Source organism: Muntiacus reevesi, chromosome 4, assembly GCF_963930625.1.
Source record: "Muntiacus reevesi chromosome 4, mMunRee1.1, whole genome shotgun sequence".
Lineage (NCBI taxonomy): Eukaryota > Metazoa > Chordata > Mammalia > Artiodactyla > Cervidae > Muntiacus > Muntiacus reevesi.
Window position 1 is genome coordinate 71,465,248 of NC_089252.1, and position 54,208 is coordinate 71,519,455.

Below are 54,208 nucleotides of genomic sequence, written 5' to 3' on the forward strand. Positions count from 1 at the left end.
CTGAACCATTAGGGAAGCCCGTTTGTTTATCTAATCAATGGCTAATATTACCTAGAGATTGGCATGGTATATTTTAACAGGCCATAGGCTAGCCACTAGCCAGATACGGCCGTTGAGGGCTTGAAATGTGGGTCGTTGGAGCTGAGATGCGGGCGCGCCCGTAGGCCCAGGTCAGACTGTGTCTTTATCCTGAGGGCAGTGAGGAGCTTCTGCCGGCTTTTAGGCAGTGGACGCAGAGTCAGTTTTGCCTTCCACAAGGGTCACCCTGGTGGCTGGAGGGTGATATATCCATACAATAGAATGTTTTCTGGCCAAACAAGGAATGAAGTCCTTATACGCACCACTGTTACCCAGCAAAGGGCTCATGTGTCTGCAGTGTAGAAGGCCAAACTCTGACACCGGATGTTAGCAGCAAAGTCATGGTTTATTGCAGAGTACGAAGAAAGGGAGTAGGGGACACATTTCCGATCCATTCCAAATTTGAATTGGAGGTGTTTTTAAAAGGGAAGAACTAAGAAGCTGAGATTAGTCATTGTCTTGTATCATTTCTGTGATATTTTAAAAATCATAGTTTCAAGGGGTCATGAGTTTTCCAGTTTCCAGTTCTCTGATCAAGAAGATGGTTCATGGCTGAGGGGCCTGTGAACTCATCTTGCCCCAGAGATGTAACTTGAGTTTGTACATTAGATATCTACAACAGCAATTTTAGTACATAGATGATGTTACCATGTTATAAACAGTAGCTGTTTTAGTCATCAGATACCTCTAGTTGATTAGTGTTCAGTGAGCACAGGATTAAGGTCAGAGGGGACAAGAAAAGGAATAATGGTTTATATAGAGAGGTTAATCATAAACCAGATAAGGGAACTCTGTTTTAGGAGGCTCAGCTTCACTACAGTGTGAATGAGTCTTGAAAAAGTATGCTAAGTATAGTAAACCAGTTAGAAGAGGTCACAGATGTTGTATGGTTCTATTTAATTTAAATGTCCTAAATAGGCAAAGTAGATTAGTGGTTGCCAGTGTTTGGGGAGAATGGGAAAGAATGAACAATGGAATTTCTTTGGGGGTTTATGAAAGTGTCCTAAAATTGGTTAGCAGTGGTTGAACAATTCTGTGAACACACTCAAAACCATTGATCGAGTACTTGAAACAGATTGTGGGGTATGTGACTTATGTATCAATGAGAATGTTAAAAAAGAGAGATTAGCAGAAGGCAGAGTAATGAAGGAGCAGAGAGCAGGGTGCTTACTTGACTGCAGTTAGAAGGGTGCATTGTGCAGCATTTCTGGAGGGGAGTTTGGTAAGATGTACAGATATTGATATTTAGACTCTGTCTACCCTTTGACTCAGGAATCCTCCTCTGACTTACCCAAAGGAGGAGATACGAAGACAGGTGTACACAAGGATGTTCACTGCAGCTTTGTTACATGAAAAATACATAATTTGGGGAAAATACAATTTGAGGGGATTTCCCTGGTAATCTGGTGGCTAAGATTCCACACTCCCAAGGGAGGGGGCCCAGGTTTGATCCCGGGTTAGGAAACTAGATGCCACAGGTTGCAAATGAGAGTTCACATACTGCAGCTAAAGATCCCACATGCTGCAATGTAGAATGAAGACCCTGTGTGCTGCAGCTAAGACCTGGCACAGCCAAATAAATACATTTTTTAAAAATTTCCATTTTTTTTGGCAGGGGGGCGGGGGCGTGAAGCTTACGGGATCTTAGTTCCCCAACCAAGGACGGAAACCATGTCCCAATCAGTTGAAGAGTGGACTTCTAACCACTGGACTGCCAGGGAAGTCCCAATTTTTTAAAAAAACAAACTTTAAGTCATTACTAAGAGATGCTACTGTTCAGATTATATAGTCAATACAATTTATTAAAGCTCTATATTTACAGACATGAAAAGCTGTCCATGACATAATGTTTAGAGAAGTGGGCAGTTTAACAGTGGGACTTCAGCAGTTATGTAAAATTCAGGCATTTCTTTATACATAGAGGGAAGTTCATCAAAAGGCTGTGTATCTTTCAGAGCCCCTGATTTATGGAGTGTATTATTTTTTTTTATTTTTTTATTTATTTTATTTTATATTTTCAGTGGTGGAGTGTATTAGTTTTCTGGGGCTGCTGAGAAAAGTACCACCAAGTGGGTGGTTTAAAAATAGAGATTTGCTTTTTCACAGTTCTAGAGGTTACAATCCAAAAATTAAGATGATGGTGGAGTACTTGGGCCAGCTGATGTGAAGAACTGACTCATTTGAAAAGACCCTGATGAGGGGAATGATTGAAGACAGGAGGAGAAGGGGATGACAGAGGATGAGATGGTTAGATGGCATCGCTGACTCAATAGACATGAGTTTGCGTAAGCTCCGGGAGTTGGTGATAGACAGGGAAGCCTGGTGTACTGCAGTCCATGGGGTTGCAAAGAGTCAGACACAACTGAGCAACTGAACTGAACTGAATGTTCTCTTTGGAGAATCTAGGAAAGAATCTTTCTGTGCCTTTTCTAGCTTTGGGTAGTTGCCAGCAGTCCTTGAGTGTGTATCTGTGTGTGTGTCTAAATTTCTCTTTTCCTATGGGGATACCAGTGACTGGATTAGGGCCCACCCAGTACAAAGTCATTTAAATTTGATTACATCTGGAAAGACCTTATATCCAAGTAAGGTCACATTCACAGGTACGGGGAATTAGAACTTGAACATGCATTTGGGGAATACACAATTCTGCTCACTGTGTATGCTTAGTTGCTGAGTCATGTCCGAGTCTTTGCCACCCCATGGTCTGTAGTCCGCCAGGCCCCTCTGTCCTTGGGGATTCTCCAGGCAAGAATATTGGAGTGGGTTGCCATGCCCTCCTCCAGGGGGCCTTTCCAACTCAGGGATTGAGCCCAGGTCTCCCTCATTGAAAGCAGATTCTTTACCCTCTGAGCCACCAGGAAAGCCCAAGAATACTGAAGTGGGTAGCCTATCGGTTCTCCAGGGGATCTTCCCCACCCAGGAATTGAACCAGGGTCTCCTGCATTCATTGCAGGCAGATTCTTTACCATCTGAGCTACCATGGAAGCCCCTCTGCTCACTATATGATGTTCGTTAATTTCTTTTCACTCTTTAAAATTTTTTTTTTTTAATTTATTTTTGGCTACTTGGTCTTCATTGCTACTCGGGCTTTCTCTAGTTGTAGCAAGCTGGAGCTACTTTAGTTGCGGTGATCGAGCTTCTCATGGCGGAGTTCTCTCCTTGCAGAGCACAGGTTCTAGAGTGGGCGGGCTTTAGTAGCTGCAATACGTGGTCTCATGGGCTCTAGAATGTGGGGTCGGTAGTTGTGGTGCACGGGCTTCTTGCTCTCTTCACTCCTTAATGAAAGCATGCAAGAATATACATTTATCTTTTGAGTATGTGTATCCCCAAAGTTCTGAAAAGGATGTTTTCCTTTTCCTGGGTTCTAAACAGTGTGTTGTATTTTGACTTCCTCTTTGACTCAGTAATTATTTAAGAGAATAAGTTAAAAGTACTAAGAACCCCGAGAGCCAACCTGTTACTGCTATTTTGTTTGCTTGTTTTTTCTTTATTCTTTTAGTCTAAAAGTTAAAAGCTCAACAATACAGAGTAAATTCAAATGCAGAAGTCACTTCCTAACCATCAGTTTCTAAGTCCCACTCCAACAGATAATTGTTAATAACTTAGAGGGGCTTCCCTAATGGAAAGTTGCTAAAACTCTGTGCTCCCAATGCAGGGGGCCCAGTCTGATCCCTGGTCAGGGAACTAGATCCCACATGCCACAAGTAAAAGTTTGCATGCCGCAACTAAGACCCAGTGCAGCCAAATAAATATTTGAGTCTGTCTTTGACAGAAAATAAACTCATTAAAAAAAACCAAAACTTGAAGTATATATTTCCAGACCTTCCTTTCATGTATACAAAACTACAGGGTTTAATTATCTGCTTTAAACACTCCTGGAATAGGAGAAATTGAGATTCCCAGGGATAAAAGCAGTAAAATCAGGAAAATGCAAGAGAAGAACACCAACATTTAGTTTTCCTAAATCAAATTCACTGCTGAGGTTAGTACAAACACAGAAAGAGTAGGAGCTTTTCTCCTCAAAGCTCTTTAGAATCAAAGTCCATCAAACTTTTCTCCAGATGTAGACACAAAATCAGCTTTAAAAAAAAATCTGAATCTCAGCTGCTTGAGTTACTTATTTGCTAGAGGCAGGACCCACCCCTCACCCTCAGACTTGGATAAACAAATCTGTATGACGTTAGACCTGCTAAGGGCTATAGTTCAAAACATTTATTTTCACTCATAACAGCGTCCCACTGATCTTACAAAAATTTTGTACTACCTTTGAGATAGAACAGAAAGAAGAATTATTTAATTTCTGACATATCTCAAGATGAAATCTGTAAGATTTCAGACAGGTATAATAAATTATTGAATGTGAAAGTCACTCAGTCGTGTCCAACTCTTTGTAACCTCATGGACTGTAGCATGCTTGGCTCCTCTGTCCATGAAATTCTCCAGGCCAAAATACTGGAGTGGGTAGCTATTCCCTTCTCCAGGATATCTTCCCAACCCAGGGGTCAAACCCAGGTATCCCACATTGCAGGCATATTCTTTATCATCTGAGCCACCAGGGAAGCCCTAAATTAGTGAATCTGAATTATAATTGATTTTTTAAAAACTTTTATTTTTTGGCCACATCATGCGGCTTGCAGGATCTTATTTCCCCAATCCAGGGCCATGGCAGTGAAAAGTGCAAAGTCCTAACCACTGGATCACCAGGGAAGTGCCTGAATTATCTCTTCCATTTCCCAATTTCTGATTACTTTTGATTCAGTGACTTTATCTTTGTGTTAAAAGTGGAAGGGATAGGTGTATATATACTATATATAAAGTTTTATATAAACTTTTATATATAAAGTTTTATATATAGTATATATATATAGCTTTATATATATAAAGCTACCAGTATACTCCTAACTTTTCACTCTTAAATCTACTTATTTAGAAGGCTGTATATATATGCCTGAATGGTTTCAGTAGAATCAGTACTAATGAATACAGCTTTAGGTAGGTTGGATAAAAACAACTAGTCTGCTATTATTACACAAACAGAATAAAATATATTGGAATTGAAAAACAGTGCATTTTTATCCAGAAAGCATATTTCTTCAGAGTTTTTCTCAAAGAAAGAGAAAAAAATAACTTTGAGAAAAATTCATGTTGTGGCTGCAGACTTTAAAGAATGAAGAGATAGTTCAGGGGTGTTTCATTGGTGAACAGAGTATAGAAACTGAATTTATGTTTGTCTCCCTTTTCCTATTTTACAATGAGTTCTCATTATTATATCTACTAAATGAAATGTTTTTCTTTTTCTGAAAAGCTTACATCTAGTGCTTACCCTCAGATAGATTAGTTTTCACTGACTTGTGTGTCAAGATGTAATATATCCAGTTAACAAACACCTAGATTGAAAGAAAACTTGATTCAGTCAAAGACCTTGTTCAGTTCAGTCACTCAGTCATGTCCAACTCTTTGTGACCCCATGGACTGCAGCATACCAGGCTTCCCTGTCCATCACCAACTCCCAGAGCCTGCTCAAACTCATGTCCATCGAGTAGATGATGCTGTCCAACCATCTCATCCTCTGTTGTCCCCTTCTCCTCCTGCCCTCAATCTTTCCCAGCATCATGGTCTTTTCCAATGAGTCAGTTCTTCGCATCAGGTGGCCAAAGTATTGGAGTTTCAGCTTCAGCATCAATCCTTCCAGTGAATATTTAGGACTGATCTCCTTTAGGATGGACTGGTTGGATCTCCTTGCTGTCCAAGGGACTCTCAAGAGTCTTCAACACCACAGTTCAAAAGCATCAATTCTTTGGTGCTCAGCTTTCTTTTAGTCCAACTCTCACATCCATACATGACTACTGGAAAAACCAGTAGCTTTGACTAGACAGACCTTTGTTGGCAAAGTAATGTCTCTGCTTTTTAATATGCTATCTAGGTTGGTCATAGACCTTGCTAAGAGAAGAAAATGTAGGCTAATATCTTTGTAAAAAGTGTCAGAAAGTAGCTTTGTGGCTTGAAGGTGGGGAAACACTTCTTAAAATCAATACGGAGAAAAATTGACAGATTTTATTATATTCAAATTAAATTTTTCCAGTCCATGAAGGGCAAGATGGGCAAAGTTAGCAGATAAATGACATATTGGGAGAAGATATTTGCAATACCTAAGACCAATTGGGAACTTACATCTTGAAATATAAGAAACTCCTGCAAATCCTTAAAATAAGACAAAAATTCCCAATTTGAAAAATGGGCAAAGGGAATAAGCAGGGAATTCACTGAATGGGAAATCCTAAATGGCTAGTGAGTGTATAATGAAGAGAAGCTCAAATTCATCAGTAATGAGAGAAATGCAAATTAAAGCAATAACGAGAAACCACTCCTCACCTATTACACTGGCAAAATAAAAAAGGATATAAATGCCAGGTACTAAATATAGGATGGAGAAGTTCAGGTACCCTTGGGCATTCCAGGTGGGAGTGTTGACCAGTATAGCGGTTCTGAGAAGTAACCCAGTACTCTGATCATACGAGCTAGGCACACATAGTATAAACCCTACTCTTGGATATTACCCACCCCCCCAAAAAAAATTCCCTCCCAGAGGCCATAGAACCATGGATGAGGATGTTTCAACCTGTGCTACTTGCATTCGTGGGGAACTGGAGTCCACCCCAGTGCCCCTGAGGGGCAGCTTGTGCAGCGAAACCTGGGGTCAGTGCACTAATGAACACAATAGAGCTGTTACAAGCAACTAAGTAGATCAGGGTTCCCACACACTTTACACTTCATGGTATCCTTCAGAATCTTAGTTTTGTCATGTGCTCCTTGGCATGGTTCTGTTTATTAAGTATCAACAGTTAGACCCAAACGGTTTCATATATACTTGTGTCCTAACAACTTAAAAGCTCTTTGAAGAAATTAGTGCACATAAGTAGGGAGAGAAAATAATTTCATTTCCTTCTTAAATAAGCATTAAATAACATTTATTAATTAAATAACATTAAATAACATTAATTAAATCATTAAATAACACTCACTAAGGGGATGTGTGTGCCTGTTGCGTGTTGCACAACTCTTCAAAGATTAGGATCAGACTGAAAACCGCTGCCCTTATTTTTTCACTTTAATTTTCCTGCAGTACTTGTTAATCACCATGACTGCTTAATCACCGCGATTTGTTGATCACTGTGACACAGTTGTGCAGAGATATGACGCTTTATCCTAGAAAAGAATCTAGCAAATCCAGTGTTAGAACTGTTGACTGCCCAGCAGTCGACAGTCCACGACCTACCAGTGCCCTAGAGACTGACAAAGGTTGAGATGAGTGTCCCTGTGTTTTCCTCCAAAAGTAAAAATATCCCGCTGCACCCCTGTGGGTTCCCCGCACCTTCCCAGAGCACCTGGGCGCACAGTTTGGGAACCAGAGAATACATATGAGTAAACTGTAAAAACAGTGCTGAATTTTTAAGGGTACTTCAAAACTAACTCCCAGGGAATTTCCTGGCGGTCCAGGGATTTGGACTCTTCGCTTTCACTGCCGACAGCGCGGATTCAGTCCCTGGGTCCATTTCCCTGTGTCCCCTAACTCGGCACCATGAGTGGACAGGTGCTCCAGTACCCGAGAGAGACGAACTTGGAGGTCCCAGGCTCCGGGCTCTCAGAGAGACAGGTAGGAATAAGCCGGCCTAAGGATGAATCCTTTGGTCCAGGCGTCCTCCAAGAGAAGGCAGGCCGCGATGAGGCCGGGTCCGCGCAGGGAGCACACTTGGATGCGAGGCGGGGCGAGGTGGGGCTGGAGGGAGCGGGCTGCCGGTCGATCGCCCAGGTGCGAAAAGCAGGCGATGCCGAGCTGCGGCGCGTCCTCACCTCGTTCACCCGCAGGTGGCGCCAGAGCGCAAGGCGGCGGGGGCCCCGGGTCCGGGAGGTCGGCCGGGCGGGGCGAGGGGCGGGCCCGGCGTGTCTGCGCGTTGGAGCGCGGCGACAGCCCGGCGGCGGGAAGGACTGACGGAGCCGCGCGCCGCCGGCTCCTCCGCGGCCATGGCCGAGCGCGCCGCTCGCCGCTGCTGCCTGGGCTGGGACTTCAGCACGCAGCAGGTATCGGCGCGGCCCGGGGGCGGACCCGGGTGGGCCGCTTCCTCCGCGACGCCGGGCGGGCTGGCGGGGACCCCGGTACCCGGAACCCTGGGCCGCGCTGCGAGCGCTTCCTTCTCGGGCTTCCCCGGGGACCCGGCACCTCCGCCAGGCCTGTACCCCGACTCTCCCAGAAAGGGGGCCTTCCACCCCCACTCCTTCAAGGGATCCGCGGGCACGTGGCGGCGCAATGCCCGGGGAACCGCAAAGGCTCGCGCGCCTCCTTGAGCACAGGTTGCCAGGGACCCGAAGGAACTCAGCTCCTTTAAACAGAGGGCCAGACAGACGGGCAGACACGCAGGCGGAGCCAGTGGCCGGGAACCAGATCACCGCTTGAAGCTTTTTTTTAAGTGAAATGGGCACGGTGTACACCTGAACTTTGTCCCGCCCGTGACAGCCCTTGGATGGCAGCGTGCCCAGGTCAACCTGCCCGACTGCACGCAGGCACGCAGGCAGGCAGAGTCAAGATTTGCTTTCCAGTTTGGGGTATCAAGGAGCTCGTTCTCCTTAGCTTAGGACATGGTCGCAGTTAAAGACAAACCCCTCTCCACAGATGGGTCAGGGGAGCAAGGCTGTGGTCAATCCCTGACCAGAAACTCCTGGGGGGACCTTGGATAAGTCAGGTTGTCTTGCTAGGCCTGTTTCCCCATTTGTCCAGTAAAGGAGTTGTACCCTTGAGTTTGGAGGTCTGCTCCACTGGGACATGTATCTCAGGTCCTTGATCATGGCCTTTGGGAACAAACCGGGGACCTTGACTGGTCTCTTAGATCCCTGCAGGCGTGGACACCGCAGAGATGTCTCCAAACCCTGCCTCCTATTCCTTCTCCTCTAGGACTTTCTCAGACCTTCTTGCTTGGCACAGGAACCAGCTCATCTATGAACATCTACTTCTAGAGGATTTTGGCTTCGGCTGTTTGGGAGGGCAGAAATTCCCTGAGTGTTTTGGGGTGTTTCTGTTTAGCTTCCACTTCTTCATTTTACTAAGTCTTTGGATATGTGGTCAGATGAGGCCTCTTACCCAGATAATTGCAATGATGCACCTCAGCCTCAAGGAGGTCTCCAGACTGAACCACTTCTAGGGGGCCGGGCTTCACTTGGTGATGTTCGTATCCCTGGACCAATATAGAAGCTGAGGAAAAGTCTATCCATTATTTTAATATTTTCCCTCCAGGTAAAAGTTGTTGCTGTTGATGCAGAGCTGAGTGTCTTCTATGAAGACAGTGTGCATTTTGACAGAGACCTTGTAGAATTTGGGTATGTACCTAGGGTGCCTGTGTGTGTGTAGGGGGTGGTTTGGGGGTCCACCCTAAACCCTTTTTTTTTTTTTTTTTTGGCCCTACTGCATGTCACTTTGGGATGGTTGTTCCTTGACCAGGGATTGAACCTGTGCTCTTTGCAGTGCAAGCATGGAGTCCTAATCACTGGACTGCCAAGGAATTCCAACTTTTTATATTTATTAACCGCACTATTCTGGTTTCCTCAAATTGCAAGAAGGGTGATCTTGACACACCACTCAGCATCTTTATTTTGTGCCTGGAATGCACTCTTCTGCGTTCTTTCCGAATTCTGCACATGGCTTCATATATGTAGTAGATATCAGCTGACGCTTTGTACCAAGCACTGGGCTGCATGCTGGGATTTGATGGTGAAGCAAAGAGTCATGGTTCTTGCTCTCCCAGTTCTTCACATTTAGTGGGGAAGATTGATATCAGTCAAAGACTGATTGATTAAAAAAAAAAAAGAATGTTTTTTTTTAATAAACTCAGAGAAGACCTTTGATGGACAGGAACTCACTTCTTTAAGTACTTACTGTAAAGAAAGGTGATCTAGACTTGGAAGAGTAGGTTAGAGAATGTTTCTAAGGAGGTAGTGCTTAAGCCAAGATCTGAATGAGTGGGGTTAGCTAGGTGATAGATGGTAGAGAGCTTTCCAGGCAGAAAGAATAGCACATGCAAAGGTCCTGTGGCAAGGAGCACTGCTCATTCATGGAGCTGAAAAAGGCTGAGTGACTAGGGAGCAGAGAGGGTGGGTTGGGCCGGGCCATAGAGGTGGAAGCCGGGTTGGACCACATAGGCCATGGAATGGAGTTTATCTTTATCCTAAAAGCTATGGTCAGCCACTGCAGGGCTGTAGGGATTGGGGGAGGGTACAGTGTGAGATGGTGGTTTTTGTTTTTTAAAAAGATCTTTCTGGGCGCAGTGGCAACGCAGATAGGATGTGGCCAAAGTACATGTTGGGAAACTACTGAGGAGGTTTTCCAAAGATCATCCGGAGGAGAAATGATATTGATTGGATGAGAGAGAGCTGGGTGGTAAAATTGACAGGTCTTGGTACAGAATTTTTTATGAGATATGAGGGTGAGGCTTCTGGCTGGCCTTCAGGGTGGATAGTAGACTGTGAAAGAGAATTGGTTTCTGGGAAACAGATCATGATTTTAGATTTTTGTATTAGTTTGGTAGGGCTTCCAGAACAAAATCCCACAGACTGGGTGGTCTAAACAACAGACTTTTTAATAAATTAATTAATATTTTGGCTCCGTTGAGTCTCTGTGGCTGTGAGAAGGCTTTCTCTAGTTGCGGGGGGAGGGGGGGTTGCTCTCTAGTTTTGGTGTGTGGGCTTCTCATTGGGGTGACTTCTCCTGTGGAGCACAGGCTCTGGAGGCTCAGCAGTTGTGACACGGGCTTAGTTGCCCCGAGGCGTGTGGAATCTTCCTGCACCAAGGGTTGAACCTGTGTCCCCTGCATTGGCACTGGATTCTTAATGACTGGACCGCCAGGGCAATCCAAACAATAGACGTTTATGTTCTTACTGTTCTGGAGTCTGGAAGTCCAAGTGCTAAGTGCTGGCAGCGTTGGTTTCCTCTGAGACCTCTCTCATGGCTTTCCAGACGGCTGCCTTCTTTGCTGCCTCTCACATGGTCATCCTTCTGTGTGAGTGCACCCCTGGCATCTCCTGGTTATTTATATCCTTTCTTTTATAAGGACATCAACCATACTGGATTAGGGCCCACCCTGATGACTTCATCGTAACTTACTTACCTCTTTAAAGGTACCATCTTCAAACACAGTCACATTGTATGGTACTGGGGCTTGGGACACGGTGAACTTCGAAGGACACAATTCAGTTCGTAGCAGTTGTGGATTTCTTGATTTTTGAGGTGGCCTGGAGTGGTCCTGGTGGAACTGTCCATCCATGTCTGTTTTAGACAGCACTTACCCCTTGAAGCCTTCCCTTCTGGCTTCTCCGTCTCACTGCCCATCACCTCGTGTTGCCATCTGCTTCTTCCCCAGCTCATATGTCTCCTTTGAGCTGAGGTTGGAGGCTCTCTTGCTTTCATATTTTATATTACTACAGGCCACCCCTCTGAGAGTTTTGGTAGTTTGTATCTTTCAAGGAATCGGTCTGTTTCATCTAACCTATCAGATTTGTGGCCATAGAATTGTTCATAATATTCCTTTATTGTCTTCTGATGTCTGCGAGATCAGTAGTGAAGACCCTTCTCTTGTTTCTGATGTTGGTAATTTACATCTTCTCTCTCTCTTTTTTTTTCTTAGTTAGCTTGACTAGAGGTTTATCAGTTGACCTTTCCATAGGATCAGCTTTTGGTTTCTTTGATTTTTCTCTTTTCATTTTCATTGATTCGTGCTCTGCTGCTGCTGCTGCTAAGTCACTTCACTCATGTCCGACTCTGTGCGACCCCATAGACGGCAGCCCACCAGGCTCCCCGTCCCTGGGATTCTCCAGGCCAGAACACTGGAGTGGGTTGCCATTTCCTTCTCCAGTGCATGAAAGTGAAAAGTGAAAGTGAAGCCGCTCAGTCGTGTCCGACTCTTTGTGACCCCGTGGACTGCAGCCTACCAGGCTCCTCCGTCCATGGGATTTTCCAGGCAAGAGTACTGGAATGGGCTGCCATTGCCTTCTCTGACTCATGCTCTAATTTTTATTAAATTTATTATTTCTTCTTTTCTGCTTGGATTATTGTCGCCATATTTGAGCTTTTGTTTTTTATGTCATTGAATATCTCAGTCTCTCTTTCTGTTGCTTCTTGATTTTGAGTCATCGTTTAAAAGGCCTCCTCGCTCCAAAATTAGGAAGTGGACTTGGAAGAGCTTCTCATCCATCGCCAAACTTTCCCAACCCCTTATGCCCACTGCTCCGAGTGACAGCCTTGCAGGGTGAACACTTTATATTTAGAAGGCGTGTTTTTGCTGGTGCTTTCGGAGAATTGCCACCTCTGAGCCACACTGCGCAATTTCCATGCCTTCTCTCTCCACCTTGCCTGTCATCTTCCCTGTTTACAATCTAGAGTTCCCCCACGAGGCTGGGGGTGGGGTGCTTCTCCTGTGGGAGGGATCCAGGATCTGCCACTGCCGCGCTTCCACCTGAGGCTCTGTCCCACATTACCTCTTCTGCTTGTAGGACTCAGGGTGGAGTTCACGTTCACAAGGATGGCCTGACAGTGACCTCTCCGGTCCTGATGTGGGTCCAGGTAAGCCACGGATTCCTGTCCCTCTCACCAGCCCGTCTCACCAGCAGACTTGGAAATTTGCTCAGAAGCCTGAAGGTGGCAGCTCATGAGAGCCCTTGTTGAGACCAGGTCCTCCTGGGCAAATGGAATCTGCACGGTCCAGGGCCAGCCTCGGTCTTCACTGGTGTCAGGACTCCTGAACTGAGGAGACACAGAGAGCTTCCAGGTTCTGAAACCAGAGCAGCTGGAAAGTCCTGCCACCTTTAAAATGCCACAGAGCAGTCTCCCAGACATTCTGCTTTTAGGCCCTGTGTCCTCCCTTGTACCCTGAGATCCAGACATGGCCCTTACACTCTTCGCTTAGTGCTCAGTCCCCAGACCCTTCCACTCCAGGGGCACGGGCCCTCAGCATGGTGACTTGTGACCTGCCCAGTCAGGCTTAGATCTGTCCCAAGCCAGGCCTGCCTGCTCAGGACCAGTGAGGAAGCAGGATGCCTGTTGCCAGATCTGGGTTACCTGTGAGGCCACAGGACTAGGGTGTGGACAGCACAGGCCGGTGTGATAGGAGCCGAGGGCTCTCTCATTGACCACAGGGGGCCTGAAACCCTGGAACTGGAGGTCAGATAAAGGTAGCAACTGAATGTCCTCTGCCCACAGGTTTTTCAGTTCTCGGATGCTTAGCTGTGCTGCATGCCATGGGGGATCTAGTTCCCTGACCAGGATTGAACCCAGGGCTCCCTGCACTGGGAGCTCAGAGTCTTAGCCACTGGACCACCAGTAAAGTCTCTGAAGCCTTGTTCTGATGGGAGCTTCAACTTTGCTCTTTGCTTCTCCATTGCAGTGAAGTCATATCCGTAATATGGTGCACTGAAAATGCAAATAAACAAAAATTTGAGCCATCTGGTTTCGGCTCTTCCCGAATACTTGTGTGCATGCTCAGTCCTGTCCAACTCTTTGCGACCCCGTGGACAGTAGCCCACCAGGGTCCCCTGTTCATGGAATTTCCCAGGCAAGAATACTGGAGTGGGTTGCCATTTCCTCCTCCAGGGCATCTCCCCAACCCAAGGGATCGAACCAGCATCACCTGCATTGACAGGCGGATTCTGTACCGCTGAGCCACCTGAGAAGCCCTCCGGAATGTTTGGAAGTCACCAACTGGAGAGGCAAAATTTGAGGATTGCTGGTTTCTGATTCCATTTATTTAAAATATTTTTAGCATAGCTCACCCTTTTATTTGGTTGATGCCTACTCATTTAATTGATGTACTCTAGTGCTTCCAAACCCTGAGTCATCAGTTCCTTCTTTATCTCCACTGACAGGGCAGGCACTTAAAATCCAGGCTTGTGCATTACCTGGTTCCGTGGTTCAGGACAGTCATGGTGAATTCTGTGTTTCTTCTCAGGCTTTGGATATCATCTTGGAGAAGATGAAGGCTTCGGGCTTTGACTTCTCTCAAGTCCTCGCCTTGTCTGGGGCGGGCCAGGTTTGTTTGCTCAGCCTCTGTCCACAACATTAGGGGCGTCTGTCTTGGGCAGTGGTGTGGGTGCTGAGGTGATGGCTCCCCTCAAAGGAAGGTGCATGTTCTTGAGAGTCACTGCACATGTTTCGAGGCAGTGAAAATCCCTATAGCTGTTTGACCTTGAAGGATGAAACAGAGGATCTGAGACAGTGCGTACAGTTAAATGTTGTACAGAAGAGGACACCGGGTGAGGAGGAACTGGATCCAGGTCGTCCAGGGGATGGAGGAAGCTTTTGACATGAATTTATTATGACTGTTTGAGGGCACATAATGGCTTTTTTCTGGAAGCAAAAATAAAGTCAGAAGTCATGCTGATAACAATAGCAGTGTAATAATGACAAAGAACATTGAACGCCAAGTGTATGCCAGGTGCGGTGCTGACCATTTTACCTGCGCTAGCTCAGTCTTCATAACAGTTGTACCAGGAGGTATCGTGCAGTGGTTAGCACAGGTGCTCCAGGTTTGATCCCTAGCTCTGCCATTTGCAAGCAGTGACCTGGGGCACGTTGTCCAGCTTTCTGGTGCCTCCATACTCTAGTCTGCCATGAGCTCAATGTGACTGTTAAATAGATAGGACAGTGTGAAAAAAAAAACCAAGTTTTAGCTACTGTTTTTATTATCATTGCCATTTACATGGGGAAACGGAGGCACTGAGAGGTGATGTCACTTGTCCAAGGTCACGTAGCTGCTAGGAGGGGGAGTGAGGATTCCAGTCCATTGTCATCCTCTGAGTCACTCTGCCCCATGCTGGTTTAGCCCTCATTAGAGAGCGCTCACCAACTCTTCTGAAGGTGCCTCTTCTTCCCCTGACCTGACAGAAGCGTATTGATTGTGTCCTTGTTCCACTAAGCAGAGTCCCTGGTGGTCTTGGCTGCATCCCTCAGCTGAACCCCCAGCCTGGACACCCTCTCCCTCCCACACGTCCCGTCTGCCCCCTTGGCCAGGTATCCCAGGAACACCCCAAGCTTACCATTTCTCTGCCTGAGTGCTCCATCTTGCCCCAGCTGTCCTCCTTCTGTGCCCTTTCTCAGGGAGTTGTGTCTCTCCACCTGGGACCACAACCCAAGGGTCACCCTTGATTCCTCCGTCCTCCTGCCCCCACATTCCAAGGGGTCCCCGAATCCTGCTCATTTGTACCTGACTCCCGAATCTCCACCTCTTCTCCAACTCCACCTCTGTGGCCCCAGGCCTGGTACCCACTGTTTGTCTGGGCCTCTGTTCCACCTCCCTGCCTCCAGCCTACCTTCTCCAGGACTCTCACAAGCCCTTTCATCCATTCTCTCTGGCCATCCAGAGTCCTCACCGGCCCAAGATAAAACCCAGCCTCCCGAGCATGGATGTCAAGGGGTAGGCTGCCACGTCCCCATCCAGTCCCTTCTTCCCCCACCTGAACCTCAGGTTCCTTCCCTGCACATGCCAGCCGCTCTCAACCACAGTTACTCTTTTCATGGAGCACCCCTGCGCCCAACTCTGGGATCCTTTCCTAGTCATCATATCCACTTCTAGGCACGTACACCCCCAGCTGGCTAGACTCCCCTGTGTTTCCGCAGCCCTGCCATTGCACTTCACAGGGTTTTTTTGGCTGCGTCCGAGCTGTAGCATGCGGGATCTTATGTTGCAATGCAGACTATCTAGCTGTGGCCCATGGGCTTAGTTGCTCCATGGTAAGTGGGATCTCAGTTCCCTGACCAGGGATCGAACCCATGTCCCCTGCATTGCAAGGTGGATTCTTACCCACTGGACCACCGGGGAAATCCCTTAATAGAGTTTTGTAATTGTCCACTGTGTCTTATTGCCTGACTGAACTCCAGTATCCATTAGAATAGGGGTAGTACTACCCAGCCATCTGTCCCATCCTGGCGTGATCTAGGTGATCAGCCAGTGTTTGTTGACTGAGTAATGGTAAATGAATAAATGAGTGCGTGTCACATAATATTCTAAGCAATATATTTAAATACAGTTTTACAAAGGCATCAACATCTAGACCCATAATTCTTTGTTCCTCCATGTTTTGAGGTGGACAGGGCAGAGTTCCTCCTCATATTATAGAAATGAAAACCAAGTCTCATAAAGGTGATGAGCTCTGTGACTTAGAAGTACCGGGGCGGACTCGGAGTCCAGTTCTTTGGCGTGTAGTCTGGGGTCCTCCCGGTCTCCAGGAGGCTGACACGGGCTTGGGTTTCCCCTTGGCAGCAACATGGAAGCGTGTACTGGAAGACGGGGGCCGCCCAGGTGCTGACACGCCTGTCACCGGACCTTCCGCTGCGTGAGCAGCTCCAGGTGACTGTGGCCGGGTTGTGGGAGGCTGAGAAACTTCTGTGGGAGGTGGTAGGGAAGAAGGGCCCCGAGCTCCGCAGGTCCTGAAGCCTCGGGCTTTGGGGCATCGTCAGGGGTGTGGGAAGATGGCTGAGCAGCAGTCCTGTGAGCGTGGCCTGCCATGCACACCGCTGTGGTTGGGACAAAGGCTCGGGTGCTCACCGCCCTCATCACGTGGGGCCCTTGCAGTCCAGCACGACTCTGGCAAGCCCCCTGCTCAGAAAACTCCCGCAGGGACCTAGTGCTTCCCCTGGTGCTGCTCAGGCAGGCTCTGGCTTCTCCTCTTTTCCCAAGCTCCACGTGCCCCGGCCAGCCTGCCCTTGGCTGCAGCTCTGGCCCCCCGCCACCCCCTTGCCGTCTCTCGTGTTGCCTGTGGTGCTCAGGTATGCTCACCAGAACCTTCTACCTAGAGCTTTCTGGGGAAAGACCCCCCCCTCCACCCAGGCCAGACCAAGGTTTGGACGTGAATGGCTTACCCACGGGTCTTCCAAGGTCACGTCCAGGGAAGAGATGTCCGCTTCATACCTGCTGTGCTGGGCAGGGTGGCCCGCAGGGTCAGCAGGTGGAGCTCACGCCCGTGCTCCTTCTTTCCAGGCCTGTTTCTCCATCAGCGACTGCCCGGTGTGGATGGACTCCAGCACCTCGGCCCAGTGCCGCCAGCTGGAGGCCGCCGTGGGCGGGGCCCGGGCTCTCAGCCGCCTCACCGGCTCCCGCGCCTACGAGGTGATCTGGGGACAGGGGCTGGGCCAGGAGGAAGACCTGATTGCCGCCCTGGCCCCTTCTCCCTGGGGGTCTGGGAGGACACGCTGGTGACCGGCCCCTGTGGGCATCGTGGGAGGCCGTGTGGCTGCTGCCCCGGGGAGCCAGGCCCGGGCAGTCTGGCCTGTGGTTCTGAGCTAGACCCTCTGCACTGCCCGTCCAGCGAGGGTGGGCCTGCTAATTGCTGCTCCCAGGTCAGAGCTGAGCTGTGTCTGTGCGTGGTAATGGCGCCTCGATCTCAGCCTCTCTGACTTGGAGATACAAGGAGCACTTACGTTTTGGGTAGTTTTGAAGTTGAAAGGAGTCAGTGCTTACAGGCACTTGGTGCAGCTCCTGGGAAAGTAAAAAAAAAAAAAAAAATGAGTACCTCTTTCCTGTTGGCTTCAAGCCGCAGTCCCACCCCCTCCCACGGGGTGGCTGCTGTTGGCTCAGCCAGGATCGTGCCACCCTCCCTGGAGTAGAGGTTCCGGGGGATAAGACTGGCCCTATTTGGGCCACCTGAAGTAGGAAGGGTGTGGGTTAGGAAAATACGTGAGTCCCCTGCATGGGCGCCTTTGGTCAGAGGAGACATCCTGCCACATGAGAAGCGAGATTATTATTAAGGGTGTTCAACAGACATCACACATTTCCAGATTTCAGAAACCTCCTTAAGCTTTTATTCAGAGCCTGCTGTGCTAACTCTGTACTTTATGGAGTTGATCATTCTCCATAGGATATGGGTTTTTAAGCACTTGCACTCTTTTTTCCAGCGATTTACAGGAAACCAGATTGCAAAGATTTACCAGCAGAACCCCGAGGCCTACTCACACACAGAGGTTGGTTAAACGTTCCTCTTTGATTACAAGTCAGGGTCGAATTCTTTCTGTAATTTTGCATAAATATACATCTCATGTACATGGGCTAAGAACATTGATGAGCAGACATTAAAAATGATATGTATGCAATTTGCTTTTATTCTCATTGTCAGGCTTTTTCCAAAGAGGAAGGAAAGGACAGAATTGTAGGAAAGGAGAGTCAGGGACTCTCCTGACCAGAGGGTAGAGGTCAGCGTCAGAGTGGGAGCAGGGGGCCAGGTGTCTTCCGGGGACCACCTGAGTGGATCTGGGTGCCCTTCATCTCTGTCTCCTCAGTTTTGGGCTTTCCTGGTGCGTCAGGCAGTAAAGCATCTGCCTGCAGTGCAGGAGACCTGGGTTTGATACCTGGATCAGGAAGCTCCCCTGGAGAAGGAAATGACCACACACTCCAGTATTCTTGCCTGGAGAATCCCATGGACAGAGGAGACTGGTGGGCTTATAGTCCATGGGGTTGCATAGGGTTGGACCTGAGTAAGCGACTAACACTTTTACTTTTGGGCTCAGTATCCTGTCGTTGATGCAGGTTGCCTAACAGGCGCTTGATAGGCTTGGAGTCTCTGTTTTCTTAGGAAATTTGTAAACCTGGACCAGTGTGTCTCTAGCTGTGGCCCTTCAACACCAGAACCTGTATCCCAGGAACCCAGGTTCCATTCCTTGAGCCACAGTTGCTGAAAGCCGGAACTTAATGCCACCTGAGGAGCAGCTCAATAGCCTGGCTAGTGATAGTCATCTCTAAGTAATTAGAAAATGATCGGCTTGTGTTAAAGCATACTGCTTTTTGAATCTTAACATGCAGTTTACTATTTAGTGAGTCAAAGTTCCAGATTATTCTGCAGTGTTAGCCATTGATGAAGTGGACGGGATGATAAAAATTCTCCAGAGTCTGTGTGTAGAAGAGGTGGCTCGATTGTGAACAGGAGGGGATGGCATTCTCTGCGCTGGTCCACGTGCCTGTGATTCCCATGTGGGACAGACCCTCCGGGTGACATTTGAAATCAATTATCAGTTCCTGCCTTTCATGTTTGGGGTCTCTGGCTTCCAAAGGGGGCGGCTTTCACTTCTACTCATTCTGAACCCCTGAGACGGTCTTGCTTGGCTCTGAGTTCTGTGGCCATACATCTACTTCCTCTGTGAATAAAGGCCATAGAAATGGAGGAAGGAAATCAGGGCAGCACACTCCCCGGCATGTGGATTCCGGTGGAAACTGCCTTCCCTCAGGCTGGCTTCTTCATAGGGTTTTGCTTTTGTTGTTTGGCTGCACTGCCAGGCTTGTGGGATCCTTAGTTCCCTGACCAGGGATTGAACCCAGGCCCCCAGCAGGGAAAGCCCGGAATCCTTACCTTGAGACCGCCAGGGAGCTCATTTTTTCCCTCTGTTGCTGTGAACCTGGCCGTTTTATGACTTGTCAGAAACCGCGGAGCGAGGGGCTCTCCGAAGGAGTCACCGCGGGGTGTTCCGGCCACTCAGAGTGCCCTGCGAGACGAGGGATCCTCCGTCCTCTCACTGCTGGGGCGTCTTGCTCCAAGTTTCGACTTCCCTCCCCAACTTCAGGCTCTCGTCCTGTTGCGTGTGTGTCACGGGCAGTCGGTTGTTCACGAAGGTGAGTCATAAATCTCCCTGTCCCTTTCTCTTTTGCAGAGGATTTCCTTGGTCAGCAGTTTTGCGGCTTCTCTCTTCCTTGGGTCTTACTCCCCTGTAGACTACAGCGATGGTAGGTCTTCAGCGTCCAGGGATGGGCCTGTCCAGCGGGTGCGCGGCAGCGCGAGCCTTGTCCAGTCGTCCATCCCTACTGTCTGTCGCCAAGAAGGGAGTGTGTTAGTTAGCTTTTGCGGGTAACGAATGACCCCAGCGCTTTGCAGCTGAGGGCCATCAATGCTTATTATCTCACAGAGTTTCTGAAGGTCAGGAATCAGGGAGTGGCTTGACTGGATGCTTCTGGCTCTGGGTCTCTGAGGAGGTGACAGTCAAGCTGGCCTCCAGCATTGTGGTCACCCAAAGGCTCGACTGGGGTTGGAGGATCCACTTCCAGGCCGCACACGTGGCTGTTGGCCGGAGGTCTCATTTCCTTGTCGTAACCCCCCAACACCACCATTTGGGAACTAGATTTCACCCCAGGGGAAGGATAAGAGAGACGGCAACCAAGCCGAAGCTACAGAGTCTTTTACACGTTAATCTTGGGAGTGATGTAGGTCAATCTCCTCCTGTCCCTGGTCACACAGACCTCTGGGTACCAGAAGAAGGGACCACAAATGGTGTGAACACGAGGACTGGGGGATGAACAGGCACTGTCTTGGAGCCTGGCTCCCTCAGAAGTTATATTTTGAAGTTCTTGTTCACATTTGGAGAACTCAGGAGAGTGATGAGCTTCTGGAATCAAAATCCTGACAAAAATAAATGCAGGTGATGCCAGTGAGGAAGGAGAGCTGGGAGGAGCTTGCTGAAGGAGCTCTGGGTTGAGACTAGAGTGGAAGGAGGGCCCAAGGAGGCAGAGCAAGAGCCCAGGCCTGCGAGAGTGACCTCAGGAGACCCTTGGGACACTCCGAGTCTCTGGGAGTTCAACTGAAGTATGTGAGTGCGTCGTGTGCCAGACACTAGTTTAGTTTGCAAGGAGAGAGAGTGAAGTGACTCAGGAGTGGTCCCCAAGCTTTGCTCACAATCTGGAGAAGAAAAGCTTCCTCCCGCACAGGAGCCCAGCTCCTTGGAGCTCAGGCTGGCCGAGTGCTACACGTGGGGCAGCCTGTTCCCGCTGGCGTTCTCCACACTCAGCGGGGCTGCTGATTGCTGCTGGAGAAAGTTCCATCACTGCTCTGGACTTTACTGAGCTCCACCCATTCCCCTCACTGTCGCCTTGGAAGTCACTACTAATTTACCAGTTGCCTAACCATCTCACATAGGGACAGGGTCCAGCAGCACCCAGCCCGCTGGTCTCCCTCCTCCTGGACCCCAGGAAGAGGGCCGTACACCTGTGCTCTGGATTCTCCCCACTCTTCTTCCTCAGGAGAAGTAGATTATTTTAGGGAAGAGTTAGCTGATCACCAGGGCTTCCTTGTTGGCTCAAATGGTAAAGAATCTGCCCGCAGTGCAGGAGATGGACCTGGGTTCGACCCCTGGGTCAGGAAGTTCCCCTGGAGAATGGTATGGCCCCCCACTCCAGTATTCTTGCCTGGAGAATTCTATGGACAGAGGAGCCTGGCAAGCTACAGTCCCTGGGATCGCAAAGAGTCAGATACGACAGAGTGACTTTCACACACACATAGCTGATCTTAGTGATGAATATGAAGAAGTTTAGAGGCACATGAGAGCATCCCCCGAAAGGTTAGATGCGATTGAGAAATCCCACATCAGTGCCAGGGCTGCCTCAGAGCCTTGAACCCCAGGGGATACTCAGAGCCATCCTAGATGCTGCTGCTGGGAGCTGCTCTCCCCCAGCCAGGTCTTAGAGAACCAGAGGCCCCCTGCAGAGTGACCCAGAGCCACTGTATACATTCCATCAGGGAAGAGCTCCAGGTACAGGTCTGCGGTGAGAATGATCCGCTCTTGGCTAGATTTGTGCATTTTTACAAAAGTTTTTCTTAAAGATTTCTCTTGGAACTTCCCTGGCAGTCCAGTGGTTAAGACTCCACACCACCAATAGAGGGAGCGCGGGTTTGCTCTTTAGCTGAAGAAATAAGACCCCTCATGCCACAAGCTGTGGCCCAGAAATTGGGAAAAAAATGAAGAAAGGACACATTAAAAAAAAATTTTGTGTTTTCCTTCTTGTATCCTTCCTTCCTTAGGTTCTGGAATGAATTTGCTGCAGATTCAGGACAAAGTCTGGTCACAGGCTTGCCTGGGAGCCTGCGCCCCTCGCTTAGAGGAGAAGCTTGGCCGGCCGGTGCCATCCTGCTCCGTTGTGGTAGGTCCCCTGCCTGGCGGCGAGGCTCACCGGGGAGCTGGTTTGCTGCTGGGGAAGTGGTAGAGTACACACACGCACCCCCCCCCCCCCACACACACACATCCATCCGTTTACACAAGGGCACGCACACATGGGACTGTCTAGTACAAGATGAGTAGTTGACATGAGTCAGAGAAAGATGTCTGGGTCCCTGGCTTGCACTGAGGTGCAGAGGCCCAGTTGCAGATTCCTGCCTCGTGGCAGGGGTGAGGGGGCGAGGAGGTTGGGGAGTGGACTTTGGGAAATTGCACCCTGGAGAATGATTAGAATGGGAAAAGGACTGAAGGCATGTGTTCTGGGTGATTGCACTCCTTAGGAAAAAATGCACAAGATGGAAATTTCAGGGATAGGGACCACCACTGAAGCTTGGGGGAGGGAGTCTGGAGAAAATAAAAAGAAGTGCCAATGATCTGGGGAGAGCACGGGCCCCGGAGCCACACTGTCTGGGGTGGAATTGGGCTCTGCTGCTAACCACCTTTGTGACCTTGTGCCTCAGTTTCCTAGTGGCTTCCACTGTTTCTGGAGCAGCAGGAATACTGCTACTTTCTATCTGTCAGGCTGTTGTACAGAATGAATGAGGTGATACATTTAATGTACTTAAGATGGTGCTTGGTCCCAGGGCTAATCGGAAGAGCACTTGGGACAGCCACATGCAGAAGAATGAGACCGGACCACTGTCTTACTCCAGATACAGAAATTAATCCATAATGGATTAAAGGCTTGAATCTAAGATTTGAAACCATAAAACTCTGGGAAGAAAACCGGTGGTTAGCTCCTTGATACCCATCTTGGCAGAGAATTTTTTTTGCATTTGAAACTAAAAGCAGGGGACTTCCCATGGTGGTCCCGTGGCTAAGATGGCACATTCCCAATGAAGGGGGCCCAGCTTCAAACCTGATCAGGGAACCACATCCCACCTGCCACAGCTGAGTTTGCATGCCACCAAAACGAAGATTGAAGATCCAGCGTGCTACAACTAACACTTGGCGTAGACTAATAAATATTAAGAAAAAAAACCTAAAAGCAGAGACAACTAAAGCGAACTCAATAAGTATAACTACCGCAAAATGAAAAGCTCGTGCACAGCAAAGGAAACCATTAACAAAGTGAAAAGGCAACCTACCAACTGGGAGAAAATATTTGCAAAATCTGTATCTGCTTCCCTAGTGGCTCAGATGATACAGAATCCATGTGCAGTGTGGGAGAGCTGGGTCCAGTCCCTAGGTGGGGAAGATCCACAGGAGGAGGGCATGGCAACCCACTCCAGTATTCTTGCCTGGAGAATCCCATGGACAGAGGAGCCTGGCAGGCTACAGTCCACAGGGTCTCAAAGAGTCGGACAGGACTGAGCGACTAAGCACACATATCTGATAAAGGGAACAATTCAATGAAAGAACTTTGACCATCAGCACCCATATTCAGAATAGCCACTGGTTGTCCATGCTCTGGCTTCTCCTAGTTGGCCAGCTGAGTTCTCGGCTGCGCCCTGCACTCGGCCATTTGGTGGGAAGCACCTGCCCCACCCCAGAACAAGTGGGAGTGCTGGGTGGGGCAGAGCGTTAGCTGTGAGGGAGACCAGGGCACGAGGAGAACCAGGCTACCACGAGTGCCTCCTGTTGGCAGTTCCAGCCACGGAAACACTTTTCTATCACCAGTGAGCAGCTGAAAATAGCCTTTGCCACCATGAGCAAAATGTCAAAGCCAGATCGTCGTCATCATCCTGAGGGTGGGCTTCCAGGTGGCTCAGTGGTAGAGAACCCGCCTGCCGATGCAGGAGACCTGGGTTTGATCCCTGGGTCAAGGTGATCCCCTGGAGGAGGAAATGGCAACCCCCTCCAGTGTTCTTGCCTGGGATAGAATGACCATGGGATCATAAAGAGTCAGACGCAACCGAGCCCACATGTATCTCGCAGAGGGTGCCGTGAAGCCAGCACGCAGACCTAAGGGTGTCCTGCCCCATAGAAGCAGGAAGGAAAGAAGGAAGGGCAAAGAGAAAACAGCCCAGCCTCTGGGGCTGGTGTTGCACACGGCTCTTTGTTTCCAGTCGATGGAGAGCGGTGTTTTGTCCACGGCAGCCAGCTTTGTTTGCCTTCCACCAAGAACACATGCCTCCGAGAAGGGCCTCGCGCAGACACGAGCAGCTTGAGGAGCAGAAAAGAACTGATTTGGAAAAGTGTGTTTTCGTTTGAAACATATGTACCCACGTGATGGGGGGAAACAAGCAAAATTCATGTTTTCTGTCATCTCTTTTCCTGAAGGTGGTGCCCAGATGGCTTCCTCTCCTCGTCTGCAGGAAAATTTGTGGAGATGTCATGCAGCGACGCCTCAGCCTCGCAACCTCCCAGCCCCTCTTTCCGCCAGCAGTCATGGCCTCGCGTGTCCCTTGGCGGCCGCCTGCCTGAGTTGTTGTAGCTCATTTCCCTCTTCTGCCCTGGGGCCTTCTGGAATTCTGCATCTGTGCTCTGCCAGCCTGGAGGATTGGGGAGTTAACCCCACACACACACCTTTCTCCTGTGAGGAGCTGTGGCGAGCTGCTCCCTGTCCCACACCCAAGAGGACAGCCTGCCTCAAATGCTGCCCACAGCCAGCTCCAGCTCCCCAGAGTACCCTTGGGTGGGCTTTCACCCCTTCTGTTTCATTCCTTCAACCCCCACCCTCATTTCCTGGGGTCACTTCCCCAAATAAGCCACCTGCACAATCCCTGACTCAGACTGTTCTCTGAGACAACCCAGGCCAAGACATTTATCTCCCAGGCTTTATTCTCATGGAAATCTGAAATTTTGTTGGATGGAGCAAAATGGTCTTCCCAGACACTGGGAAATCCCTTTTTAAAAAATTTTTTTGGCTGTGCCTCTGGGCATGTGGAACCTTAGTTCCTCAACCAGGGATCGAACTCACGCCCCCTGCAATGGAAGGGTAGAGTCTTAACCACCGGACCACTAAGGAAGTCCCAGGAAGTCTCATCATTTATTTAAAATTTTTGGAACTAAGAGAAAGACAGGGAAATCTGAAGGTGGTGGGGGGAGGGGGAGCTTTCTTTTCATAACTATGATTTCTAATGACTGTAGGTCTGTCTGGAAGGTATCCCTGCCCTCTGATCCCACAGGAAGTCTCGAAGGGGCCCTGAGAGCTTCAGTTCCTGGTGGAGGCTCCTCCCCCACACCGCCTTTTCATGGTTTATTTTCTTTAGAAGGTTGACCTCCGTGCATGCATGTCTGATTGCTCATGATCTGATTGCTGGGCTGGTAGAGCATGTGTGTAAGGCATTATCTACTTCCACGAGTTTGTTTAATGATTTTCTCCTCTCATTTATTTACATTTAATGCAACATCCAGAATTTGGAGCTTACAAAGCAAGCCCACGTTGGCGACTGTTTTGTTCTAGCTGCCTTGACTCAAAATCAAGCAAGCGTGCCTTGAGGCAGTGGGACAACTTCATGTTCATGGTCCCAGCCCCGCGCTGGGCTCCGCTGGTGTTCTGTGAACAGGACGTCCCGGCTGTGATGAGCCTCTTGGCCTCGCCCAGGCCTATTGCTTTCCCGTGGCCTGAAGGGAGGGCAGCTGTGCCAAGCAGGTGGGATTTGCTTCTACAGAACGCACTTGCTTTCTCTCCTCAGGGGGCCATCTCTTCCTACTTTGTCCAGCGCTATGGGTTTTCTCCAGGATGCAAAGTGGTGGCCTTCACTGGGGACAACCCAGGTGAGTACCTCTGGGGACTTCACCCCCCCCAGAGCCTGCCTTGGTCCTTGCTGGACACTGGCAAATGCCAACCAACCGCCTGGGGAAGCCTGTCTGGCAGGCGCTTTCTCCATGGCCACCTACCCCCCTGCTGGCCTGGACTCTGACTCCGCCTTGGCCTTCGCTGTACCCACAAGAGCCACCCAGGGCTGCCCAGCGAGGTGAGAACTGATCAGTGGAGGAAGACAGTCAAGCCCACCCTCCCTGACCTGCCTTTTCTGTTCCAAAGTAAGCATCTCAGTTCCTCCACGTCTTCCTCCAGTACCCAGCGTTAAGACTCTGACCCCTTTTGTGACCTATTGTTGCTCAGTCGCTCACTCGTGTCTGACTCTGTGACGCCATGGACTGCAGCACGCCAGGCTTCCCTGTCCTTCACCATCTCCCAGAGCTTGCTCACACTCATGTCCATTGAGTCAGTGATGTAGGTACGGCTTACTCCTCATCGAAGCCTCTTGTCTCTCTTCCTCCTTCCCTTCTCTGGGGTTTCCCGACAGGTCTCTCAAGGAAGGCCAAGTGGCCACAGACTGCTGCCCCTCACCACACCCCTCAGCCCTTTTCCTAATGAGCCACCAAATCAGGGTTGATGGATAGAGTAAACACAAATAGAATAAATGCAAATACAATACCAACGTGAATTCAGAGGAGAGTCAAATGATGAGGTAGGATAAGTGTGTCCCAGGCATTATTTGAACTTCAGAAAACAAATGCTTTTTCAGTGTGTGTCCCAAGTATTATTTCTCTGAAATTGAAATGTGACTGAGTGCCCTGTATTTTGTCTGGCAACTCTATGCCAAATCGCCACCCTATGCAGCCATTCCTGCTCTAAGAAAGCGCGCCTGAGGTGCACATGAAAGGATTTGGGCTGCTTTGTGGGTGGAGGCTGGGGTGTGGCTTCAGCCTGTACCCTGGCTTTCACACCCACAGACTCCCTGCACTTACCTCCTACTGGTTATTCAGATGAGGATGTGGACGGCAAAAATAAAATGAAAGAGACACTTGTGCTTAGGACTGGAGCTGTGTCCCTAAGAATGGAACTGAAGGTCTTGTTAAAATGCACTCATCGTCACAATGTGTTGTGTCTTAAGTTGCTTCAGTCGTCTCTGACTCTTTGTGACGCTCTGGACTGTAGCCCGCCAGGCTCTTCTGTCCATGGAATTCTCCAGGCATGAATACTGGAGTGGGTTGCCATTTCCTCCTGCAGGGGATCTTCCCAACACAGGGGCTGAACCCATGTCTCATGTCTCCTGCATTGGCAGGTGGGTTCTTTACCACTAGCGTCGCCTGGGAAGCCCTTCATCATAATGATGATATTAAATTCCATATTTCCTGCAGTATCTATGTGTACTTTTGTGACCAGGAGAAAAAAACAGTGAAGTTGCCATTACTACTGTTTCTGTCCCCAATATAAATAACACTCGTGCTCCGAGGTCTGCTCTGGGCCTGTCTGCTTTGGAGCTGAGGGCACATGAGCATGTCCCTGCTACCGTGAGGTTGCGTCAGTGTCCTGGCTGTGTCCCCCCACTTCTAGGGTGACCACCACTGGCATCTGCAGGGAGCCCCCAGGAGCCAGCCGAGGGCCACCCTGTCCCTCAGCAGATTCCGTAGCCCTTCGCACGGAGCCCTGTTGTCAAGGCACAAACCCAGACACAGAGCAGGTTTTGGGGAGGGGCCCCCCGTGTTCCTTAGGGGCCCAAGATGAGGTGAGACGGAGGCTGGTGGACATTGACCCAGTTCCTGCAGCACCGAGGTGTGAAGCCCATCCTTCTGGCGCCTGATTTGAGAGGCAGCTCTGGGCTGCGATGGGCGGGTTCTGGTGCCCAGGCTTCCCGGGGGATGCCAGGCCCCCAGTTCCTACCTACCCTAAACATTGAGGGGCCCAGGCTCCCTCAGAAAAGGGCAGTCCTACACTTTGTGGTACAGATTTGTTTTCTTTTCAAAATGAAAATAACTCCATCAAGTCTCATTAGAAGAAAATATATCTATATATATTTTCATATTGGGATATAGTTTATTTACAACATGTGTTACTTTCAGATGTCCAGCAAAGTGATTTAGTTATACATAGACATATATCTTTTTCAGAGTCTTTTCCCATATAGGTTATTACAGAGTGTTAAGTAGAGTTCCCTGTGCTTCCCTGCTGGTTGTCTATTTAATGTATATTAATGTGTATATGGTAATTCCAACCTCCTAATTTATCCCCTCTCCCGTTTGGTAACCATGAGTCTTTCTAGAGAAATGTATATTCTTATGCCTACTCTATCAACTAGAAGAATGTCAGGGAAAATAATGGGCCTGCTTTTTTACCACTGAAGCGTGAGCTTCTGGGCATATTTGAGAGGGAATGACAAAGCAGCAGCTTTTTAAACCTTCCTTTGAGGCTTTGCTTTCAGGTTGAATTTTGGAAGTATCAGGCAGGTAGCCCTCAGCCAGTCCCTCCCTAAGTCTGACCCTCATTTTCCTGCCGCCTTAAATAATGTGTTAGTCTTATGCTTTTTTCTTGTATACAAGGGATACCTCTTAGTTGCAGAAACAAATTTTAAGTGTTGACAAATCAAAGGAAGAATGTAAAAAAATCATCCATGATCACTTAATCCAGAGATAACCACAGTTAAAATTTTGAGGACTAGTCCTTCTAACTTTCTTTTTCTGTGCCCATAAATACACATTTTAATCAACCAAGGCAGTATTTTTGTGAACTTCATTCGTGGTTGTCTTGGGTTCCACTGTTCTGGCATTTACTTTGCCAGTCTCCCTCGGATGGAAGTGGGAGGTGAGATAGGAGTGGCTTCTAGCATTTAGACAGTGCAGACATTGTCCTGTCCCTTGTCCCTGCAGGATAAGCTCTTCAAGGTGGGATTCCTGGGTCCAGAGCTCTGACACGCTGGTCTATCAGTGAGCAAGGCAGATAAACAAGCTGTCATGGGCCTCATGTCAAAGGGAACAGTCAACATAATCTTGCCCTTTCCTTCCCAACTGAGGTGGGGGAAAGCCCCATACTCTGACCTCACCTTTGTCATTCTTGGCCTCGTGTATCCTAACAGTGGGTGGGGAGTGTGGATCCCACTAGATGCAGCTTCTGAGCCCAAATCAGAGACCTGGAGCACAGAAACCCCAGCCTCTGGCCTTTGTTGTTGTCTTCAGTCCCCCAGTCTGACTTTTTGTGAGCCCATGGACTGCGGCACACCAGGCCTCCCTGTCCCTCCCTATCTCCCGGAGTTTGCCCATGTTCATGTCTGTTGAATCAGTGATGCCATCCAACCATCTCATTCTCTATCACCCTTTTCTCCTTCTGCCTTCAGTCTTTCCCAGCACCAGAGTCTTTTTCAGTGAGTCAGTTCTTTGCATCAGGTGACCTAAGTATTGGAGCTTCATCTTCAGCATCAGTCCTTCTAATGAATATTCAGGGTTGATTTCTTTCAGAGTTGACTGGTTTGATCTCCTTGCTCTCTAAGGGACTCTCAAGAATCTTCTTCAACACCACAGTGCAAAAGCATCAGTTCTTCAGTGCTCAGCCTTCTATATGGTCCAACTCTCACCTCCTGGCCTTTGGGGCGTCCTTGGCCCTCATCTCACCCTGTTCCTGCCTCTCTCTCAGCTTGTAGGCTGGGGTTGGAGGTGGGGGCTTCACTCCTATCTGAGGGAGGTGACTGGTTTGCTAAGTGGCTCCCTTGTGACCTCCAGCTAACCACAGGCTCCCCTCCTGTTCTCAGCATCGCTGGCAGGCATGAGGCTGGAGGAAGGTGACATTGCGGTAAGGTGACCTTTGCCTCCCAGAGGCAGGGTCAGCTCCTTCTGCCCCAGGGGACGAGGGTACTGGGTGTCAGCAGCATCCTCTCAGTGGGGCATCCGGGGTCAAAAGGCAGCCGATGGAGGGGGGAGGGAGACCCAGGCCCCAGGACCTGCCCACAGCTCCTCTCTTAGAAGGTCAGTTGCCTGTGCTGAGTAGACAGGTCCCCTGCCTGCCTTAACAGTGAGCACAGTGGCAGAAGGCTCAGACCTCGGGCCAGAGGGCTGTGAGCCCTCCAGGCAATAAAGACATAACCCAGACCCTTCTGCTTCTAGTGGGAAACCAGTTGTCACCCGATCGATGACTTAGAGATAGTTGTAGTAAGTTCTAGAAAAACAGCCCGCAGAATTTGTGCTAGCTCGAATTCAGGGAGCTGACTTTGGATTTTGGTGTGGGAGGGTCAGCAGAGGTTTCTCTGAAGACGTGGCGTTTAATCCAAGGATCTGCAGCCTGGACAGTGAAGCGAGGAGGGGTCAGGGCATCTCTGCTGGAGTGGCAGAGACAGAGCCGCCTCACTTCTGCCTGTCTCTCTCCAGGTCAGCCTGGGCACCAGCGACACGCTGTTCCTCTGGCTCCAGGAGCCCACGCCCGCCCTGGAAGGCCACATCTTCTGCAACCCAGTTGACCCCCAGCACTACATGGCGCTCCTGTGGTAGGCTGGGTGTGGGGGAGGAGGTGCGGGCAGGGCTGGCACCGTATGGAGCCCCCGGGGCATTCCACTGAGCAGGCTCTGGGGGCACCTGGGACCCCAGGGACTCACTGGGTCTTGCTGAGAGCAGAATTGGTGCGGGGCTGGGGTGGGGGGAAGCACCCAGGACCTGAAGTCTCTCCCAAGCCCAGGTACAAACTCCATCCCCAACACCTGTATTGTGTGTGGCCTGAGGCAGACCCCAGAGCATATCTTAGCCGCACTTTGCCCATCAAATGGGAGGAACAAGAGGTTTACTTCATAGTGATGTTACGATGTATCTGGCTCACGGTGGACCTTCAACCAATGGTAGTAAGGACATCCTGCCTCCTGACAGTTCTCATGAAACGGGTCTGTTCTGCACCTTCCAAACAAGCATTTGGAGACCTGCTGGAAGCTACCAAGGGAAGGTTTTTAGCCTTTAAGCTGCAGGAACCCCTGGAGAATATGTAGGTCTAGTAAATCTGGCCAGTCCTGCCCATTGTCCAGAGCTGCTGAAACCGCAGCTCTGTCTCTCCTTGGGACTCTTCCGTGGTAGCCTCCTCTGTAAACAGAGACCCCGGGACAAGTGCATTTTCTGGTGACTCCGGGGGAGGTGCCCTGGGCTTGCTACAGGAGGCGGAACCTCAGATCCCTGCTGCACACTGGCTGGGGTGGGGTCCAGCCTGACCTGCGGCCCCTCTACCTGGGACTCTTCCGCAAAGCCCGTGGGTCCACTCAGATCGCGCCTAGCCCCTCCCTCAGGGTTGTGCGTGTACTTCTGCAGCTTTAAAAACGGCTCCCTGATGAGAGAGAAGATCCGGGATGAGTCTGCTTCAGGTTCCTGGAGCGAGTTCTCCAAGGCGCTGCAGTCCACGGAGATGGGGAACGGCGGAAACCTGGGTAGGCTGCTGAGGGGGCCTGTGAGGGGAACGGTTGCCCCGGAAGGGGCAGGGCCGGGGAGGAGCCAAGGGGACCCCTGACTGTCTCCACTTCTGCTCCATGGGCCCTAAAACTCCCGTGGGAGCCCCCCGATCTGAGTGAGGGGGAAGCGGCAGACCAGGCCGGAGCTGCATCTTCTGTGCCCTGGAAGCTCCCAGCGACAGCATCAGAGGTGGCAGCCATCGTGTCTGCTCTGCCCCGGTGCATCCCCGCATGCAGCTTTCTGCCCCAAACACGAGGTCCTGTTAGGAAAAGTGCCCCGCGTTGGGGCAGGCCATCTGAGCGGGGAGGGAACGGGCCTCCCTGGGTCACACCCGTGCTGGCGTTTTAGGGTTAGTTGGACAGCTAGCTGCCTCCTGGCTTGGGCTGCCAGGCGAGTATAGGAAGAAGTGTCTCCATGAAGAGCTAGCCTAGGCCTTTCCAATTGCCCTCTGTCTTGCTGGAGAGAAGGACCTTAGAATATTCACGGGTTTCCTCCAGGGAATGGGAGGCCCAGGGAACAGGGACATAGGGTCAGTTCACCCTGGTTTTTTTCCGAAGCTGTTGAGAAGCTGATCTTTTATTTTTGACCACTGACAGCTAATCTTTTCCTGGTCTTGTTTCAGGTTTTTATTTTGATGTCATGGAAATCACCCCAGAAATTATCGGACGCCATAGGTTTAGTGCAGAAAATCATGAGGTATGTATGTTATCGGTCAGTTGGAGCTACGTTGACTCCATTTTTGACTATTAAATAAAAAAAAAATACCTATGAAATTATGCTAGCTTTAGGGACCTCATTCATTTACTCAGCCAGTGATAAAACAAATACTTGAAAAAAATTTTTGATTTGAGGTATAGTTGATTTGTAATATTGTGTGAGTTTCAGATGTGCAGCACAGCGATTCAGTTTTTCTTCAAATTATATTCTGAAAAAATATGTAACCTGTATATGTGTTATAGGTTCTTACGTGATATTGAATATGATTCCCTGTGTCCTACAGTAAATCCTTGTTACTTATCTATTTTATGTACAGTAGTTTGTATCTGCTAATCCCATAAGCTGGAGATTAATCCCATACAGACTGAGCCGGAGCTCTCCCGTGCTCTGACTCCCCACGGTGACACGCAAGTGAGACCGTGTGTGAGTGTGTGTGTGTGTGTGTGTGTGTGTGTGTGAGAGACAGGCAAAGTCAGTGGTTCAAGAGCACCTCTGTGGGTGAGCTCCAGTGGAGGCCTGTCATGAGCGCCAGATCTGGGCTATTGTTTAAAAACACACCACACACACACACACACACACAGAGACACACAGACACACAGATGCATACCACACACACATACACACACAGACACATACGCAGTGAGTGGACAATGAGAGCTCTTCACTCTGTCCACTTTCTCCTGGAGACAGGTCTCGGCATTCCCCCGGGATGTGGAGATTCGAGCACTGATCGAGGGACAGTTCCTGGCCAAGAAGATTCATGCTGAGGCGCTGGGCTATCGAGTCAGTAAGTGAGCTGCTGGTGGGCTGTGTTCTGGAGCGGGACTCAGGGGCCTGCTCACACACCGAGGTGCTTGAGACCCTTTCTGCCTTCAGACCAGGCCTCATGAACACGCTTAAGGCTCCATCACGGGGGCCTTGTTTTTGCAGGAGGGAAATAGAGCCTGGGATGAGGTGGACTGGCCCTGTAGGCAGGCTTAGACTAGGAGGTGGGTTGTTCCTGCCTCTGTGCTCTGTCACCAGTAGCCTCATCTCCTGGCCAGGAACTGTAGGACTTGAGAGATCTTTCTGTAACTCTCAGCTCCATCCTGCAGACGAAATGTCCTAAGCTCAGGATCCTGAGGACGCAGGCAGTGCAGGTGGCAAAGGTCTGGGCTAGGGCCATCACTGAACCTTCGCCTTCTGGGCACGTCCCGTCTGCCTGTGGGGCACAGCTCTGGGCATTTCAGCTTGAACAGGGAAGAGAGGGGATGGAGAAGCGCTGTCAGAACAGAGAGACCTGCAGTGGAGAGGACAGAGCCAGGGCCGGGGGACACCCGTGGGGAGGACGGGGCTCCAGGAACTGAGCGATGGAGTGGGCAGCTTTGGGAGGTCAGTGGGTTCCCCTACTGATGTTGCTGGCGTGGTCTGGGGGAGTCTGAAGGATTTTGGACCAGCCCACCACAGAATCCAGGTTTCTGAGATGTATTTATCCCTCTGGGCAGCAGCTGTGGTCAAGAGAAGGTCGAAACCCCTGGAATCCTCTCAGCTTGAGAGTCTCCTCATGATACTTCTACCGACAATCCAAGTCCTATGTGGTGTGTATTTTATGTCTTTGAACCTGTCAGGTGAAAAGGACACTTTGAAAGTAGGCGCTAGGTAAACCCTTTTAAAAACCTGCTAGGCAGCATCTGCTAAAGCTGCGTACACACCCACCTGGCAACCTCACTTCCTGGCGGATGCAGGACAGAGATGCGGACACGTGTCCACTAGAGCCGTGCGAGAGGCCACTCCCTGTGGCCCTGTGTGCAACACCCCCTGCTGGAAACAACCCAGGGTCTGTTGATGGTGGGATCAGCGCCTCGTGGGGTGTTCAGATGACATGATCCTACGCAGAAATGAGGGTAAAATCAGCCTCAACCAAGCCCAGCAAAATGGACGTGTCTCACAAATGAAAACGCCGAGGAGAAACCAGCCCCATAGTATGTGTGATGGATTCTGTGTACAGCAGATTCAAAAGCAGACAAAAGTATCTGCTGTCGTTGGAAGCCTGGTTGATTGGTAGTTACCTTTTGGGGGGCCGTGGTGCCTCTGGGGTGTTGGTGAGGCTCTGTTTCATAGGTTATACAGATGTCTTCCGTCGAAAACATGTCAGGCTGTCAGCTCATGGTGCATCTGTGCATTTGTTAGGATGTATACAGTTCAACATTTTTTTTTTAATATTTTTTTATTTGGCTGCATCACGTCTTAGTTGCAGCATGTAGGATCTTCATTTCAGCATGTGGGATCCTAGTTCCCTGACCAGGGAAGGAACCTGAGCCCCCTGCATTGGAAGCATGGAGTTTTAGCCATGGGACCACCAGGGAAGTCCCTCAACAGCGTTTTAAAATAGGATGAACTTACTTTTATAAACCCCAATTCATGGCAAATAGATGGGGAAACAGTGGAAACAGTGGCAGACTTTATTTTCTTGGGCTCCAGAGTCACTGCAGATGGTGATTGCAGCCTTGAAATTAAAAGACGCTTGATCCTTGGAAGAAAAGTTATGACCTAAACCTAGACAGCATATTAAAAAGTAGAGACATTACTTTGCCAACAAAGCTCCGTCTAGTCAAAGCTACTGGTTTTTCCAGTAGTCATGTATGGATGCGAGAGTTGAACTATAAAGAAAGCTGAGCGCCAGAGAATCAATGCTTTTGAACTGTGGCATTGGAGAAGACTCTTGAGAGTCCCTTGGACTGCAAGGAGATGCAACCAGTTCATCCTAAAGGAAATCAGTCCTGAATAGTCACTGGAAGGACTGATGCTGAAGCTGAAACTCCAATACTTTGGCCACCTGATGCGAAGAACTGACTCATTTGAAAAGACCCTGATGCTGGGAAAGATTAGAGGCAGGAGGAGAAGGGGACGACAGAGGATGAGATGGTTGGATGGCATAACGACTCAATGGACGCGAGTTTGAGTAAATGCCAGGATTTGGTGATGGACAGGGAGGCCTGGCTTGCTGCAGTTCATGGGGTCTCAAAGAGTTGGACAAAACTGAGCGACAGATCTGAACTGAACTTTTATAAATAGTCCCACTCCTCTCCATTCTTCCACCAAAAGCGTAAAAAGAAATTCCCCAAGGGTCTCCACAGGCCTCTAACCTCCCTGAGAAGTGAACGCAGGTGAGCAGGACAGGGCCGGTGCTGTGGTGAACATGAGTGCCTGGCCAGAAGGGTTCTCTGGTCATCAGCAGAGGGAATTTTGAGGGACTGTCCCCACTGGCCCTGTATGCAGGGAGAGGCAGTGAAGGTGGAGAGGCCTTCCTGGGCTCCAGGGCACTAGTGTGATCATGTTAGCATTCCCAGCCTCTGAAGCAATTCCTGTGCAAACAGCGTAAAGTTACTTATCCTCTTAGCAAGCTTAAGGGGGCGAATCAAACCTGTCTTTCCAGCTCTGCTGAGTTCCTCTCAAAACTAGATCACATGAATGAACACGCTGGAACCCAAAAGGGCACAAGGGCTGCACGGGCTGCAGCCATCATGTTCCCGGCTGAGAAGCTTGCAGGATCTTAGTTCCTGGACCAGGAACTGAACCCAGGCCCTGGCAGTGAAAGTGCTGGGTCCTAACCACTGGACCGCCAGGGAGGTCCCCCTCATTTCTTTCTTGAATAGTCATCATCTCGTTTTAATAACATCTAAGAAGAATAGAAAGACGTCTGAAGTAAGACTGGTGATCATGATGATAGCAGGTGTCAGTATTTACCGAGTGTCCACTGTGTGCCCAGCCTGGTTCCTAAGCACTTTATCTTTATTAACAGCAGTATCTCTGGGGTGGGTATCACTCCTCCTTCACAAAGTAGGAAACCAAGACACAAGATGTTGTGTCACTTATTCCAGGCTGGCAGACCCTTCTGAACCAAGCCAGTCTGGTTCTAGACTCTAGATTCTTAACCACTGGGTTACATCTGCTCTCTTTAAGGAATGATCCCTGTCTTGATATTTAGACACCAGGAGATCGAGGCACCCAGCTGGGTGGGGCTAATGCCATGGTTCCTTTTTAGCTTATGTTTCCATGTATATTTCATTTGGTTTAGGTTGACTTATAAGAGCGACAAAGCCTTATAGGGACTTCCCTGGCGGTCCAGTGGTTCAGACTGGGCTTCCAGGGTAGGGGGCATGAGTTTGAAACTTGGCTGGGGAGCTAAGACCCCACGTCTCGTGTGGTACAGCCAAAAACTTTTTTTTTAAAAAGCAGCCTTAGCCACCCGGCTAGCTCAGTCGGTAGAGCATGAGACTCTTAAAAAGCAGCCTTATAATAGCAAGTTTTGAAAATAAAAGAGAGAAAAGTACCTATAATCCCATGTCTTCTCCCTAACCACTTGTGCAGTCTGGGAGCACTTTCAGTCCCCTTTATGAGCTTATTTTTATAAAGCTGGAGTCCTGTTCCCGTTTTACCTACGAAGGGTACATACAAACCCAAACTCTGTCTAAGCCTTCGTGGTGCTTTACATCACACCCAGCTGACTCCTCTTGCAGTCGTGAATGGAGTATGTTTTGCTTTTCCAACATGGAATCACACAGGAACATGCATCCTGAATTGTTTCCGTAGCTGGCTGTCATCCCTTCCCCTCTTCCCAGCCCAGGTACTCTCTTTGTGGCTGGAGGGTGAAGATGGGGGAGGCTGAGAGGGGCTTATAACATTTGTTTTTAAATACCTGCATAATAGATATAAGCCTTTTTATGGTAAAAGAGTCCTGTGACACAGGAGATTAGGGATATAAGCACTATGAGATTGCAGAGCTCTCTCTCTGTTTTCCCGCCCTGCCTCTGGCTTCCACATCACCACTTAGAGGCCCCTGGGGGCGATGAGGAGGACTGGCTCTGCCTTTGGGACACCTTTTTGGTACCAACACCACCTATTGATTGGCGGGTTCTCTGTTCTGGCAGTTTAGATGCCTCAAGGGTCACTACACCACCTATCTTGTGCTACAGGTATGGCAAAGTCAGCATTTAAGGGCTCATCTCATTCCAGAATTTAATTTATTTACATTTCTTTCCATTTACAACTTTTTTATGGGGGAGAGAGGCATGCCTCGTGGCTTGTGGGATCTTAGTTCCCAACCAGGGATTGAACCCAGGTCCTTACCAGTGAAAGTGCCAAGTCCTGACCACTGGTCCACTGGAGAATTCCCTGCGTTTACCACTTTTTGTTAGCATTAAATATATATATATATATATATATATTTTTTTTTTTTTGGTTCAGCAGTCTCTCATTGTTACAGTACAAGGGATATTTTGTCTTGACCATCTCCATTTTAACCTGAAGTGGAACTATATGTCTCTTACTAGATGGCAGTTTATTATTTTTTATTGTGGAAAATATCTTGCATGCAGCGGAATATATGCTTCATAGAGCTAACTGCGAAGACAGATTAAAAAATCGAACACCGGTTCATTGAGCACTCTGGTTAAGAAATACAACACTGGGGCTTCCCTGGTGGCTCAGCGGTAGATGATCCACCTGGCAATGCCGGAGACATGGGTTCGATTCTGGGTTGACAACGAGCCCGTGCGCCGCACCCACTGGAGCCTGCATGCCCTACAGCCCACGCTGCACGGCAGGTGAAGCCACCGCAGTGAGAAGCCCTCCCCCCACAACTAGAGAGGAACCTGTGCAGTAGCAAAGATCTAGCATAGCCAAACGTAAAGAAATAAGTAATTTTGAAAAGGTAGAAAAACCAAAACCTCTGTCCTTGTATTACTCTGAAACAAATGACATTAAAAAAAAAAGAAATGCAACATGGCCAGAACCTTAGAACTATCCTGTGTATCCTCTTCTCCCAAGAGGTGGGTGAGGCAGTGGCCTCACAAGCAGATTTTATATGACAAGTCTACATGGACAGAACCAGCTTCAGATCTCCCCCCAAGCCCTGTGTGACAAGCAAGAGGCATTGACCTGACGCTCGCCTTTTGTGGCAGAAGAACTCTGAAAAACAGCCTTTTCTGCCTTGGGGGAATTGTCACGGCCATTTTTTGGTTTTGGTTTTTGTTTTTCCTTACAGTGCCCAAGACAAAGATTTTGGCCACTGGAGGAGCATCTCACAACAGAGACATCCTACAGGTGAGTGCTGGTAGCAAGCTCCGCCCTAGGGCCTCTTCCATGTCTAATACTTCTAAGAGCAAGAGACTTGCAGTAATACTGCCCCTGTTCCCACTCCTGCAGAGATGGGGAGCTTACAGCTCATTCTCTCCCAGGAAGCCAGCTCTTTACAGCTCACAAGGAGAACAGGTTCAATCTTACACTCAAATGAAATCCATTGTTCTGTCCAGCTCCACTCTCTGATCCCAGCATCGGCCTCTGGAGTCACACAGAAAGCGCCTGTCTTTCACGGCAGATCTGACATCTAAGGCCACTGTTCTTGTCTTCCTCAAGGTTCCCCCCTTCCAATTTAAACGCCTTTGATTCTCCCAGCCATTCCACTTGTTATACAGTCACCAGACTTTGTCACTGTCTTTCTGGTCCTTCATTGTGTTGGAAATATATGACCCAAAGTGAAATCAACCTGCAGATATCTGACAGTCAGCTGTCACATCATGGAGCTGTCAGTGTCTTACTGGGACACTGAGCAGTTTTAGATACAGCCTGAGGCTGCCTTAGCTGTTTGAGTAAGTGTATTGACTGTTGACCTGTAGCATACTTGCCTTAGGTAAGGTTCTCTAGAAGCAGAGCCTGAAATGGGAATTCTTCTAGAAGTGATTTGTTGGGAGAGTGCTCCCAGGAGAAAGGGAGTGAGGGAAGCAGGCAGGGCAGGGGAAGAAGGATAAGCAAGGATGTGGTTCTGGCTAAAGTCAGCTTCAGCTCCATCCCAGGTGGAGATGAGGCACGTGAACTATGCTGCAGACTTGGCTCCACCTTGGAGTAAAGGGGGCAACTAGCTACCATGGGAAGAGGTGAGAATAACCTCCTGGGAGAAGGAGCCTCTGTTCAGCCAAGAGCAATTTTTAAAATTTTTATTTATTTTTTGACTGCCCTGCGGCATGTGGGATCCTTGTTCCCTGACCAGGGATTAAACCTGCACTCCCTGCATTGGAAGGCACAGAGTCTTAACCACTGGACTGCCAGAGGCGTTCCAAGAACAATTCTTTTTTTTTTTTTTTTTTTTCCACTTTTACTTGCATTTATTTTTTGCGGCATTTATTCCAGGGCCATAAGTTTTTGTTTCTTCCATTTCTTCTGGAATATCTTTTTCTTTTATGCAACCTTCTCTTCTGGTTTAGGAGCAATCTGTTCTTTTTCAGTAAGGATTGCCTCAATGTGGTAAGGAGAGCTCATGTACGGGTTGATCTGACCATGAGATCTGTAAGTCCTGTGCCCCATTTTGGGGGCTTTGTTCACCTGGATGTATTCAATGACCAGAGAATCTGCATCTAAGCCCTTCTGTTCAGCCTCACTCTCTGCATTTTTGAGCATGTGCAATCCCAAGAGCAATTCTTTTGAGAGGCAGTCGTGAACTGTTAGCCAATACTCATGACGTGTGAGTGAGGGGGCATGCCAGCCCAGTAAGGGGATCTGGATGGGACATCAACAGTTCTGTCATTTAGTCACCAAGTTGTGTCCGACCCTTTTGTGACCCCATGGACTGTAGGCTGCCAGGCTCTTCTGTCCATAGAATTTCCTATGGCAAGAATATTGGAGTGGGTTGCCATTTCCTTCTCCAGGAGATCTTCCTGACCAAGGGATCAAACCCGTGTCTCCTCCATTGCAGGCGGATTTTTTTTTTTTTTTTTTTTTACTGCTGAGCCACTAGGGAAGCACACCCCCAATGTCTCTCATGAACTAAGAACCTCGAGTCTTTTCCACATGAGCTCCTCTTAGTACAGGTCCTCTATTCTAAACTAATACAGTTTATCTGGGGGACTTACATGGAAAGCTTTATGTTTATCTGTATAAGACCTGTTCTTGTTAGTTTGGGTTTGTCTGATCTTGTTAGTAATAGTCAGAGACCTAGCCGTCTCCACCTTGGCTGTTTGCTAAGTATCCAGTCTAAAACTTCCTCCTTGTCTTTGATAAAACAGTGCAGGGCCAACCTGGAGATCCTAGGCCCTCCAATGGAGACTTCTCCCAGGTCACCCTGACCCTGGGATCACCAGGGTGGCAGGCATGGTCAAATGTACTTCCTTTAAGGCGGTAGAGGTGGAATCGAAGATATCAGAAGGCATGAGAAAAGAGAGCCTGGAAAATTCAAGTCTGTGTCCACAGCCCCTCTGAGGAACGACTCGCCACAGTCAGAACCTCTGTCCTTTCCAGGTGCTTGCAGATGTGTTTGGTGCACCCGTGTACGTCATAGACACCACCAACTCTGCCTGTGTGGGCTCTGCTTACCGAGCTTTCCACGGTAGGTGGATGGATGGGGGCAGACACCTCTGGAAGCGGTTGGGGCACTAGCTGGGCTGAGGACAGTGGAAAGGGGAGATTGGGATGTTCCCAGTCTTCAGGAACATGGTGGGCTTCACTTTTCTCCCCTCCCAAACCCTCTATGCCTTTATTCTTTACTTAAACTGGAAAAGAGAGGCACAGTCCTAGCTAAATGAAGCCTGCTCAGACATTGACTGAGGGCACTCGGTCTGAGTCTGGACAGCGGGTAGGTAGGAGGGGTGGATGATGCCCAGAGCCGTCTTTTCAACGAGAGCAGGAAATGGACACAGAAGTGAACACTTCAGAGCCAAGCAGTCCAGGACCCTGGACAGCTCCACGGGGGGACCATGGCTCTGACGGAGGCATCGCAGAAACTAGGGGAGCAGCAGAGGCCCACAGGGATGTTGTTTCACCCCGTGTGGTCCATTTGCCATAGCCTCTGCCTGCTCAGGTTGCCCACCCACGTACCTCAAGGGCTGTGTCCTTCCCTTCTGGCGGTTCCATTCTTCACGCATTTATCCTTAACTTCTTAACACACTTATTTAACCTTGTATTTTTTTCTTTGAACATTGAGAATTAATCAGGGAGCATAGCCTCCTCTTAATAAACTGTTACTCTTTCATTCCCTTCCCTCCCCCCGTCTTCCTCATCCCACATGGTGCCACCTCCGTATAGAGATCATCAGGCAATTCATCTCTAGGCTCTTGTTTTCAATCCAACTTTGCCTCCTGTTGACTTTATCTACACTTTGAGTTTGTCTTTGTTTCCTTTTTTTTGGTGACTCCCTTCAGTCTTTTTCCTTCTTCATTTCTACGCTAGTTTTGTTAGAATACACAGCCTGAATACATTTTTAAGAAAAAATCCAGTAGGTGATAGTTTTCTGAGGGCTTACACGTCCACCCTCCCAAAGAATGCTACCTGGGCTGGACAAAGGGCTCTACAATGTTTTTCTCAGAACTTTGAAAACTCCATTCCATAAGCTTCCCAGCCTTCAGTGGGGTTCACTTTATACTCCTTCTGCCAAAACAGGAAAGGAACTACTCTTTGGGGCCTCCACTGCTATTCTGCACTGTTTTTCTTTCTTATTTTTCCGTGCCATTGTTTTTTTTTTCTCCCTGCACTGCTTGGCTTGTGGGATCTTAGTTCCCTGACCAGGGATTGAACCAAGCCCTGGCAATGAGAGTGCTGAGTGCTAACCACTGGACAGCCAGGGAATTCCCTTCTGTGCCTCTTTAGTTGCCAGAGATCACCTGTGGATACTGCCCTGTGCTGCCATGCAAAACTAAAACCTGAGCTAAGTCCGAGAGCACCAGTTCCCACTTTATGTCCACACCCATTCTCTCCGGCTATGTCTAGAGACAAAAGCCAGTCACACAAAGCCAGGCTGTAAGTGGAGCGGGACCAGAGTCTTTGGAGAAGTCTCTCTGGGGGCCACCCCGCTATCCACTGGCCCCTCATCCACACAGCTCTGGACTGGGATATTGCAGCATTCCGCGCGAGAACCAGGCCTCCCATCTTTAGTGGGCCCTCCTTCCCTCCTGGTCTTGAGTTTCCCTTCAGTCTGATACTGCTGCTTAATTTGCTTGGAAATTCCTCTTTTTTCCTTGCCCACCTCCGGCCGCCTTCCCTCTTTCCAGCCCTGTCTCTCCTCTGCTTGATGAGCCCTTACTGAATGCCTCCTGGATGCAGCCTCCTAGACACTGGGGCTCCAGTGGAGACCAAGGCCTGGCCTCTCGGAGCTTCCGTCTCAGGCAGGGAGAGCCCTTAAATCTGTGGCAGTGGTGTGACACGCCCCGAGGAAAGCGGACGGTGCTGAGGGGCGGCAGGGGTGTTCTTAGGGGAAGCTTCTTTGAAAGAGAGGAGGGAACATTCTGCACAGTGAAAAGGCTCTGGGCAGAAGGAATTGAGGGAAGCTGGGGTGACTGCAGTGCAGTGAGCGATGGGGAGAGTGGAGTCATGTGAGGGAGGAGAGGCAGGCAGACCCTCCCCTCTGTCAGAGCCCAGAGGTTAGCTGCCTCCTAACATGCACTTCCGACAAACTAGGCCGTGCTGAGAAGGAGGGCTGCTCTCGAAACTTTTCTTCTCTTTCTCCCCCTTTTTTTCCTCCCCTTTTTTAAAGATGGTTTTATGGAGGTACAATTTATATGATGTAAAAAAATCACCCATACTTGACTGTACAATTCAGTGTTTTTTAGTAACTTTACTAAGTTGTGGTTCTTCCCTGGTGGTCCAGTGGTTAAGAATCCACCATCCATGGGTGAGACATGGGTTAACTAAGATCTCGCAGGCCTCAGAGCAACTGAGCCTGAACTCTGCAACAAGAGACGCCCGTGGGCCGCAACAAAGACTGGGCACAGCCAATATAAAGGGAAAAAAAAGCAAGCATTTTATTAAGTTGTACAACTGTCACCATAATCCAGTTTTAGAACATATTCTCACTCCAGAGATAAAATGCTATTTCCGGGTAACGCCTTCATTTGCAATATGCACTGATACAAAACGAGCTGTCCCTTCTAGGCCTTGCAGCTGGAACAGACGTGCCCTTCGCAGAGATCGTGAAGTTAGCCCCGAATCCCAGATTAGTTGCAACCCCAACCCCAGGAGCATCTCAGGTAAGAGACCATCCAAATGTATTTGTGGCACTTGTGTTGTGAAAAAACCAACCAGGTTCTTATTTCCAAAAGGTAAGTATTTTCTTTGTCACCTACATTACAGTTGATGTGCTCAACTGAAGAGGAAATCTACTTTTTTTTTGTCAAAAAAATAGAGCAAAGGAAGCATATTGTCTCTGAGATTCAGAGATACCTCTAATCTTGTAGCCCCAGGGATCAGATGGCCCACTGGGCGCATCTTCCTTGCTCTGATGCCTTGGAGTGGGTGCTCACTTCTAATTCACAGGGTAACAGAGCCGCTGAAAGACTCTGTCACTTAAGCATAAGACACCCTAGGTTTCTACTGTTCAGATCTGACGTCTGGATCCAAGACAATGGTGTGGTTCCTCAGTCGGGGAACACAGACCCCACTTGCTACAAGTTGCTACACTGGAAAGCAGACCCTGAGTTGTTGATGAGGATGCAAGAGATTTATGGGCTTCCCTGGTGGCTCAGACGGTAGACAATCTGCCTGCAATGCAGGAGACCCGGGTTCGATCCCTGGGTAGGGAAGATCCCCTGGAGAAGGGAATGGCTACCCACTCCAGTATTCTTGCCTGGAGAATCCCATGGAAGAGGAGCCTGGCGGGCTACAGATGGGGTCTCGAAGAGTTGGACATGACTGAGCAACTAACACTTGCACGTATAGGAGGTTTATGAGGGGGCACTCTTGGAATCTGCATCTGTGGAAGGGCAATGGAAGAGGCAGGGCTGGGCCGAGGTAGGAGAGGAGCTGCTGCAGTGCCATCTCAGTGGAGCCCTCGGCCAATCCTACAGGAAGTTCTGAAGCTGGGATGACTCTTTCGAGTTTTACCCAGTTGTAGCAAGGGGCAGTCTGGACGGTTTGCACCACCTTTCCAGTTTGCAGAAGGTCCTTGCAGCCCAGGAGCAGGAGCGACCCAAACAGAGGGCTTTATTACTCACAGTACCGCAGGCAGTGTAGGCTCAATTTTTGTATCAGTGTTCCTTGGCCTTGGAGAGCCATGGGGCAGTGTGGAGTGGACCCACGTGATGGCGTGCCCGCACTGTGTCTGTGACCCAACTGAGGGGACCCCAAGCTTAGGAATCCCCCAGCATCATAAAGGAGCTGCCAACAAACTGGTCCAGCCTTGGCCCTCAAAGGAGTCCTTATCTTTCTGATCCTGATCAGCACACCAATTTCCCCTCTGTCCATCTTCCAAGGCTGTTTGCTATACAAACACCCTTGAAGAGATAGTCAGGAACAAAAGCTGTCCCAAGATGTGTAGAAACACCCCAGAGAACTGTCTCCCGGCCTGTCTTGGAAGCAGAAGCTCCTACTTTCCAGGTGATTAGATAACCCGCCCACATGGGTCTGCCCAGGCTGCCATTACTTTCTGTTGTGTGTGCTGTTTAAAAGGCAGCTCAATGCGGTGGAAAGAGCCTGCCTTGAGATAAAGGGGCTTTGGGTTCTGATTCTTATCATGCCTCTCCCTCTCCATGTGACCTTCACGTGACTTGACCTGCACTCCTCGTCTGCAAACCTCTGTTTCTTCATCTGGGAACTGGGGGACATCTGTCCAGCCTGCTTTTAACCTACTCATTGTGAGGCTTAAAAAGAATGCTTGCCTAGCATGACTTTGCTATACCACAGGAGGTCGGATGGTGTTGCCAGTATTGGTTCAGTGGTTCAGCTGTGTCAGGGCCCTGGGTCAGGTTCTTTGACATTCCCCAGATCATCAGTGGACAAAGGGAACATCATGAGAACCACGTATATCATTTAAATTCTCTGGTAGTCTCATAAAAATTTTAAAAAGTGACTGACTTTAATATATTCAAAATGTCCAAAACACTGTCATTTCAACATGTAATTAATAAGAAAAGTTGCTCGTGTGATATTTTACTTTGTGTGTGTGTGAATGAGCTTTGAAATCTGGTATGCATTTTCTGCTAGCAGCAGCAATCACATTGCAAGCACTGAGGACCGCATATAGCTTGTGGCTACCGTAGTGGATCTTGCTGCACTAGCCGTGTTCCACATGGCCACAGGATGTTCGTAGCTGCTTCTAACATCCTGTGTGCCCACAGCTGCATTCACAGGCAGGAATCAGAGCATGGCATTGGGCAGAGTGTGTCTCCTCACACACTCTTTCTTATCAGGGAGAAACATACTACTCTGTTCCCCTCAACTCCCCCTGCAGATGACCACTTGGTTATATGGTCAGCCTGGGATAGAGTCTGGCTGCTCTTTTATCCTCTCTAGAAGGAGGCCAGAAAGGAAGAAGGGAGCTGGGGAAAGCTTTAGGGTAACAAACAGCTGCGCCTGCCTCATGACAGGTGGCAAACACTTAGAGTGTGTCCTGCCACTCTCCCTGGCTTACTTATGACCTGTCGCTAATAGCTCATGGAACTCTTACTGTCAAACCCAAGTGTAACCTCAGAATCCTTCTCAGCACTAGCTGGCAAGCAGTGACAGGCTGTGGTTGTTGGCACAAGTGACTTATTTGAGGACCGGATTGTAAACAGCCCGGCAGCATCCTCTATTTGCCTTCTGTGGTGCACCTGTGCTCAAGTCGAAACTCAAGACAGGAACTGTATTTTCCCTGTAGGCTCTGCTGAATGTTCCAATTTCCTCCTTGGGGAGGAGATCAAAGGCCCCCTTACTTCCCCAGTGAGTTCATGGGCAGAGGCCCTGTTGTATAATCAGTTGCTCAAGTCCTTGCTTTAGGGGCCGGTTAAGCCAAATTGAAATTGGCATGACCTCCTAGTGGTATATGCGAGTCCCACGGAACTATGGATCCCTGGTCTTCAGTGTTGCTGGTCTATGATGTCTTATCTGTAACACACACTGACCTGAACTGCAAGGCTTACACTTGTGCAAGCTACAGGCGAAAAGAGCTTTAAACGAAAGGCATGAAGAGGGAGAATGTGGGGTTGTGTTTCTTTCGGGCCCTTTTTCCTTTGTTGGTTTTTTGGTTTGGGTTTTATTTTATAGCACATTATATACATAATTTTGTAGTCCATTTTAGTTTTTTTTTTCTTTTAGCTCCTTTAGCCACAGACTTTATTGTTTGAATATTTGCAACTATTACTCTATTGACAGATTTTGATTTTACAAATCTCTACATTTCATATCGCAAGCTCTCTTCACTCCATTTTATGCCTCATTTTCATCAAGAGATATTTCCCCAAATCACAGTTTGCCTGATTGTGTGTTAAAGCATTCTTTCAGATGTATCCCACTTTTAAAATTCTACATTACAACCAAATATTTATATTCTTAAAAATGTGCCTACATGTGATTTTTAATGACTGCATAATATTCTGACTGGCTGATGAATCACATTTCTCAAGCATTTTCCATGTCTTAAGAGCAGTTGCTTCTAGTTTTTTGATTATTATAATTAATCCTATGTGGGTAAAGGATTAACAAAACCTCTGCCTGTTCTGCATGAGAATTTGGCCTTTGGTTAATGTTCTAGCTCTCCTTCCTTCGAGACTTAATAAAAAATGGAATGTCAACAGTATTACTAGGCAACATTGCTTATGGCCTTATGGCCTTGAATGAGGAAACTGCATCTTAAGTGGGAAAACGCAAATACCTAAGGGTAAGTCAGACTTAGGGCTCCCTGAGTGCTGTGACTTCTCACAGGCGCATCTCTTGCCCACGGAGTTGTTGGGAGAGATACTTCTGTGGGAAATGAGGCTACTGCACCTGTCAGATGTGGATTTCATTTCCTTGCATCTGAGCTGTGACCTGGGGGTTAGGGAGGGAAGAAGGCAGGGAGGCAAAGAGACCCTTCCCTGGACACCTGTACAAACTGTTCATGGGCCCTTTCCGCCACTGTGCCAGCACTCATGTTTCTCCAGTGTATTCTGTTGAGTGTCAAGGTGTAACCCATGGTAGTCTTATGAGTCTGAATGTTTAGTGGTGTCTGAAAAGACCTTTGGTGTACCTAGCACCCTACATTTAGGATTATTTCCTTAGGGGAGCTTTGCGGAGTAGAATAACCAGGTCGAAAGCTATGGGCATTTTCAAGCCCCTTTATCCAAATGTAAAGTTGAGGTGATTTCCAAAAGTGTTGCACCACCAACTTCTACCAGCTGTGCAAAGAGACAGTCATTTCCAAGCACCTTCATCAGAATTTTTAAATGTTTTGTAGATTTAAGAACAAAAATTGGTTTCTTGCCTTAGTTCCCATTTTTTAAAGATCTGAAAACTACAGGTTGGGGAACTACTACCATTTCCTCTTTTGTGAATTGACACTTCTCTTTTGTCTGCCCAGCAAAAAAATTAAATTGCAAGTGAGCGGGATGGAAAAGTTTTTAAACTGTAATTTGCAAAGAGATGTCAGAGGCACCTTCCCTTCCCCATCCTAAACTGCTCTTTCCACCCCTCCAGGTCTATGAGGCCCTCCTGCAGCGGTATGCTATGCTTGAGCAGAGAATCCTGAGCCAGACCCGGGGGCCTCCAGAGTGAATTCTGCAGACCCAGGCCCCCTGACCCCACCTGGAGATGTGGCCTTGGACACCTGGGATCCTCTTCCCTATTCTGGGCAGCTCTGCCATCCCCACTTCCCCACCTGATTTCTTGCGGTGCTCCAGCCCTGCTTAGGACCACCTTAAAGCCCATCTTTGCACATCCTCCTGAGCCCAGATGGGCTACTTGCGTCCCCATGCCGTTGTGCCCAGGGCAGGAAGGCATCTCTCTTTTCCTGTCTTTATCCCAGGAGGCAAGATAACACTGAGCTTGGGATATATCCAAGAAAAGTTGTGACTTCTCCCCTTTCAGGACCTAAATCAGCAGATTGGGAAAGACAAAGCAAAATAAATAGATTCTTTCCTCTTTATTCACCAGTTTTCAGGATGATAAGTTGGTCCCCAAGCATCCTCTGAAAGCAATTAGGTTTCTAGTATCAGTATGATACATTTAACATACTTTGTATGTCAATCCATTGCAGTGATGATTCTTCTTTTTGTCTTCTTTCTGACAGCCATTCTCTCCAACTTGTCTCCTGCTTTCCTTGTGTGCATGTGTGAGCAGTCATGTTCAACTCTGGATGCCATGGACTGTAGCCACCTGGCTCCTCTGTCCATGGGATTTCCCAGGCAAGAATGCTGGAGTGGGTTACCATTTTCTTCTCCACCCGCTTTCCTTATTTATCATTCATTCTTTCTTCTTTACTGAGACTTCTGCCCTGTCTACTCTTCAATTATTGCTGGGCCCCAAATCTTTGTTCCCATTCCTCCTTTCCTCTGATTCTGTCCCCTCTTGTTGGATGATTTCATCTAGCCTTGGACCTCAGCTTCTCCTTAAATACTAGTTACACCCAGCTCGGTGTTTGCAGCCAGAACTCTCTCTGGAGTTGGTCAGCATTCTCACAGGGGTACTTCAGACGCAACTCATCTTCCCATGCCCTTCCCCAAACCTCCTCCTCCAGACTTCGTGTTTCAGTGAATTGGTACCACCATCTACCCATTCATTCATTCATGAACCCAAACTCAGAACTCAGATATCTGCTTTCCCACCTCAGATCTGTCATCAAGTAACTTTGGTTATTCCTTCAGTAGTCCCTTAAAAGTAGTTCCTTTCTCTCCACCCCTCCCTGTTTTACTTTAGACCCTTTTATTCCTTGCTGAAATTATTGCAAACGCCCCCATAGAAAGTCCTCTGTGACCTGCCTCCTGCAAAATCCTCCAGATTTTTCTGTTGCTACAGGCCTGCACCTAAGTTGGACTTGGGTTAAACCTAACTACTGGCGGTCTCATCCAGAGGACACAAATGCTGCAACAGGTTTGAGACCTAGAGGATCAGAGCAGAGACTGGTGGGAAGTCAAGGGAAGGAGTTTAGAGGTTTAAGTAGGATAAGAGATACCACATCTGAAAAAGATGAAGTCATCTTGAAAGGGAGTGATAACCCTTCTAAGCTTGATGGATGAAGGCAAAAAAGGAAGCAAAAAGCTGAAGACCACAGCCCATCAACAGCAGGTCAAAGATTCAGAAGAAAATTAGGCAACTCTCCCCCCACCTCACCACCACTTGGACTTACTTGTTAAAGAAATTCCATTACTGATCAACAAACAAGAAGTCTCCTACCAAAAAACAGAGAAAGTTGCTCAATCCACTCCTCATTTTACCCCTGCCCCATAGAGTTGCCCATTATTACAGGGATATCAACATAAACGGAAAAAGGAGCTGATTATTTATACAAATATGAGAAGAAAACAAAATGAGAATGATAACTTTTAAGGCTAATGAAATACTTCACAGAAAAAGGGACAAAGGGTAAATTATAACAACCCTCTAACATGAACTTCAAAATATTAGAAACAATTGTGGCTATGAAAGAATACCACAGATCAGATATCTAGAAACTCAGAATAAAAATGAAAAGGTGAACAACGGATAACGTGAAAAGAGAATGGACCAAACTTGGGAAAGAATTTGAACAGAAAGATAAAATCACCCTAGATGATGAAGACTAAATTACAGCATATCCAAATGAAAATAGGAATGACCGCAAGTACTATAAATTATATAGAAGATAAGAATGAAAAAAGCTAAGGCAGCAAAAACAGTGTGAAGAGCTGGAAAGGCTCAGAAAGAAAATGACAGATAAAGTCTCTGAAAAGATCAGGTTGGCATCAAAAAGTGAGGTAGCAGTGGAGCAGATGTTCAAGAAACTCAGAGAAAAATTATGAACCGAGTGTTTTGTGTCTAGTTAAACTGCCCTTTAAGTATCAAGGATTTTTTTTTTAAGTTTTAATCATGCAAGAGCTCAGGAAATATTGTACTCAACTCCTCGGTATTCTACTAAAACAAGCCTCATCCAATTAGGAGATGATTGGGGAAACTTCAGCAAAAGGATTGCTAGTGAGCACTGAATCGTTTTAGATCTAAGACCAAAGTGAAGGTGGGGATTAGGGTAGAAGAAGAGTATCAAATGGTACATGTTTCGACAAGGTAGAAGTAACAACTAAATTAAAAAAAGAAGAGGACAGTATAAAGAGCTGTCATGAGAATTCCCTAGTGGTCCAGTGGCTAAGACTCTGTTCTCCCAATGCAGAAGGCCTGGGTTTGATCCGTTGTCAGGGAACTAAATCCCACTAAGACCTGGTGTAGCCAAATAAGTAAATAAATAGATAAATGTTAAAAAAAAAAAATATATATATATATATATAACCTCAAAGAGCTCTGTTGCAAAGGCAAAATGTGCAAGTCAAAGTACTCCTGGGGCAAAGGGAAAACATAAAGCAAAATTTCAGAGTGTCCAACGAAGTGATTGAGGGAATTCCCTGATGGTACAGTGGTTAGGACTCCACACTTTCACTGTCTCTGTTCGATCCCTGGTAGGGGAAATGAGATCTTGCAAGTTGTACAACGGGGCAAAAAAAAAATGTTCAAGGTCTAGGTGTAAAATACTTATAAAACTTATAGAAATGTGTTAAAAAGAAAAATTAATGGACAGAAAAAAGGTTGATAATGAAATCTGTAAGATATAATTAAAACAATGATAGGTGAAGTATAGCTTTATAATACTGTAACATTGATAAAAATAAAACAGTAAGAGTTAAATGAATTAAAAATACAGGAAAAAATAAAATGTCAATTCTACCCAATTAAAAAAAAAGACTTTTTTGTTTGTTTGTTTGTTTTTTAATGGAAAGATAAATGCTTTACAGAATTGTGTTGGTTTCTGCCAAACATCAACATGAATCAGCCACAGGTATACATATGTCCCCTGACACTGTATTTCTTTTATCTCCTGAAAGTCCATTTCTGAAGTATTTCATTCTCTCTTCATGATGTTCGTTTCCAGATGTCTTTCAGCATGTTTAAAATAGCTTTTTAAAAATTCCTTGACTGATAGTAACATCATCTCTGCCATTTCTGTCTGTTTCTAATCCTGATGGGTTACATTTTCCTGCTTCTCATATTCAGTTATTTTAAAAATTAAATGTTGGGCATTGTAAATTCTTTTATGGTACAGTGCCAGATGTGTTGAATTCTTTTAAAAAGGTGTTGACCTGTTGTCTGGTAGGTATTTAAGTTACTTATAGACCAGCTTGATCACGGCAAGGCTTGGCAGTGTGCCTTGACTCCAGGGCTAGTTCATCTCCACTGCCCTTGGAGTGACCCTCTGAGTCTTTACTCCCAGTGTCCTGGGTGTTGAGTAAGGACTTGTCCACTTTGACCAGTTAGAAATAAAAAGTGTTCTGTGCCAGTCTTGGAGCTATTCAGCTTGCTTGCTTCCCTCGTGGAGTTTGATTCTAAGTATGTGAAAAGCAAAAGCCCCAAGGAGACTTGTCTGCAGACCTCCAGCTTTCTCAGTACCGTGCCCTCCTCTCTCTTCTCTGCTCCTTCCGTTTTCCCATCTCCAACCTCTGTCTCCGATCCCAACTCTGCAAGGTGGCCAGGTTCTGCTTGTTTCATGCATTTGCTGCACTGTGGACTGGAATGTGTCTCCAGGCAGAAAGCAGGGGCAATCATAAGCCTCACTTCAACTATTTCTCTTTTCACAGAGGTTTCAAGATGGTGCAAAATCCAAAGATAGTTGACTCCTATCTTTTGTCCAGTTTCTTTGTCATGGCTCCGAAGGGCAAATAACTGTTCCAGCTACTGCATGATGACTGGAAGTAAAACATCTTATCCAGCACTTCCAGAGGTTTCTCCACCTTGTAGGAGCCTGACCTAAAAAGGAGGCTTGCCTCTCAGTTTTAAGAGTTCACAAGGATGGACCATTCTAGTTTTTTCTGTTCTTACCAGTCTCTGATTCACTCACTATTGAATTGAAGGAAAAAACCTCTCCTAGTTTCACCAACTGTTCTTGTTACTGAATCTGCTTTCCAGTGACTATCTCTTAGCTATTTTGGGATTCTGTATTTCCCAGGTACCTCTTCCACCCCATTCCTCAGCTTCCCCTTGCACAGACTAGTCCATGAAGCTTTTTTTTTTTTTTTGCTGTTGGTAGTTGTCTCGATTCATTTGTATTTTGGTGTTTTGGGGGAAACCTTGTCACCTGGTTTTATTGTAAATGTACATGGATTTTCTGTTCTTTCTTTTTCTTCTTCCATGTAGTTACTCTGTGAGAATTTTGGAAGATTCAAAAGGTATGCAGCCACCAACCTAGCCTCCGTCTTCTCAGAATCTGGTAGAAGTTTTAAGAGCTTGAATGTAATTTACCAGGCTCTTGTCCCCCTCTCTCTGCAATAGTAGAAGCATGTATCAAAATGTAGCCTCCATTAGCCTGTGTCACTAAGTTACTATAATGAGTATAGCTTGCTTCAGGACCCCCAGCAGACTTACAGTATGAGTGAAGAATAAATTTTGTTGTTTTGAGTCACTGGGGTTTGGGGATTTTCCATTAGCACAGCATAATCTAATCTGTTATAAGAGCTATGGAGAGTTATCTTTTTACCTAATTACCATCCAAGCCAACTAATTTAGTTGACCTCAAGGTAGCTACCGCTAAGTTAAGACAGGGTGGGAAGAACTGTGGGGACAAGAAAGAAAACAGTTTTGAAATGTCTGGGAAATAACTTTTGAAGTTGATGGCACATGGGACAGGTTGGAAGTAAATGGATACGTTTGGGGAGAATTGTATTGCCAAAAAAGCCATGCACCCATCCAGTTAACATACCCCTGAAATTGTTTAATGTACTGGTAATTTAATGTACCTAAATTACCCACTAATATATACTCATGTATGTTTCCTATAGTTCTCATAATTACCCGCTATGGTATATCTCTATAATCAGGGCCTTTCATGAGCTGAAACAGGCTGGGGCTACCTCTGTGTGTTTAAGTAAAAAGGTCTCTAAATAAAATGACAAAAATTGTGCTTCCTTTAAGAGTTTGTCTTGCCAGTTAAATGTACTTAAGCTTCACAATAGAACACGTTATGACTATACAGATACCAAGTAGTATAACGCTATAGTCTTCTGTCTTCTGTCATTAACTTGATATGGAAGGATGCCATGCTCAGCTGTTTCTTCCTGATCCCTTGGTTGCCCACCTTGATCACTGAGGAAGGAAGAAAATGGGAAGAGTGGTTCGAAAACACAGAATTCCTGAAAGGCAGAATTCCCTGCCATAAATTTTAGAGTGGACATTTGTTGGGTTTTTGCCTTTCAACTTCCCATCATCTCATACCTGATATTTCAGATACCCAGCATCACCTTCCCAAACAGCCTGTGGGCACGTGAGCAAATGGTGGTCGAGACAGAGGCTAATCCTATGAGCCTAACAACATGGATTTCAGCTCTGCAAGAGAATCATGGGAACTCCCCATTCCAGTGGGGAGTTCAACTCCAGCCTTGCCAGTGGGGAGTTTCCGGTGGGGGGCTCTAACGCAGAAACCACCTTAATGTGTCTTGGGAACAGAAAGTAGGTCAGTGTGTCTGGCTGATGATGGTGAGATGGTGGAGGAAGTAGGGCTGTTCATATACCAATTTGTTAACCATCGTAATAGGAAACCATGGGAGGATTTGAAGCAAGGGAGAAATGTGAAGTGAGTCCCATTTTGAAAAGATCATTTCAATTGCTATCCAGAACATATAGCCAGGCAAGAATGAAAGAAGGTGACAAGACATGATTTTAGCTCACTGCTCTTGCAGTGGTCCACAAGTTAAGGTACTGGGTGGTGACAGTCTATTTGGAAGAGAAGTGGATTGATGGTGGATGTGTTTCTGAAATTAGATTGCTGATGGACTGAATATGGGAGGAATCAAGAATTACATAAAATTTCAACTTGAACTGTTGGCTGGTTATGCCACTGATTCAGACGTGTACAACTGGAGGAGTAGATTTATTGGGGAATGAGGACCTCTGCTTCAGTTAGGGCAAGTTCTAGATACCTGATAGGCTGCCCAATAGAGATGTCAGGTAGGCATTTGGTTATATGAATTTGAAGTCCCAGAGATGCCAGGGTGGAAGATGCAGATGTGTTGGCTGTTTGGACCACCCTGAGCCCTTATTGTGATAGCCTACCTGGTGTGGAGTAGCAGAGAAGCAGCAGCCAGTCTAATTGTTGGCACGCGCATTATGGTCGCTACCTTCCAGTAGGAAGGAGGCAGTGATTTATCTTTCCTTCCAAGGAAATGACAGTTGCTTTTCTTGTCATATGTCCATCAGTATAGCATTCTATAATCTGTAAGTGACTCTAAAGTGTGGTCCCTGAGGTGTTCCTAGTACTGTGGAAACTAGGGGTGGTGGACCCTCATTTCAACTTCATTGATACACTTTCTACAAAGTGGACTTTTACATAAGGTTTCGTTTGAATAAGGTTTCTGCTATTTAAAAAATGTAGAGCATGGAAGGAATCTAGCCTACTCACATTTT

At 47.9% G+C, this 54,208-nt stretch overlaps 1 protein-coding gene across 2 annotated transcripts; it reads left to right on the plus strand.

Moving 5' to 3' along the window:
- Positions 1 to 8,039: 8,039 nt before the first annotated feature.
- XYLB (xylulokinase) lies at positions 8,040 to 52,704 on the plus strand. 2 transcript variants are annotated; one of them, XM_065933010.1, is made up of 19 exons: positions 8,040 to 8,157; positions 9,365 to 9,447; positions 12,613 to 12,682; positions 14,064 to 14,144; positions 16,374 to 16,460; positions 17,091 to 17,219; positions 18,005 to 18,070; positions 19,748 to 19,820; positions 21,886 to 22,004; positions 25,660 to 25,741; positions 29,494 to 29,534; positions 30,107 to 30,222; positions 31,025 to 31,140; positions 31,785 to 31,858; positions 32,570 to 32,666; positions 37,905 to 37,963; positions 40,151 to 40,238; positions 42,776 to 42,870; positions 47,270 to 52,704. In XM_065933010.1, the coding sequence occupies exons 1-19, from the start codon at positions 8,101 to 8,103 to the stop codon at positions 47,345 to 47,347; spliced, it is 1,611 nt and encodes a 536-aa protein (XP_065789082.1). In that variant the 5' UTR covers positions 8,040 to 8,100; the 3' UTR covers positions 47,348 to 52,704. The 2 variants fall into 2 exon arrangements, 1 of the variants encoding a protein (XP_065789082.1); XR_010662944.1 differs by lacking the exon at positions 40,151 to 40,238.
- Positions 52,705 to 54,208: the final 1,504 nt, after the last annotated feature.

What these genes read in the sequence shown, in the direction of transcription:
- XYLB (XM_065933010.1), top strand. Translation starts at nt 8,101, where the DNA reads ATGGCCGAGCGCGCCGCTCGCCGCTGCTGCCTGGGCTGGGACTTCAGC. An exon ending in AGAGACCTTGTAGAATTTGG is followed by an intron (nt 9,448 to 12,612) that starts GTATGTACCTAG and finishes TTCTGCTTGTAG; the next exon opens with GACTCAGGGTGGAGTTCACG. An exon ending in CGGTCCTGATGTGGGTCCAG is followed by an intron (nt 12,683 to 14,063) that starts GTAAGCCACGGA and finishes GTTTCTTCTCAG; the next exon opens with GCTTTGGATATCATCTTGGA.